This window comes from Cricetulus griseus, chromosome 4 (genome assembly GCF_003668045.3).
Source record: "Cricetulus griseus strain 17A/GY chromosome 4, alternate assembly CriGri-PICRH-1.0, whole genome shotgun sequence".
NCBI lineage: Eukaryota > Metazoa > Chordata > Mammalia > Rodentia > Cricetidae > Cricetulus > Cricetulus griseus.
In genome coordinates this window covers 143,303,775-143,375,863 of record NC_048597.1, presented here as the reverse complement: position 1 = coordinate 143,375,863, position 72,089 = coordinate 143,303,775, and the positions used below count along the sequence as shown (strand labels likewise).

Genomic DNA, 72,089 nt, shown 5'->3' with positions numbered 1-72,089 from the left:
GAAATCCTCCATGCTGAGGAATTTGAGGTCTTCTGATTTTAGTCATATTTAGTGACCTACAGAGAAGTGCTTTAGTTGATGTGAATTCATTGAGAATGCCAAACTACCTTTTGTTTGCCTTAAAGGTGATTGGGAAAGAAGCCAGGCCTGAAGACACAGGAAGAAAATGGGGTTTACAGCCCCAATGAAACAGGGGAGGAAGGGGGAGGTAGGGACAGGTGTGGCTTCTTGTGTAATCAGTACAAACATTTAAATAATATTGAAGCGTCAAATGTTGAAGGTTTTTCTTGGAACGTTGCATTATGTGTGTGTATGGATGCTCACTTACACACAACACACATACCCACGTATCTCTACACACACATACACACACACACACACACACACACACACACACACACACACACACACACAGAGGCACATGTACACCAATGCACACATGGACACATGCACATTTGACTGGTGATAGATGACAAAGCTCAGTCTTCTCTTTCTCCTTTCTTACTTTTCTTCTCTTGCTCCACCCCTGGCTTCTACCCTATTCTTCTCTCCTACTTCTTTTCTCAGTTTTTCCTTCTTTCTACATTTTATTCCTCTTCCAGCTGCTCATCACTTTCAGTCATTCCACAAATCTACCGTGTGCCAGAAACGGTCCTAGACATTGGGACAAAAATGCAAAAGACATTTCTGGTATTCTGTCTATTTCATCAAGACTTCTCATGGTCTGCCTCAAAACAGTCAAGTACCTGTCATATGATATTACAGGTGCAAGAATAAAGATGTATGAAAAGTCTGGCACACAGAATGGGAGTCCAGTGAACATTTGCAGGTGGACTTAATCAATAAGTTATTTGATCCCAGAGATAGCTGTTCTTTGATGGGCAGAGAGCAGGTTGTGAAAGATTCCATCTGTGTTTTTTTTCTTCTTAACATTAATGAGTGAATATGAGTTTACTAGGCACTAGAAGGATAAAATCTCTTAGAAAGGTGTAGATGCATGCATGCATGCAAACATACATGTACTTGCTCTCACACACAAAGACATTAAAGTGACTGGTATGTCTGACAAAGTAAAGGGATTAGTTGAATGTAATGTAGCAAGGCTGTATCTCAGTGCTAAGGAGTCATAGGCAGGAGGGTTCAAGTTTGAGGTTAGGCTGGACTATGTAGGAAGATCCTGATTAAAAACTAAGGGCTAGAAATTGAGCTCTGTTGTAGAGCACTTGCCTGTCATGCTCAAGACTCTGAGTTAATCCCTTAGAACTAGAAAAATAAAGGAGCCTAACAGGTTTGCTGTACAAGGGACTGCTGAGGATCACTGCTGGAGGAGCTGGCGGGGGCCACTGTGTGAAAAGATGTATTTCTTGCTCTGGGTACTGTGAACTCTCTTCCAGATGGCAACATAGACGCACAACGAGCATTTCAGCAGGGAAATGACTCAACTGCATTGCAGTAGTTGGTGTTTAACATGAAGACCTTAGCCAGGCACATGCCCTCAATCCCAGCACTCAGGAGGCAGAGGCAGGCGGATCTCTGTGAGTTCGAGACCAGCCTGGTCTACTGAGCAAGAGCCAGGATAGGCTCCAAAACAATACAGAGAAACCCTGTCTCTAAAAGCCAAAAAACCAAAAAACCAAACCAAAAAAAAAAAACCAACAAAAACAAAACAAAACCCAAAACAACAACAACAACAACAAAAAACCCATGAAGACCTTAACTGACCAAGGCACAGAGAACAGGAGACTGCAGAATTCTCAGCCCTAGAAGAAGCATCTGTGAAGCATATCCTTCTTCCATGGCTCAATGATTGTTGTGGAAGAAGGATGGAAAGATTGCAAGAGCCAGAGGCTATGGGTGACTACAAGAAAGTGTCCTCCACACAGCACAAGTGAACACTTGGCAGTTATAAAACAATGTGCAAGCCCCATGCAAGCTCAAGTGAGAACAAATCCCAGCATGGAGAGAGAGGTCAGCATGGATGTTTGCCTGCATGTATGTCTGTGCAGTTTGTGTGCTTGGTGGTGCCCATGGAGACCAGCAGAGGGCATTTGATCCCTTGGAACTGGAGTTACAGATGGTTGTGAGCTGTTGTGTGGATGCTGGAAATCAAACCTGGGTCCTGTGGAAGAGCAGCCAGTGCTCTTACTGCTGCCCCATCTGTCTAGTCCCAGTTTTCAGCCCCTTGATTCCCAATGTCTTTGAAGATGAGGGAATTGATACCTACAGGGCTTATCCATATTAGGTTATGTGTGCTTAGTAGTGAATTCTATCTCTACTTTGGGCTATGCTTTCACCTTGCCATGCATGAAGCTTGTTCCCATGGTTCACTTGCTTTTTTACTTCCAGAGTGACATGGAGGGGCATGAAGCCTAGAGGAAAGCAATGTGCCTCAATTAGGTTTGTACCAAAAAGAGAATGCATGAGAGATAGCATCCTACCATACAGTTTGAAATGAGCTGCCAGACAATATTAAAAGTCTTGAGGGCCTGCATGTGTGTAACAGCTGAGCAGCTCAGTCTGTTTGCAGGGCTCCTAGCAGTGAGATCAGGACCTGTCCCTGACGCTTAAGTTGGCTTTTGGGAACCTTTCCCCCATGCTGGGTTGCCTAGTCTAGCCTTGATGCAGCAGGAGGAGCTTGGTCCTGCTTCAAGTTGATATGTCATGCTTTGTTGACTCCCATGGGAGGCCTGAAGGGAGACAGAGGAGGAGTAGATGGGTGTGGGGGTAGAGGGGAGGCATGGGGAGGGGGGACTGGAGGAGAGGAGAGAGGGGAAACTTCAACTGGGATGTAAAACAAAGGGAAAAAATTTAATAAACAAAAAATATTTATACCATTAACAACAACAACAACAACAACAACAACAACAACAACTTGGTGGAGATGGCAACTTGCTGGAAGCCTCTCTGTCACAGCCCTGTTGGTGTCAGGAAAATGCTTGAGGGATGGAACACTGGTTAGCAAGTGGGATCAGCTGCTGCTACACGCATTTGCCTCTGCCAGTCTTCATTGATGAGAATCGTGCCCCATAGAGTGTGTACAGCCTGTGAATCTGCTGACAACAGCTCTTCCTGGGAGGGCCTTTCTCCTCCCCTGCTAAGTATCCTGTCCTTATTGGGCACTTTTTGAAGCTCGACCACCAGAACTTGGCTTTGAAAACACAATTCAGTTCCTTTAAGGTGTAAATAAATGCACATGAATGGGAACCATTTTCAAGCTGTTATCATGCTTTTCACATCAGTGTGAATGAAAAGCTGGCAGCACAATTTTGAGAAGGAGTGAAGATGTGTGGGAAGTGTGAGAGCCACAGAAACCTAGTGGTGGAGGGGCCAGTCAGGGAATGTGTGCACAGAGGCTGTGTGTGTGTGTGTGTGTGTGTGTGTGTGTGTGTGTGTGTGTGGATGGTGGTGGTGGTGAGGGGTGGTAGGCATATTCTGAGGAGACAAGAATGGAGGAGCAAGGAAATGTTTGTAGCCTCTGGCTTTGCACAGGCTATATGCCTCAGCCTCTCATTTTTAAATTATTTTTTTCCATTTTAAAATTTGAATTAGAAACAAGATTGTTTTACATGTCAATCCCAGTTCCCTCTCCCTTCCCTCCTCCCCTCCTTCCCCCAAATAAAACCCTACCTATCACATACCCTTTCTGCTCCCCAGGGAGGGTGAGGCCTTCCATAGGGGGGTGTCTTAAGAGTTTGTAATATCCTTTGGGATAGGGCCTAGGCCCACCCCCGTGTGTCTTGGCTCCGGGAGTATCCCTCTATGTAGATTAGGCTCCCAAAGTTCACACCTATGCTAGGGGTAAGTACTGATCCACTACAGGAGGCCCCATGGACTTCGGAGGTCTCCTCACTGATACCCACGTTCCTGGGGTCTGGATCAATCCCATGCTATCAGTCTGGGGACCAAGAGCTCCCCATTGTTCAGGTCAGCTGTTTCTGTGGGTTTCACCAACCTGGTCTGGACCCCTTTGCTCATCACTTGTCCTTCTCTGCAACTGGATTCCAGTTCAGTCCAGTAATTAGCTGTGGGTGTCTGCTTCTACTCCCACCAGCAGCTGGATGAAGTCAGCCTCTAATTTTTACCTAAATGAGGTGAGCAATAATCCACGACTCATCTCAGTTTTACTTGGCAGAACAAATAAATTTCAAACTCCTGAAGTGAGGACTGTATCATACTTCCTAATTATTAGTCCCAAGTGGTGCTACTTACTCTGTGGATATGATGTGTCTGTGTTTGTAATAGTAATAGTATTGTTTCTGAGGGAAAGAACAAGGAATTCAAAACACCAGGAGGCTGGAGCACGGAGCTAGGTGCCTCCACATGAAGTAGCATCAAACAAGTGCCTGGGCCCTGGCTTGCCGAACTGCAGTTGGACCGTGAGTTGACCTGTGCTGTGCTCTTCTCTCTCCATCACTGATGGGTTGGCTCATTGAACTTAGGCCTAACACAAACCCTTCTGATTTTTCAAACATCTTATCAGTTTACCTGCTGGGGGAGAAGAAGACTTTTTTCTTCTTTTTGGGCAAGGACAGGGCTGGATATCCTTTTAGAAATAAAAGACTGGGCTTCTGAGGGACTGCATATTCCCAAAGCTATCGGTAATCTCTCTCTCTCTCTCTCTCTCTCTCTCTCTCTCTCTCTCTCTCTCTCTCTCTCTGTGTGTGTGTGTGTGTGTGCTTGGGAGTTTTTTTCAGGGGGAGGCACCTCACTATGATCTCTGAGGTTCCCAAATCATTAAGAATCTTTGCAATGGTGTCCTGGTGATCCAATGTGATTTCCAGTAAGTTGAGTCCTTTCAGTGGCACTGAGCAAGGAGGGAAGTGAAAAGAAATCCCATGGAAAATACGCTCTAGGGTTTCAACTTCAACAGTGCCATGCTATTCTGAGGATTCATTGTAGATCTTTGTAGAAGTTCCAGAGAAGGTAGACTAAGCCACTTTAGGGCTTTCATGGTAATTGTTGACCCAGGCAACTCAATGGATTCTCTTTTTGTATGTTTGTTTGTTTTTGGGTTTTCGAGACAGGGTTTCTCTGTATTGCTTTGGAAGTTGTCCTGGAACTCACTCTGTAGACCAGGCTGGCCTTGAACTCACAGAGATCCACCTGCCTCTGCCTCCCGAATGCTGGGATTAAAGGCGTGAGCCACCAACACCCCAAAACTCAATGGATTCTTAAGAATTCCATAAGCAAATTTGCATGTGTTTAAGGAATGTGAGAAGGAGTGTGTAAGGGGCGAAGACATGAATATTGTGCATAGTGATCATGGAAATACTGAGGACTGACGAGTCCTTGTGGTAGAACTTAATGTAAAATAAGTGCCTTGGTCTTAATTCTGCCACTCCTCAACAAGAGATTTTTGTCAGTCATTCAAATTCTATGAGTCTTATTTCTTTTCTGCTTAAATTATTTGAAAAATTATTATTCTTGTTTATTATTAGTGAATGAGTGTGTATTCGATGTATGTATCTGATACATGGTGTGTGTGTGTGTGTGTGAGAGAGAGAGAGAGAGAGAGAGAGAGAGAGAGAGAGAGAGAGAGAGAGAGAGAGAGAGAGAGAGAAAGAGAGAGAGAGAGAGAAGAAGAGCACATGTGTTCCATGTGTGCTGTGGTATGCCTGTGGAGGTCAGAAGACAACTTCCAGGAGTGGTTTTCTCCTTCCAATATGGGTTTCAGTATGCATTAGACTTGCTTAGAAATTTCTTGATCCATTGAGCTACTTTGCTAGCCCAAGGCTAAGTTTATTTTACTCAAAGTAGAAATATTAATAAGTCCTATCTGTTCTTCGTCCAAAGTTATTTATAAAGGTAAAGTGAGAAAATATGTAGGAATTCTAAATTATATATAGAATTTTGTATATTCTTGGTGTTTTGTAAGAAAGAAGGATGGGTTGGTGGAAGAAATTAATTTACTTCTGTTGAATGATGAAAATTTTAAAAAGATGATCTTTTTTAAACAATGTCGTATATGTATACAATATATCTTAATTGTATCCCCTTCAACTTCCCACTCCCCAGTATGTCCCCTTCCCACCATCTTGTTCTTTGGAACGGTGGATTTTATCTTCAAGCTTCATCTGATGTCTAGAGGTTGTCCTTCATCACTATCAGGATGGAGCCTGAGACCCTAGGTCAAGTCCAATCTCAAAGGTTCTAATGTGGATGCAGGTTGGGGAAGGGAGCATAATGGATGAGCAGAGAAGGAGGTGTGCTTGGTAGAACAATTGAATTGTTTTTGAAGTCTCTAGGTAGAAGTTGAGAACTTAATATTTCAGTTCGTCTCCACTGAAGGCATTCATCCAGCAGTAAGCAAAGGTGTGGTTATGTAGTGAACAGCCAAGAAGGCCAAAGTAATTGACATTGGGGTGTGTACATATAAAACTCTAAAATAAATGATTGAATTGGGGAACCTGAGCTATGGGGGTGGTGGCTGGTATTTAAGACTATACGAGTAGAATTTAGTTTAGAAGAAGGACACAGTCTGAATTACTTGTTGAGTTTGCTTAAGCCAAATCCCTTTGTTCTGATCTAGTATTCAAAAAAAAAACTAGTACTGGAATTGCAAGAAGAACTTCTATTTAAGCCCTTAAACCCAGAGAAAAGAACAAGAGTGGGTGGCTTGGAGGAAAAACAGAGTTAAAATTTCTTTGAGCAATGAAGGATGGGCCCAGACCCAGAACTATAATTCATAGAGCCTTAGATGAACCTCCAGCTGCCTCAGCTATTCCTACATCTGGAAGGAGAGTAGTGGAGAGCCCAAGTAGTAGTGGAAGCCAGTGAGAGATCTCAACTCTATGGTTTATCATTTCCACAGTCCCTCAAGGCACTCTCCAAACTCTGCCCACTGACATTCTGTTTGCTTTGCTTTTCTTGGTAGTCTAAATCCCATAATGAGCAGATGAGACACCCATGGCTTTTAGGGATCTTTGACAAAGAGTGATAAAGACATAAGGGGACAAGGGATGAATTGATTAGTTCATAAATTTATTTTCAAGTTGTGGTATAAAACATGATTTAAAATCCCAACTTGGTGAGCCAATGATTTATAATCACTAATCAGAGAAATCAAAATGTTTCTAATCACTTTCCTTCCCAGAAAAATCTTGCCTAACCATCACAGTGCTTGTTACCCTTAGTCTCTGCAGGGTTCATGTTGGTATTTTGGGAAGAACTCCCAGGATGCCCCAGGCCAACAGAGTCATCTTTGGTCTTAATGTTAGAAAATCCCCAGCCTTGTCTCAGAAGGAGGTAGAATCTAACCTGATTGTGGCTGCCATTTCTGGCCTCAGTGCTTCCCTTATTTAGCTGATCTTCTACCTGGAATGAACCTGGCCCAGCCACGCAGTCAATACCTGTGCTGGAGACTGTCATGGAGATTGACACAGGAGGAAGGGGAGCCCTGATTTTGATGAGTTTCCAAGGCACGGTGGCTGTAGCCCAGTCTCCGGACGTGGTTCCACATAATTAGAAAAGGGCAAGCAAATGGAACCTTTCTGTGTGAGTGTAAAGAGTGAGGGGCTTCTGTCATCTGTAGACAGGCATAGGAGAGATTAAGACAATATACTGTACGGGACAAATGACTTCCATAGAGCTACTCACGTGGTAAGAGCTACATGATGAAGCTGCCGTGCTAGTTGATTAGGTTAGAGCAGGTGTTCAGTGTTCAGATATTGTGAAGACAGGTGAGTTCACGAGCTGAGTAAGACAGCTGGCTGGCTGGTGTGCCTTATACAACCAATTTACTTATTTGAACGTGAGACGTCTCAATCCAGAAATGAATGTTCTGGGTTAGGTGATGAGGTAGTGGGCTCCGACTTGCGCCTGAGAGGTGGGAGGCATGAAGAATTGCAAGAGCAGCACATTGGGGAGTCTACTTCATGGGGCAGGTTTACTTCACTTTGGAGGTGAAGTTGTTTGTCAAATATTTTATGGACTAGGATAACTAAGCTGAGTGTAGAATAGGTTTAATCGTTCATTCAGTATATATGGGGAGTCCAGTGTGCCCAGCACTATGCCAGGTCCCAAGGGATAGAATAGTGAACAAGACACAAGAGGTCCCACTCTTATTCTATCAGGGTCACAGGGAATCAATAAATAAAGAAGTAAAGATCTAGGGCCAAAGAGATGATTCAGTGGGTAGAGGTGCTTCTGCACAGGCCTGATGACCCGAGTTCCATCCTCAGACCCCACAAGGTGGCAGGAGAGAACAGATTCCTGAGAGGTTTTTGTGACCTCCACATGTATGCTGTGGTACACACACACACACACACACACACACACACACACACACACACACACACACACAAACACAAATAAATGTAATAAGAAAATTTGTTTTTTTTTTAAATAGAGATAAATGCTAGGTTCTGAACAAAGTATACCATCATAATTACATTGCAACATTGGGTGGCTTGGAGACAGCCCCCGGAGAAATGGCATGGCAGCTGAGACTTTAAGGGTGTTGAAGACCAAACAGATGTTTAGAAGTGACAACACACTTAGGCCTCCAATCTTTCTCTGGGGCAGTGGTACCTTTTACTTTCCAAGGATAATTACATCACAGAGGACAGGTAAAAGCGAGAGGGTGGCAGCTGTGGGGTCCTAGAATGGAAATTGGGCAGCTGAAGCCATGAAGGAGGATGATGATTTCTATAAGCTTTCTTCCCTTGTCTGTTGGTAATGTGGAAAACTTCAGAAGGCCATGATGCCAGTCGGAGGGCTTAATAAAGCCTGGTAGTGTTGGTGATGATGATGATGATGATGATAGTAGGCAATATCTCTATTATTAGTAGATACTATTTTAAAATATTTATTTATTTAATGTACTTCGAGGTTTTGCCTGCATGTATGCTTATATGAGAGTGTCAGGTCACCTGAAACTGGAGTTACAGACAGTTGTGAGCTGCTATGTGGGTGCTGGGAATTGAAGCCAGGTCCTTTGGAAGAGCATTCAGTGCTCTTAACCCCTTATCCATTTCTCTAGCCCACTAGTAGACACTATTTTAAGAAACAATTTGTATGTGTTCCAAACACTATTGTGTTCTTTGGAAGTATTAGTTATTTAATCTTCACAACTATTGGAGCTAAGGTATTATCCTTACCCTCTCCCCCATTTTAACAGTGGGGAAATGGAAGCTTAGGAAAATAGTCATGTACCCAAGACTGTGTGGCTGGTATCTGATGAAGGATTTGTGATTCTGGTCTTTGTCTCCACCTCTCTCTCTCTTTGTATGTCGGTCTGTTTCTCTCCTCTCTGTTATACAAGTAGTAAAGGGTTCTGTCACATCAAGTTTTCATCTATTTATATCTACTTATCTATGTGTCATTACACTGGTCCCATGCCCTTACCCTTATGCTACATTGCCTTTTGCAGACCTCACTCAAATAGTCATAAATAGCTGATGTAGAAGTGTCTTTGGAGACCAGAGTTTTCCAATGTGTTGCTCTGACAAAGTACCTCTTACCTAGATTGGTCCCTGCTTACTCGACAGACAAGGAAACTCAGAGTCTGAGAATCAGGTCAGTAATATTAGCAGGGTGGATTCTGAGTTCTCCTAACTTCTACTCACCTGTGCTTTACACCACTGTATCCCTCTACCTTGATGTCCTCATTAGAACCCCCTGGCAAAAGTGACTGAATAGCATTGTCTTCCCAAAAGGACAGAGACAAGTACAAAATAAGATACTGCACATAAATCCTTTGGTGTAGTGCTTGATTCACAGGAAGTGTGCAACATACGCCTTTTTCATAAGTCCACACAGTCAGGTTCCATGCTCAGTGGTGAGCTCTTTGGGCTGTGACTGGGGAGGAGAGATTGGAAGCTCTTGGGGGTGGGTGAGGTTTCCTCTCTCTGGGCTTGCCATGTTGATTGACAGGTAGCAAGACCTTGTTCAAAGCCATTGTAGTGAAAGTAAAACGTGGTTGGACATCTTGTAACCCACCATCAGAACTGTTGGGTGTAGGAAAGGAGCTGCTTGCTCTAAATAAATGGCTTTTCATTGCTGAGTTGCTCTTTAATTATAGGCCTTCTTTGAACACTCAAACACAAGGCCTTTGTAAACTGTAACTCCCTCTTACACACATTCCTCCCATATGCCTACTTTCCCTTTCATTTATAGAGTATAAACACCCATCTCTTACTCATTCACATAATGAATTTCAGATCCTTTGTCTCAGTTAAGGAGGGGCCTCAGTAGAATTATGGGCATCTGTCTGTCTTCCCATTCCAAACCCTGGAGGACTCCTCTAAGGTTCTTTATGGGGAGAAGATAATGGACAAAAAGTGCGCTTTAAAGGGTCAGGTCCTTTAGTGAAGCCTTTTCTTTCCTTTGACCATGGAACCTGTTTACTTGAGCAGCACTTCTGTAACCCCAAAACCCAACCTTTTCTCACCCCCTTCTTTACCCTTAAAATTGCCTCACTCTCCCTCTATGGTCTCTTCCCAATGCAACCCAGAGCATTTCTGCTTATCAAGAGAGACTAAGTAGGAAAGCCTCCTTCCTCTATTTGGTTTCTTCCTTGTTGGAGGAAAAAAAAAAGAGATTCTGCCCACATTTATTTATTTTATCTTATGTGTAATGAGTGTTTTGCCTGCTTGCATGCCTATGCCTGAAGATGTTAGAATGCATCGGATCCCCTTGCACTGGAGTATTGATGACATCGAGTCATTATGTGGGTGCTAGGAGCTAAACCTGGGTCCTCTGCAAGAACAGGTGCTCTTAACCACGGAGCCATGTCTCCCGTCCCAGATTAGGCAAAGACATGAGAATTTTGAAATCTAGTGGCACACACAGGTCCTCAGGTTTATCTCTAAGCCAGATAGGAAGTTTACAGCATGGCTGTGCTTTCCCCAGCTGCCCCATACTCTCCCACTCCAGTGCCCCGCCCTAAACTTGGACAAGGATCTAATGACATATGGAAGATGCATAGCCTACTTTTTCTACTGCCCATCAGTCCCCTGTCACTCCCTGGTAGAAGACAATGGGCATTTGCTTGTCTATCTCCTTCAGGAACTATGATTCTGGTAAATGTTTATTAAGGGCTAGCACTAGCTGCACCTCCACCTTGACCAATTTTGAGGGCCCATTGCTATATCCCTGTATGGGGAGATGGAGACACTAAGTGGCAGGCCTTTTGTTTTCCCACCTTCCCCTGCTCTCTTCTTTGGGAGCTCTGGGCTGTGGGGGAAGGGTTGAAGGTCTCAGTGGCTCAAGATAGAGATAACAATCAGATAATTAGGAAGTGATGGAGTTTTGAGAATTTACCATCTTTGTTTTAAAATATAATTTATTTAATTGTAAGTTTATATAATTTAATTTTAAATAATGGCTGCATTTAATAGTGGCCTGGCAGAATTCCTGAAAAATCTGACAGCCTGTCTGGGCCCATACAGCACAGCACTGATCCCCACAGGGCAGCCCATGGGCCTGGGTTCAAGAATGGCTGGCTCTGTTTCTTGGAGGTTGCTCTCCCAATACTCAGAAGTTTAGAGGGGCCGGCCTCCTTGGTTTAAGGTCTTTTGGGAGACTTCATGGTTCAGAAGCAGCAGTGGGGGCTGTTGCAACTGAAGAAAAGAGGTGGGCCTGGGAAAGGGGGTCAGTACTGTTTGGTTCCTGAGTCTGGACCCCAGTTGCCTTGAGTGGAAGGGTAAGACTTAGGGAGCTCACAGATGCTCATCCAGGCAGTAATGACTGATGGATCTCAGTATTGGGGTACCTAGGACAAAACGCGAATAGACTCCAGCGTTGGTTTCTTCGGTCAGCCCACGCCTCCTGCCTCAGCATAACGCCACTCCCTCCCCGCCAAGTGGCTCTTGTTCTGGAGGCGGGACCGAGTTCTCCGGTGGCCCCTGGAGGCTCTAGGCTGCGAGCTCTGGGAGGCTGGGAGGGGAGTGAGGGGAGGGGCGCTGACTGGGCAGTCCAAAGAGGAGGGGGCATTTAATAGGCTCGCCCAGCGCCTGGTTTGCTGCACCGCGAGTGGCTGCGGTTAGCGAAGCAGCCTGCTACCTCGCGCCACTTCTCCACGACAAAATTTCGTCTGTGCACTTGACAGCGATCGGACTAAAGCTCCCAGAGCGCGTTTTGCTTAGGGAGGAACAGGTAGGAGGTGCAGGCTGCCCTGTGCACGCTTGCTACTCTGGGAGGAGTCTCCACGACTTGGTTGGCTGTCCTTTCTGGTAGCTGCCCGTTGTCCCGGGCGTTGGTTTGTGGGCTATAAGGGGACAGTGCCTGCCGTGGGAGCCGGGCTAAGTCCCATCCCAGAGCGCGGCTGTGCGCGGCCCGGCGCCATGCTTCTGCTGGGAGTCTCAATCCTGGCTCTCGCCTGGCGACCTGCTGGCAGCTCCGAGCCAGAGTGGGAGGTGGTCGTTCCAATCCGACGGGACCCGGACATCAATGGCCGCCACTACTACAGGAGGGGTACGGAGGACTCCGGGGATCAGGGTCTCATTTTTCAGATCACAGCTTTCCAGCAGGACTTTTATCTACACCTGACGCCGGATGCCCAGTTCCTGGCTCCCGCCTTCGCTACTGAGTATCTAGGTGTCCCCCTCCAGAGGCTCACCGGCAGCTCTCTAGACCTGCGACGCTGCTTCTATTCCGGGTACGTGAACGCGGAGCCAGACTCCTTTGCTGCTGTGAGCCTGTGCGGGGGTCTCCGCGGAGTCTTCGGTTACCGAGGCGCAGAGTATGTCATTAGCCCTCTGCCCAACGCCAGCGCGCCGGCGGCGCAGCGTCACAGCCAGGGCGCACACCTTCTCCAGCGCCGGGGTGCTCCTGTAGGGCCTTCTGGAGACCTCACCTCTCGCTGCGGGGTGGCCTCAGGCTGGAACCCCGCCATCCTGAGGGCCCTGGACCCTTACAAGCCACGGCGGACGGGCGTGGGGGAGAGCCCCAGCCGGCGCAGGTCAGGGCGCGCCAAGCGCTTCGTGTCTATCCCACGGTACGTGGAGACACTGGTGGTGGCGGACGAGTCAATGGTCAAGTTTCACGGCGCGGACTTGGAACATTATCTGCTGACGCTGCTGGCAACGGCGGCGCGACTCTACCGCCACCCCAGCATCCTCAACCCCATCAACATCGTTGTGGTGAAGGTGTTACTCCTAGGAGATCGTGATACTGGGCCCAAGGTCACAGGCAACGCAGCCCTGACTCTGCGTAACTTCTGTGCCTGGCAGAAAAAGCTGAACAAAGTGAGCGACAAGCACCCTGAGTACTGGGACACAGCCATCCTCTTCACCAGACAGGTGAGTCCATCTGTCACTTTTTAGGACTCAACCCCATTTTCTTAGGGTCATTGCGTTTAGCTCTCCAAAGTCCCCTTTTGCCCCTTAATGCTTCCTTTAAATTGGTGTCTTCCGAATTCTAGCGTTGGAAGTTCTAATTAGAGCCCTCTCCTAAGCTCAGCAGAGGTCCACCTCACGTGCTTCTGGGAGGTAGGAGGAGCGCCTGCTTCTTCCGAAGGTGTTGTCCTGATGCAGCCAATCAGCACCTTCTGTATTAGGCGCTAAGGGGCTGGAACCCGGGAAGTGCCGCCCCTGAGCTGTAGTTTGTCTTCAAGGCCGATAGGAGGCGCTATAAGGATGGCGTTGTAGATGGTGGGAATGGGAACTGCCTTTCCTAGGTGGGTGGCCAAATTTTCTCTGACATCTTCTAGCAGGCTTACTTTTGCAGGATATAGTACTGGAAGGTGATTCAAGGTCAGTGCTGCTACATTTCTAGTGGGCAACATGTCATCCTTTCTCTGTCTTGGGTCTGGGAATCCTGGATTGAGGTGGAGGGGAACGCTGCAATAGTCTGTGGGTTGCTGTGAAAGACCAGACTTAAGCATATACTCCATGGCTGCTTCTCCCTACATCCTTCTTTGTTGGGCCTCGTCCAGTGGCTTCCATAGTGTGAGCATGCAATCTAGTAAGGGCACCTGTTTGGAACTATTTCACTTGGAGTCTCACTTAGAACGGAGCCCGGGAAACCGTCTTCCAATTTTCTCCGACCCTTGTTGGTAGACGATGACCCGTTTGCCCAGCTGTAGTATAAGCAGCAGAGCAGACAGGACAGCTCATGTTCCAGTCCTAAGACCCTCCCTTGAGGGCAGGGCTCCCTCTCTGCCCTTGCTGTTGCGAGGTGGTGGTGGTGTGAGCGTAGTCAAAAGCATTTGGACATTCCAGCTGCAGGTCTGGAAAGACACTGAATTGGGACTAGAGAGATGAACCCGGATGGGTGAAGACAGGCTTGTCTTCTTTATGTCTTTACTCAACCTTCTATCTCAAGAAGCTATCAACTGGTGAACGTTTAGAGCCCTAAGTGTTGACTCAAAGGTTGGGCACTACCACGATCTGGATTCCTGAAATTCCTTAGACACTGGAGGAAAAGAGTCACCCAAGGGCCCCGCTTTCTGTGCTTTTGGGAACCGTGACTTGAATCCTGACAGTGCTCTTGTTTTTTCATTATCATAACCACAACGCTATGGCCACAGTACATGGTTCTTGGTTACCTCCATGCCGCTAACTCTCCTTGCTTCTAAATGGCCACTTAGAGTTGGTCTGGCGCCCACGAGCTGGAGCCGGAGTCTTCCACAGTAACCCATTTGGCACAGCCAGTCCTTTCCTGCAATGGAACTTCCTTCTTTCCCAGCCTCTTCTCCTCCCACCACCTGGTTTCTCTAGGGAGGTCTTTGGCCTGAGCCTTGTTTCCTTGTGTTTGCTCATTCTTCCAACTGAGGTCTGTTGAGCGCCGGCCGCAGCCCAACACAAGAAGTCCTGCTTGAGTCATGGGGAAACTGCAGAAGAGGCTTCAACTTCTGCACCCAGAGCAGCTCTGCAGTCAGATTTCTGGGAGAAAAAGCAAAGGCCAAGAACAGGATCTCTTAATGGGTAAAGCAGCTGTTGTCCCATCTGCTACCTGAGATGCCCCTGTGGAGGTCGCTCCCTGGCTCTAGAATAACAGACCTCAGTCCAGTTGTTAAGGCTGAGTTTTGGACCCAGTCCCAAGAAGAAGAGCCCCTGCCGGGAGAGTAGGGCATGCCATCAGAAGGAGATGGCCTTTTTGAAGAAGCAATCAAACAGCATGGAGCGTGGCAGCTTCTGTTTCTCAGTGGTGTGCTAGACCCCCAGGGGGCCATGTCATCTGTGCATAATGGGTACAAGCTGCATGACCACTTGGGTCAGAAGTGGTGATGTGCAAGATGTGACTGTTAGAAGCTGTTTTTCTCTTAGGCATTTAGAGGGCAAAGCCAGAGAGCAGGGAGTCTGTGTTGGCAGGCCCATCATCAAGGTATGTGTGTCATGCTTGTATAAACAGCTCCTCCCCCACCTCCTTGCCAGCACAGATTTTGGGGCCTGCTGTACTCTCAGAGTCTTAGAAACTTCTCATTCCTGAGTCACCTCCACCCCCAATCTCCCCGGGGAAGGTACAGTATTGGATGAGAACATGGACAAACAGCTGTTCTTTCTAGAGCAAGACAAATGTGATCTCCAGGAACCTTAGCTGTCCGGAAGAGAGAATACATTGATCATACAACAAGTGTTTTGACAATTGGAAGAGTTTCTGTAAAGATTCAGAATAAGTTCATGGACAAAGAGTGCACATCTGATTTTGCAAAGCAGCCAGCCTCCAGGCTCATAACAGCAGGGTGAGGTCAGCCCAGGAAAGGAGCGAGGATCAGAGCCAGAGTCATTCTCACTTATTTCTATGAGGAGCACAACATCTCTGGCTTCTCATTGCACCAGCTGCAGATGCAGGTATTTACTGCTGTGACTCGGTAAACCCCGATTTCCTGAGTCTTCCTTGGTTTTAGGTCCAGTGCCTCTGTTGTTTCAGTAACCCTTCATGGTAAAATAGCTTTTGTGCATTCACTCATACATTCTCTTGGTACTTCTTGAGCATCTATGACTTCCATGTACTATTCTGGCAGAGCTGTACATATGAATAAGGTGTGGGCCTAACCCCCACCCCCAGGAAAGATCAGTGTGGCAAAGAGCTCTCTCTCTCTCTCTCTCTCTCTCTCTCTCTCTCTCTCTCTCTCTCTCTCTTTCTCTGCACTTCTAAGAGATTGGATGCAGAAAGGGCTCCTGGCCCTAGGAGCACTGGAGTGGGGAGAGAAGACTGTTCCTGTGTTGTAAGTGACCTTCACTCTTTCCACCATCTGTTTCACTATTTGTGACATTTCCTCTCTTGACATGACTTCATTTTCATTTTTACGACTTGTCGTTTATGTTTTCCTCCCGCTTTTGCTCATTTTATTTTTCTTTGCTTAGAGTCATTTCACGGAATTCTCCTTCCAGTCTTTAACCTTTTGTTTCCCCTCTATTGCAATTATCCAGGGGAACTCGACTGTCTTTATTTTTATTTTTTTCATCCTTACTCTGAACTTTCTGCTTTCCCATTCCCAAAGTTTGGCACTGATTTTTGTGGTTTTGGTTTTGAGCAGTACCAAGTTGTGTGTGTATGTTTGTGTGTGTGTACCCGCCTAAATGAGTGTAGGTGTCCATGGAGGTCAGACAGGTAAGATTTCCTCTAGAGCTGTGGATGAAGGTGGTTTTGAGCTGTTTGACCTCAGAGCTGGGAACTGAACTTAGATCTTCCACAAAAGCAGTATGTGCTCTTAACTGTTAAGCCATCTTTCCAGGGTCTGTGTGGGAGCATGGGATGGGTGTTTTCTAGATTGTGCAAAGCAGACTCTTTCAGGGAACAGAGCCTAATGTTTTCTATAAATCAAATACTTGCAGCGGGGTATGCATTTAGTGTTCAGATTAAAAGCTATGAATAGTAAGATGATGATTTGTGGGTTATATCCTCCTCCCAGCATGGTAAGAAGGAATTTTTATTTCATCAGGCTCTGTTTTGAAGTCAGACTTTGGAAGATATTAAGAGAGAGGGGACATTTGAACAGTTGGTATTGTCATTTCTTGGTCACAACATGGCAGTGCACCACCTCTTTTGAAATGAGAAAATGGAGGTGGGGAAAAATAGGAATGGTGGACTATAGCTGCTCTGTGTCTTATGGAGTGACTACTCAACTTTTTTTTCCTGCTCCAAATAAGTAAGCCTAATATTAATGGCAGAAGATGGGGTGATGGTGGGGAGAATCCTTCCTTTTGTGTGGCATCTTCCTATGTATCTGAGGCTAGTTTGAGCTCATGGGCTCATGGGATACTACTGCCTCAGCTTTAGCCTGCCCTTATTCCTTCCTCTGTCTGCCCATCTATCCCTCCCTCCCTCCCTGAGTCCCTCCCTCCCTTCCTATCTCTTTTCTTTCCTTTCCTTATCTACTTTCTTCCCCTCCTCTTTTTGATACATTCTTACTATACAGCTCAGGTTGGCCTTAAAGCTCCTGTTCTTCCTGCCTCAGTCACCAGAGTGATGGCTTCCTTTCACCCACCCCTTTTATTAAAGAAATAAAACCCGATTTATTCATTTTATTTTATGTGTAAAAGAAATTTGCTTGCATGTATGCATGTGCATCATATGTGTGCTTGGTGCCCCTGTAGGTCAGAAAAAGGCTCTGGAGCCCCTAAAACTGGAATTGTGGATGGTTGTGAGCCACCATGTGGGTCCTGGGAACTGAACCTAGGTCATCTGCAAGAGCAATAGGTAAAAGCAATAACCACCGAGCCATTACTCCAGCTCCATTCCTTAGTTTTAATCACTGGGTTAGTTAATAAAGATGATTTCTCCTACCTTAGGGATTGCTGTCTACCTTCCTTTAAACTTCACTGTGGCTGTTTCCTTCCCTCCACACTTCAACACTCTTCCCACTGTGTCTTGATTCCTTGACTTGGACACATGGTACAATGGAAAGAATAATTGGCTTGGCGTCAAGCAGAGCTGTGCTTGAATCTCAGCACTTGAACTTCCTATTAACGGACCGTGAGTCAGCTATTTGAACTCCACTGTCCTCATCTTCGAAGGCAAAGCATCATATTCAACTAACCTAGGCACCCAATGGTGGCAGCTGTCATTTCATTATTTTAGCAGTTGCTTTGGCTATGTTTCTTGTTCTTAAGTAAGTATATACAGGTCCCTTGCCAACATGTAAATTTGGAATAGCCTTGATTTAAAGCATTTTGTACCATTGCCCTTGCAAGCATATCATACTTGCCTGATTAATACTCTTGTGTTTGTGTGAGAATTGTGAGTGCCAGCACTTGCCAACTCCTTTAAGGCAGGCATCACATCCTGTCTTTGTAGCCCCTGCTTGGGCCCATGCATCTGGTGGTTCATCAGATGCATGGAAGAAAGGCTCGGGGGAAAGTGCAGGCTGCCTGAAACTGTTGGGTGTTTGGGTACTTTGCCTCTGCCTGGGGACCATTAATCCAGCTTTCAGGCTGTCAGGCTGCAGTGTTGATTTCTTCTGGCATTTCTTTTTGGCTCTCTGCCGCTAGGCTTTGCCCTCGAGGAAGGTGGGGCCCCATGGAGGAGCATGTTAATCCACCCTGGAGTCAGTAGACAGGGTGCACAATCGGGACAGGGTCAGTGTGTCAGTGCAGGTGTGGGGCAAGGAGCCAGCAGCTTGCTCAACCAGCATGGCTTCAGCAGATGCTGCTGTTAGCACTTAATCTAGCCAGTTCCCTCTCCCTAGGACTCTCCTCACCTATGGTCACCAGCACTGTCTTGACCTGGTGGTTAGGGCATGGGGGTGATTGCTTCCCTCTTGAGTATCTTCTGCACCTTCATTCTTGGAGTAGATGCCCCCCAGAAGCAATAAGGAATCCTGCTAGAACTCATCCAAGGGGCTACACTCCCTATCTTTTAACCTCTATTCTGCCTTACTTGCAACTCTGTGCAACCCTGTAAAAACGAGTGTAGTAATGGCATATCTTCTGAAGGGGGATTCATTGAGTAATCCAAGTAGAGCTCGTGCTGCAGTGTCTGGGACGCTGTGGCCACTCAGTAACTGCTAGCTGTCATCATATAGTTGACAAGTACACTCTCCTGAAGTGCTAGTTTCTAGAGAGGTTCAGCATTCCTACAAGTGTTGGCTTCTGTTCTTCCTCAACGAGGCAATTCCTGTCCTTTGGCCTATTCTGGTCCCTTGTGGCAATAGGATTTTCTACTTCTGGAAGGATTTATATGATAGTGATACTATATTTGTTAACAGGAATAGTCCACCTTCCAGGATTCACTGCCTAAATTTTTTTTCTTAGGTGCAAGAGCTCTGGATTGTTAGATTTCACTTCTGGAAAAACAAAGCCATCATTAAAAATTGTAAACAAATGGATTTTGTGATGGACAAAATATATGGTGATGCATGGCACAGATTCATGTGGGAAACAAGTCAGGAGCCCAGTTAATGCTTTCTGTTGATGATCATGGTAACCTTCCCAGTAGAATACAATTTGGAGCAAGAATACTGTTGGGTTGGCCCGAATGTAAAAGCTATGAATTCAAGATCCTGAGCTTCACTTAATAAATAGTATATGGCCTTGGGTGTGCAACCTCAGTTTGTCTGCAAAGTGAGAGGTTGGTTCTGAAGTTCTCTGATGGTTCTGGACACTGGAATGTGGTTCTTACAATGAACCCTGGCTCAGGACTTGGTTATATAATAACACATAGTTTTTTTCCCCTGCCAAATTAAAAAATTAATGTGGTTGGATTTTGTGGTTCCCCTTCCCCTTTCCCCTGTGCTGCTGGGAAATAGTGTCTCAGTACCTGCGTGTGTAGCAGGGGAGGTGAGGAAGAGGTCCACAGGGATGGGGGATTTGGGCAGTGGTTGTGTGTGGGAAGCAACGTTGGTAAAGAGGTCTCTGGTCACCACTATGTGCCAGCCTTGTTTACATAAAGCTCCAAACCTGACTAGGAAAAGTTAGGAAAGCAAAGCCCAGGAGGATCAAGTTCTTGGCTAAGATGACTCTTGGATCCTCTGGAAAAGCAGCCGTGACTGTAAGAGAAATGGCAAATTGCCAGAAATAGTGAATCAGGTAGGGACTGGGCTCAAAGATGCATGTATCTTCCCAGCAGAAATAAACAGGGCAGTGTCTGTATTTTAGAGACCGGTGCCTGAGCTAGAGAGGGTAAAGCAATTTGAGTGGCTCTGAGTTCATTCACTAAGGGTGGAGACATTCCGTGCCATAAATGAGGTACAGCTGGGCCCTGTGCAAATGCCGGTGGCTGTTCAAAGCTCCAAATCTCATTTGTCATTTGCTTCCTTGATTGGGCGAAGGGGGACAGAAATTTTGACCCTAGCAGCACATCTTCCCACTCTGAAGATGCTGGTGGCTGGGGCCCCTCTATGCCCTGCTATGCCCTTCCACACAGGTACTTTTCTGGCTTTCCTTGCTCCCTTTGTTTAATCCATGAGGCTGAGGTTTCTCCATAGAAAGAACAGGTTGCTCCTGCTCAGGAAGGGCCTACAGTTGCTTGTCTGTAGTAGGGAGGATCTACTCTCTAAAGAGGAAAGGTACCTTGCTACAGAGACCTCCCCACTGTTACAGGGAAGTTAGGATCCCATGTCAGCTCTTCCTCTGTCCCGGTCACTTCTGAGGGGCAGTGTGGGAACAAGCAAGTGCAGAGGAGCCCATGTTTCCCTGTGAGTTGTATGCTCGGCATGCATCAGTAGATTAGAGGCTCCTTACCATTCATTCCCTTCTAAAAGTAGGTCATGCTGTGTGTTCCTGTCATAACCAACAGGGTCAGGCAGGGCTGAGCAATTAGGATGGGAGAAGGAAGGAGAAGAGGTTCAAGTCATTGGATGGTTCAAGTTCTAGTTGAGAACTGGCACTTCCCCAGAGCAGCAAACTGAGCCCTTAAGGAAAGGAGGCAGTTGGCCAAAGACACACAGCCACTTAGCAATGGGACCTAGATCTCTTGGTTCTCATTCCTGTGTCTCTTGCTTGAGGTCAGCCTGAGTGTGTGGGTGGCCTGGAAGCCACAGAATGTGCTTGTCCTAGAGGGTGTAGGCTTCAACCATAGGGCTGAGACCTCAGGATCACCACCTCCAGCAATTAGGATGTGTGCTTTAGTGTCCACAGACAAATGGTGCTTTGGCCAAACCCCTTAAGGGGTTAAGCTATATATTAAGAAATACATAAACTACTATGCACTTCCTCAATTTCCACTTTCCCTGCTGTCCCTAGCTTGTCTGTGATCTTTTGACAGGTGTTATTTCTTAGGGCTCTAGGGAGGAAGTTTCTGGGAGATGAAGTCTTTGGAAAGGGAAAGGTACCAGGAAAGGAAAGGACGAGAATTTGAGGTCTCTTGTGAAGTTCCTGAAGTGGCACACCATTAGGCAGTATAACAAAGGCAGGGCATGCATAACTCCTGTCACTGACTCTGGCACCTTGGGTTCAGGCTGGTCACCCTTACGATTTTCTCTGGCCAGAAAACTGTTAACTCATTAGGTGTGATTATCACCTGACCGTGGGAAGCCAAGTTTGACTGCTCGGGTGGTAAACTTCTGAGTGCTTTGGATTAAGTTTTTGCTGATTCTCTCTGTACTATGACCACTTTCCTCTCATGCCTTCTGGCCCCACTAACCCTGGTGCTTCCCACTGCCCCCCAGATCATCATATGCATGTACATACACACAGAGACACAGACACAGACACACAGACACACAGACACACAGACACACAGACACACAGACACAGACACAGACACACACAGACACACACACACACACACACACACACACACACACACACAACACACACACACACACACACACACACACACACACAGGACAGAAAGAGACATATGAAGGGAACAAAAGTAGAGTAGAGCTGAGTAGAGCTCTGCATGTATGTTTAGCTCGACGTCCTGGTTTCCACAGGAGAACATGGCAGCTTACTCTCAAGTGTTGCTGAGCCATTGGCTGTGACATCCAAATTACCAGTCATACAGAACCTTAGATTGTAACTCTTTTGTGTGAGTTGAGTCTCCCCAAGCATCAGCTTCTTTGTGGGAGGGGATAACTAGTCATTACTTCAGAGGACTGTAGTGAGGATTAGATAGGTTATACATGTGAAATTTGGACATGGTTTTGGCTCTTAGTGAACCATAGTCATGATTAGTTATGATCCCCAGCCTTAGTTTCTGCCTTTTGTAAATAGATGTGATAATATATCTGCCTCCTAAGACTGTTGTGAGGACCAAATCTCCATATGTTTTAAAGACAATGACAGGAAGAAGAGTATGTTGGTGTGACCTTCTGAGAGGAACAAATTGTACATGAGTGTTGTCCCATTTCCAACTTCTGGGTTCTCAACATTTCTAGATGCATCTATGGCCTATAATACTGAGTCAAGCTTTTGAGATTTCTATCCATGGAGTCCCATTTTTCATCTTAGCATCCCAGAAATACTTCCTAATACAGTGTGCTGCTGGGAAGCCTAGCTTCTGTACCATCAGGGTTCTAGATAAAAAAGAGGGACCCTCCCACTTAGGTGATGGTCTCTATCTTTTATCCCTAGCAGCCTTCAGCCCTTGTTCCCCCTGAGCTTTGGTAGTTCATTAAACTGTGTGTAGACAGTGGCTCAGGGCCACCCTTCTCTGCTTCCTGTCAGCTCAAGAAAGCCAAGTGTCTGGCTGGGGTAGATCCTTGGCTGGCCAGCCTATGGCTGAGAATCTGAACTTAATACAGAGTGGTCCAAGAGGCAGTCACTCAACAAAGACAGGGACTGCTCAGAGCTGCCTGTGGATGGGGAACATGGTTGCTTTCTACCCGCACATGCCTCAGAGAGCTGTGATCAGAACCCCACCCTGCTGTGGGAGTCATTATTTTTCTGACCTTCTCTATATAAAGCTGTGGCCCTTGTAGTCTAATTTTGTACCTCCTAATTTCCTCCCACAGGACTTCCCTGTGTTGGCTACAGTCTTCTCAGTGAGCCACACAGCTTTCTTCTGGGGGCCATTTCCTTCAGCCTGGGCTGATTCCATGGACAGCCCAACGAGCCTTTAGCAAGAAAAACCTGGCTGAAAGATGCTGGGTTGGATGACAGCTGCAAGGCCCATAGGATACCCTTTATTTTCTTCAGGCACCTTCTGTTGCCATCTCTAACTTTTGTCTGGATTTGCTTCTCCTCCACCTGGCAGGACCTATGCGGGGCTACCACCTGTGACACCTTGGGCATGGCTGATGTGGGCACCATGTGTGATCCCAAGAGAAGTTGCTCTGTCATCGAGGATGATGGGCTTCCATCAGCCTTTACCACTGCCCATGAGCTAGGTAAGGGTGGAGGGGAGGGAAGGTGACCTCTGGGGTTGACCTGGATTTGTGCTGGGTGCTTTTATGGGAGGGGAAGCATTTATAATTGAATTATCATATTTTGGAGCTGAAGGAATCCTTTCCTGGGACCAGGAAAGGTGCCTTGGCATTGGCTTTAATCTTTCTGATTGCTGTAGCCCAGTTGACACTTGGGTACTTTGGGGGATAATACCGTAAAGGAAAGGTGACACCCCGCTGTTCTTACATGGCTCACAGCCTGGTGGAGAAGATGGGAGACACAAACTTGTATCTTACAAGACACAAGTTAGTCCCTAGGACATCTACAAAGAAGACAATGGATAGTGCCAGTAACCAGCTTGAAAACCATCACGGGGTTTTCTTGCTTCTCCCATTTCCTCTTGCAGCCCCTCTTGCCTGTGCTCAGTCCTTTGCTCCTGTCTCCTGAATCCTCCTGTTTCATCCCACAGGCCATGTATTCAACATGCCTCACGACAATGTGAAGGTGTGTGAGGAGGTGTTTGGGAAGCTCAGAGCCAACCACATGATGTCTCCAACACTCATCCAGATTGATCGTGCCAACCCCTGGTCAGCCTGCAGTGCTGCTATCATCACCGACTTCCTGGACAGCGGGCATGGTAAGCCAGAAGACAGAGAGGAGCAGGGCTGAGTGGGAAGGCCTTCATCACTCTCCTTGGTGACAGTGTTTACCACCTCTTTAGATGTCCCCTGTACCCGAAAAATGACAAAGAATTCTGACATGGGTCTATTCTAGCTGCTCCTTACTTTACTTTTTCTCTACCATTTAGATTCTAAGCCAGCCAGGCCTCATTTCCCCGGTTTGTCCTAACAAATGTCCTTGAATCTGTGCAGGTGACTGTCTCCTGGACCAGCCCAGCAAGCCCATCTCCCTGCCTGAGGACCTGCCTGGCACAAGCTACAGTTTGAGTCAGCAGTGCGAATTGGCCTTTGGGGTGGGCTCTAAGCCCTGTCCCTATATGCAGTACTGTACAAAGCTGTGGTGCACTGGCAAGGCCAAGGGGCAGATGGTGTGCCAGACCCGCCACTTCCCCTGGGCAGATGGCACCAGCTGTGGTGAGGGCAAGTTCTGCCTCAAGGGGGCCTGCGTGGAGAGACACAACCCAAACAAGTACCGGGTGAGCTCTTATGTCAGAGAATGCTGGGAGAGGGATGGGCCTGGGCCTCCACTGCCTTGGTCTTCTATGGAAGCTGCTGGTCTCACTATGATTGTGCCACATTGCATTATAGTGCCTCCATTCCTGTCTGTGGTCTCCTCTCTCTCTCTCTCTCCTCTCGTGTGTGTGTGTGTGTGTGTGTGTGTGTGTGTGTGTGTGTGTGTGTGTGATGCATGTATGCATGTATACTCTTTTTAAGTGTATTTGCCAGAGATTTATGTCAGGTTGTTTTCTTCAATTGATTTTCCACTTTATTTATTGAGAAAGGGTCTTTCATCTAATCTAGAACTTTCTAGTGAGCCCATGGGTTATACCTAACCTGCTCTGTAACACTGAGGTCACAGGCACACATTACACCCAACTTTTATGTGGGTGCTGGAGGTCTGAACTTATGCCTTATACTTGCTTAGCAAGCACTTTCTCCACTGAGCCACCTCCCCAGTTCTCTCTCTCTCTCTCTCTCTCTCTCTCTCTCTCTGACACTAAGACTAGAGAAACACTACAGTAAGCCAGGCTTTACGTACATGAGATAAAGCTTGTGGCAGGACTGGGGACTCTCAGCTCCAAGCCCTGAGCTTTCTTGTGTAGGTAGGCTCTGGGATAGAACTGAAGGTCTTACCATGAGTCTTTGCTCTCTCACTCTGTCTTTCTTCCCTCATCAATCACTTCCATATCCAGGGAGGTGGGTTCACATGGATGAACCAGGTGTAGGGATGAAATGAAGCAAAACCCTGGGCATCTTGGGTTCAGCCACAGTTGTGCCTTTTTTTTTTAATTAGCTGAAATATAATTGAACAAAAGTTTTCCCCCAGATAAACAAGATTATCAATTAAGGTGGACCAAGCCCACCAAAATATTCTCTGAATGTAATTCAGAATTTATATTCTTTAGGTCTCATGTTAGGAAACAAAGAAACCTGTACTTTCCCAGGCAGGAAGGAGTCCATCCTTGACCCTGGAGATGACTGCCCTTTTCTTACCCTTTTCCATAGTTGGGAGAGGACACAGTACAGAGTTTCAAAGAAACAACCTTACAAATAATCATTTACCAAGAATCCAAACCATCCATTGTCTGGAAATGAATGTGGTACAGAATTATTTTCTTAAAACCTTTTTTTTGTGACCTGGGAATATGTATTTAACTAAACCTTCAATTACTTACTAGGCCAAATCCATAGAGTTCAGGGGTTAAGGAAACCTCTGTGATGAGAAAACAAAATGTAACAGGCTGCCAGAGACCACAGTCTAGTGTGAGTTGTCATCAGGGTATAAGACAGAGGCCTGTGTTCCGTATTAGGAAAGATGGGCAGAGTATATCATGGAAGAACTGAGGGTGAGAGATTAAGAACAATCGGAGGCCACTGAGGAGCCTTTGAGGAGGAGGAAAGCTTTGAGGGGCAGCAGGATATCAATAGGTAGAGGGAAAAATGCCAGAAGTGGGCCTTGTGAAAGATGGTGGCAGCAGGCTGCTTGCTATGCCTTTAGGCAAGAAGCTTGGGAGCAAGGTTGTATTTGGCTTGATGGTCAAGCCGATGAGCTCAGACTAGTAGGTTCTGAGGACAGGTGTGTCATGATCAGCTTCTTCTCTCCAGAAGAGGAGTCCAGAGGATGTTGGACATAGGCAGCATTGCCAGGATACACAATCTCTCCACTATAATCTCAACCTCTTTTCTGACCAGCCACTTCACCACCCTGTGAGCTGAAACCTGTCCCTTCGTGGGGGACATTACCCTGATCAGCCAAAGCCCAATGGCTTAGCCTATAAATGATTGCAGCGTTGAGGAAGCCCTTCAGCTTTCCTGCTCATAGCATCTGTCCAACCACAGTGTCCCATCTTCACACTTATTTCCATCTAGGTTTTGGATTCCAGAAACTCTTCAGTCTGGACCTGTAGTTGCTCATACAACTGTCGGTCTTTGTTTCCTTCTGCAATGAGACTGCAACCCATTGTTAAAATTCCCCCTCCCCATCTCTCCGTGTCATAATCTCTTAGGTTAGTCACCAACTTGGCTCAGTCCAGTTCACTATGTGAGCCTGCCTAGGTGAATGTGGCTGGAGTAAAATGTACAACTGTGCTCATGGGTCTCAGTTTAAATAAAAAACCTGGAAACTCAAATGGGCCGATAATGCACACAGGGGACAGGGATCAACCTTGGGTGTCATTCCTCGTGCACACTACATAAGCTGTGTGCCACTGAGCCACATTTCCAGCTCTGAACTACCTCTATGTTTAAGTGAATCTTGGCAAGTCCATTTGGACACCTGATAAACATTTTAAACATGGCAGTCATAAAACCTGGCTCCTCACCACATCCCCCAAACCTGCTTTGGCAACCGCACCTTCCCCTTGTTTATGCCAAAACCCATTTGCTCATACACTTAACATCTGATATCTCAGCAGTTCCCATTGACCCTGTATTCAAAATCGACCCAGAACCTCATTTCTCACTGCTTCCTTGCTGTCAAACTGTTCCAGGCCACATTCCCTCTTCTCTGGAATTTGGCAGTTTCTCCACATCTGCTCTCTATATTTCTGATCTTACAGACTGTCATGAACAGAGCAGCCAGTGGGATCCTTTTAAAATAGGAGTTAGGCTATAGCACTTTGCTGCTTGTACCCTACAGGGCCTTCCTACTCAGCTTGGAAGGAGACAGTTTAGTCTCTGCTTCCACTGCATACTTCTGATTTCCTACCCACTCTGCTGTGATGACACGGGGCCCTCCATGCATTCTTTCCTGGCCACATCTCTTGTTTCCCTGCTTCGAGTGCTCTTCCCATAGTATCTACCTAGCTCATACCCATAGTTATTTGAGGCAGGTGCATGTCTGAGAACCCAGAAGCCTCGTACACAGAGCAGTCTACCTCATAAAGGCTCCTGTTAGCACTACTGCCTCCTACCCTTTTTTTTTTTTGTTTTTTTGAGATGGGGTTTCTCTGGGTAGCTTTGGAGCCTATCCTGACACTCACAGAGATCCGCCTGCCTCTGACTCCCGGGTGCTGCTGCCTCCTTCTTTTAACCTCATCAGATACACACAATGTCCAGCTCATTTTTTATTGGCTGTCTTTCCTCTCACTGGGCTGTAGTGGCTTCCAGGGCAGGGACTTACTGCGTCTAGTGCCAGGTATATAGTAGGAAGTCAGTTTAGTGAATGAATGGATGATTGGCAGGTGCACAATGAAAGTTTTTGTACAAATTGGTGGAAAAATTCTATCAAATAGATTTTTGTCTACAGTTCTGGATACTGCAGAGAAGGTGTGATATGAAGGCCTAGGCACAGCCACTCCTTTAGATGGTCACTGCTGACTTTAGAGAGAGCCACGTGCAGACAAGCTCAGGCCAGGGAAGAGCAGCCACAGAGATGACTCTTAGAACATGAAGGAAGGAACATTAACACTTTATGCACATAGTTCCTGCATAGGACCATGTAGTCTGGCCACTTTATGGATGCTCTGTGAGCGACAGCTGTATTCCCAGCTCAACCATGTCTCTAAGGCCAGCTGACACATGTTCAGGGAGAGAGGAACCATTCTACTATCATCCTACACATAAAACAATGAAGATTAAAAATCCTCTGCCCTCTTAAACAAATGAACAAATAACAAACTCACTGTGTAAATCCCAAAGCTGGACAGCAGCTTAGGGTTGCTTCATTCTCTCTAACACACCTTCTCCCAGCACAAATGTTAGCACTGCTGGTACATGTGTTGCCTTGAATTTTCTCAAAGGCAGTCCTGAAGGAGGTCAAAATCATTCTGGTTTGGTAGAGAGTCAAAATGATAGAACATTTACACATAAAAATGTTACAGCACCCATGGCAACATTGTGTATCGACTCTGCTGTTGGTTGCACTTGCCCAAGGTTTGGAGACAACTGTAGATACACTAACTTCATGAAGGGAAGTCATTGAAATCCTTCATGGAGGCAGGCCAGGGGTTTTCATACATGCCACCCAATTTGAATCTTCCAATCAACCCCAGATCTGAGTGCTTCTGGCCTCATTTTGTGTTGGCGAAACCTCAGGAGGTTTGTCTACAAGCTAAGCCCACTCCTGCGGAGCAGGCAGAGGCAGTTGTGACACTCTGTTGGTCGACTGGCTTTATAGCCTAAGATGCCTCTTCCCAGAACTCTCATTTCTAACTGGGAACAGTTGGTGTTTGCTGATGAATCAGTTTAAGTGTTGGGTGGGTCTTGAACATACAGATTGTTTGCTTATCATTTTTTTTCAAACCTCATGATACAAAGTGGACTTCATTCTAGCGAGGTGGGCTGGGAACTCATAGGTTTTAATGGGAGCTTTTGTAGGTGAGGGGCTGGGTGTGGCACCTGGGCTTGCTGTAGTATAACTTGCTTTTCCACACAGGTGGACGGTTCTTGGGCCAAGTGGGAGCCTTATGGCCCCTGTTCTCGCACCTGCGGTGGGGGCGTGCAGCTAGCCCGGAGGCAATGCAGCAACCCCACCCCTGCCAATGGTGGAAAGTACTGTGAGGGAGTGAGAGTGAAATACCGATCTTGCAACCTGGAGCCCTGCCCCAGCTCAGGTGAGACACAGGACAGCAGAAGCCTGGGCCTCTGGGCTATGTGCCTGAAGGTCACTCTTGGCCACACATCTTGCAATCTAGATCTCAGTTCCCAGGATAGAGCGTGGGATGAGCAAAGTGCAGACTCCCCTTGGCATCATTCCTTCAGCTATTCAGCTTTGGTGAGGGTGCTTTCTTCTTGCTGCTCACATGGGAGGCTGACTGGCGCAAGGGATGGGCCTCTAGAAGTTTTCATAGTTTATTACAAGCCTATCTTTTAAGCAGGAATCTAGGGGCCATGACCTTTGTGGGAAACATTTACATTTTAATTTCCAATGATGCTTCTAGCTAAACTTAGTCTTTCTTCAAATTAGAAATTTAGCACATCTTAAAAAATTATTTATTTATTTATTTATTTATTTATTTATTTTTATTTGAGACAGGGTTTATTGTATATCCCTGGCTGATATGAAACTCACAAAGATCTGCCTAAAGAGATCTGAGGTTAAAGGCATGCACCATCATGCCCAGCTCAGCACTTTTAAATTCACCTTTCCATCTAAAATTCAATATTTCTTTCACTTGGGCAATGAAGGATAACAGCGGTATAAATATCTGTGACTTTGTCATCAGTTAAAACTATGAATGTGTTTAAATGGTACTTCAGTTGTTGAAGAATTCTCAAAATGCCATTACGTTCAACCTAACCTCAAAATCATAGTAGTTGTATGAGTCATCATTGAGTATTGTTTTTTTTTAATGCATTACAAAAATTACATACATCAGAAGTATGTTTCAAAGTATATTGATAGTTGCTCATCAATAGAATTGGCATTCTTGTAAATGATTTGTGTAATGCATTTAACAATGTAATGAGAAGGGTTTCATCATCCAAAAAATGTTTGGACACCCATTAAAGGGGGAATTTGAGTCTAGCTACTGGAGAAGGTGGCATATTGTTTATGGGGTGTCTTATTCTGTACTGTATGTTCTGGTTCCAGGCTGCTTTACTATTTTAAGATAGAAATGACTGTCACATGGCAGAGGGGCTTTTGAAGCTGGGGACCTCTGGTAGAGATGCTGTCTTTTGTATCATCCTTGGCTCCTCTTTTAGCATCCTTTATGTGTTTTCTTCCTGTCCAGCCTCTGGCAAGAGCTTCCGGGAGGAGCAATGCGAAGCTTTCAATGGTTACAATCATAGCACCAACCGGCTCACCTTAGCTGTATCATGGGTACCCAAGTACTCAGGTGTGTCACCACGTGACAAATGCAAGCTCATCTGCCGAGCCAATGGCACTGGCTACTTCTATGTGCTAGCACCCAAGGTGAGTGTGCAGGGACAAGAGGGGCAGTAGGGTCTAGTCTTCACAGGAGCACCTCACTGAACTTCCCCTCTCTTCTTTCTCTGGGGATACCGCAGGTGGTGGATGGTACCCTGTGTACTCCTGATTCCACCTCTGTCTGTGTCCAAGGCAAGTGCATCAAGGCTGGTTGTGATGGGAACCTGGGCTCCAAGAAGAAGTTTGACAAATGCGGTGTGTGTGGTGGAGATAATAAGAGCTGCAAGAGGGTCACAGGTCTTTTCACCAAGCCCATGTAAGTTCTGGACCCTGGAGGGTACAGGCAAGGGGAATAGAAGTGGTATTGGTGGAGGTGGAATTACTCCTAGGCATTGAAAGCTTGGGTTAGGGTGGAGTGAATGTTACAATGGGCATATCATTACTATTGAGGATACTCATACTCTTTTTGGGCTGATAATCCGTCTATGTATTTACCTATCCATCCATTCAGCCAGCAAACAAAGGTGAATGCATGAAGAAGACACACTCCAATGGGAGATGAGATTCAGGGAGTTGGAAATATTGTTAGGATCCATCTAGCATTCTAGAGCTAGACTGTGCTGGCTAGTTTTATGTCAACTTAACTCAACTTACCTCAATTTAGAGTTATCAGAGAGGAGGGAGCCTCAGTTGAGAAATTGCCTTCATAAGATCAGGCTGTAGGCAAGCCTCTAGGATATTTTCTTAATTAATGATTGATAGGGGAGAGCCTGGCCCATGGTGGATGATGCCACACCTGGGGTGATGGTCCTGCTTCTAAGAAAGCAAGCTGAACGAGCCAGGAAGTAGCACTTCTCCATGGCCTCTGCATCGGTTTCTGCCTCTAGGTTCCTGCCCCATTTGAGTTCCTGTCCTGATTTCCTTCAGTGATGAACAGTGATGTGGAAGCCTAAGCCAAACTCCTGGCCTCCCTGAGCTGCTTTTGCTCAGGGTGTTTCATCACAGCAATAGTAACCCTAACTAAGAAAAGGACAGAGGTGTTTTCCCATCTCAGTTCTCTGATTTTTGCATGACCTTGGGCAAATATTTATTCTTCAGACTTCTAGACACCCATTTGTAGATGAATTTCATATTCAGTCTCATGAGGAGTAAGGAACTTAATTTTAAAAAGGCAGTACAGTGCCTGGTGTGTAAGAAATGTTTAACACATTCACGAGGGAAAAGAGGTAACATGTTATAGCCACCATGCTCTTGTGGGACTTGTGTTCCTGGCCGTGGGGATTGAGAAGAGAATGAGTGGAGTCTCCACTTCCAGGGAAATGTACCCCCAAATTAGCATCTTTTAGTTCAAACTCCAGAGTCTACAGCTCAGCAGCTGGAACTTTATGAGGTTGACCACACTGTTCTTTGGAAGTCCCCACCTATGTTCTGGAAGAAGCAGGATGAGCAGAGTACTGGAGATTTCAGTTGGGAGCCAGGTTGATTAGCCTAAAAATTCATGGGTCCAAGTGCTGAAGATAGAAAGACCAGATGGGCTTCCTGGAGTTGACTATCCCCTCTGGACATTACATCCTCTATTGAGCCCCTAGGGGTGATGTACCAGGAAGTCCCCAGCTCCTTTTCTTGAACTTAGTTGCTGCTGATGCAGAGTTTTAAAGAAGCCTTTTTGAAGGACATACAGCAGGGTGGTTCCAAGAAGGGTCAGAGGAACTAGATGGAGCCTGAGAAAGCATCTACCTTAACCCACCCTGTGTGGATGAGGATGTTGGGACCCAGAACAACCAGTTGACTTAGTTAAAGGGGACTGGTCTCTGAGTCAAGGCCGAATCCCTCACCTTGACTCCAAGGTCATTACTCTGATTTCACCTAATAACCATCCTTGGACTTGAGCTCTGTATACTTACATCCTCTCTGTGCTCCTCCGAATTGCTGATGCCCATTGAGTCCTGTGTGTCAGGTGCTTTGTCCCGTGATTTAGGTTCTGTGGGCTTCTTTACCCTGGGATAGTTCCGTGGTATATGTACTTATGAGCTCTATTTTTCTTTTCTTTCTTTTTTTATTTTTTAAATTTCATTTTACATTTCAACCATAGTTGGGCCTCCCACCCCTCCTCCTGCCCTCCCTTACCTCCCTCCCAGCCCACCCCCCATTCATTCCTCCCATAGGGTAAGGCCTCCCATGGGGAGTCAACAAAACCTGGAACATTAAGTTAAGGCAGGACCAAGTTCTTCCCCGCTGCATTAAGACTAAGCGTGGCATCCCACCATAGGGAATGGGTTATGAGCTTTACTTTTCATGGGCAAGGAAACAGACTTAGAGATGATGAGACATATCAAAGATCAACAGCAACACAAGGGGGAGTGGTTCTTTTTAAGCCACAAACTTGTGTGTTTATTATACTTTGGATTCATCCAAAAGACAAATTTACTGAAGGACAAAAAGATCACCAGGTCCTACAGCCTAGGCTTTCAGCTTTCTGACTCCTTCAGCCCTGGATGGTGGTGGTTCAGCAGCCTTACCCTCCACCTCCATTTTTTGTGATGTATCCCAAACCCACAACTAGTTACTACTTTGAAGGGGATATAGGGTATTAGCTCAAGCATCTGTATAATATACAATCTCTTTACTCTAGGCACGGCTACAATTTTGTAGTGGCCATCCCTGCAGGCGCCTCCAGCATTGATATCCGCCAGCGTGGTTACAAGGGGCTCATTGGGGATGACAACTACCTGGCGCTGAAGAATAGCCAAGGCAAATATCTGCTCAATGGACACTTCGTGGTATCTGCTGTAGAACGGGACCTGGTGGTAAAGGGCAGCCTGCTGCGTTACAGCGGCACTGGCACTGCGGTAGAGAGCCTTCAGGCTTCTCGACCCATCCTGGAGCCCCTGACTGTGGAGGTCCTGTCAGTGGGTAAGATGACGCCACCCCGGGTGCGCTACTCTTTCTATCTGCCCAAAGAGCCCCGGGAGGACAAGTCTTCTCGCCCCAAGGACCCTCGAGGTTCCCCAGTGCTGCGCAACAGTGTTCTCAGCCTTTCCAACCAAGTGGAGCAGCCAGACAACAGGCCTCCTGCACGCTGGGTGGCAGGTAGCTGGGGACCTTGCTCGGTGAGCTGTGGTAGTGGGCTACAGAAGCGAGCAGTGGACTGCCGGGGCTCCCCTGGGCAGCGAGGAGCCTCTGCTTGTGATGCAGCCCATCGACCAGTGGAGAAACGAGCCTGTGGGGAACCCTGCCCAACCTGGGAGTTCGGCAACTGGTCACCCTGTTCTAAGAGCTGTGGCCGAGGATTTAAGAGGCGTCCGCTCAAGTGTGTGGGCCATGGAGGCAGGCTGCTGGCTCGGGACCAGTGTGACCTACGCCGCAAGCCCCAGGAATTGGACTTCTGTGTCTTGAGACCCTGCTGAGGGGACTGTCTCTTTCACTCCTTTATTCTCCACCGGCTGTTGGCTGGTACTGCGGTCAGCTGGAATAGAGGACAGCGGCCAGTGGCCTGTATCACAGTGTCACTCACATCCAGAACAAGGACCATGGGTCTGGGCGAGAGGTTCCTTCCTCCTTGGACTGGGCAGGGGGAAGCTAACTAATGCAGTCTACCTCATGCCCTGCTCCTCGGGGCCCAGTTGTGGGGAGAGGCTTCAACGGATGGGTGCTGGGCAGAAGGTGCTGAATCCCAGCTTCCGAGGAACCTGGAAGTTGGGTGCCTTCCAGGCAGAACTTCAGGGACCTTGGCCCCCCTAATGGAGGCCACAGGCTGCTGGAAGAGCCATGGCCTGCTGCTTGGCACCCTCAGGTGATCCCAGAGCTCTGAGCTATCCCTGAACAAGGCAGGGTTCTCACGGTGCTTTCAGCCTTCTTTCTTTTTGACTGATGTGGACCTAACTAAAATTGTTCAGGGGTTCCTAGAAGCCAAAGGGACAATGAGATCGGGTTCATTTGGGTGCACCTTCCCTGTTTGGATTTGTTCAGGGAATTCCATGTTTGTTCTTCTTCCATCTTGGCACTCCTTGAAAGACCAGCACCTTGTAACCTGGATGGTGGGGCATTAGATCAGCAGGAGGTAGCACTTAAGTGGCTTCCGATGCTTTGTGGGCAGCCAGAGAAACTACAGGGACCTCTTCTTGGTCAAGAGAGCAACTATTGCAAACAGATGCTGCCACTTAAAAGGGAGATGGGTTGGTGGCTGAAGCAGGGAGCACGAGAGATCTAGAAGGTTCTTCTCTCACTGGGGTGAGGATGGGTAGGTGTTGAGCTGTGGGATCTGACTTTAGGGACATCACTCTGGGATGGAGAAAAGGAGTTCAGATGCTTTTTTCATCTTGAGAGGAGTGTGCAAGTGAGCCTGATGAAGACACTGCATAGCCCCAGGGAACTTGAACAGTGACCATAGCCCGTACCCACTACCAGGGGAGTGGGAATGCCTGGGAAGGTGAGATACTCAACACCCATCTTCTAGCAAGTCAGCCTTCTTTCCTGGCGGCTCCTGCCATCTCCCGTGGGCATGCTACATTACATCTCTAAGCCTTCACCTTTCTTGTAGGTAAATGGGGTTCATTGTTTGCTACCTCAGATCATGCTCTCTAGGACAGAAGTAACCTGGTGCTTCCACCACACTCAGTCATTATCATCACAGCTGGATCTGCCCAGCCATAGAGAGGAGTATGTGCATGCTTTCCTGTTTCCCACAGCCTGGCTCTCTGCTGGGACTCTAAATATGAAGACAGAGTTGGGTGGAGCATCTTTTTCTTCAGGTTCCTTGGGATCAGGTTTTAGGAAACACTAAGAATCGATGTCCTGACCTAGGGACACTTGGAAGCCACCAGCAGAACTACTGGAGACCCATCTGTCATTCTTGTAGACTTGTCAGGGAAATAGAAATCCAGGTGTTTCTTATAGCAGGGTATTTCTTGAAGACCCAGAAACTCCAGTGTATATATTATAGGGCATCTTCAAAGAATAGGCAACGTGTCCAAGACCTCAGTGGAGGACCTGATGGAGAAAAGAACAAAACCCTTGTCTTCACTGTGGGGGAGGAAGGCCTGTGACAGTTCTTTTACCTGCTCCCTAGTAGTAGTCAAAATTTACATACCATGGCCAGTGGCCAGTTTAGCCTCTAGGGCAGTGGGTCTCAACTTGTTGGTTGCAACCCCTTTGGGGGTAGAGTGACCTTTTCTGTCACATGTCAGATATCCTGCATGTCAGATATTTACATTACAATTCAAAACAGTAGTAAAATAACAGTTATGAAGTAGCAATGAAAATAACTTTATGGTTTGGGGGTCACAACATGAGGAAGGTTGAGAACCACTACTTTAGGGTGTTATTCTAACCTTGGTCATCTCTGGTATGGAGACCTTGGACAGAACTTCTACAGTGGGTAAAGGGTAGGCAACCCTTTGAGACTGGGCTACAGTCACCATCGAAAGTCAGCGTGAGGGGGAAGCAACCAGTACTTCAGAGCTGTAGTGACAAAAGGACCCCAGGGCCTGAGGCTGAAGGGGAGCCTTGCTAGCTGTGCTTGCTGCATTCTGTCCCTACGAGGAGAGCTGGTGCTGGGTTGGGGGTAGAGGCGGTGGGAAGTGAGGTGCCCTCATTGAGGTGACTGGTTTCTAACAGAGCAGCATTGCTGTCAGCTATTTTACACATTATTTCAAGGAGGGATGGCCACTCTTGTTCCTGACACATGCCAGGTGTCCACACTCTTTTCTGTCACAATAGTTTTTTGTTGTTGTTGTTTTAAAATTTCTTCTTTTTAAAAGAAGTATGACGAAGACAACTTGGGAAGTTTGTCTTGGCTTTGAACATTTTCTGTTAAACTGTGCTGAGCAGAGATGAGGTCAAGGCACAGGTTTCTTGTAATGGAATAAAAAGGCAAAGTGATATCCAAAGCCCACGGAGAAGAACATTCTGGGGGGTGGGGCCTCCAGGAACTTCTTCACTGGGAAGTGGGCTAGAAGAACTTTGGGTTCGAGATCCCTACCCTCTTTTGCCTATTGTGTGCACTGATTGGAAGATTTAGACCCAAATACCCTCTTATGGATCTCGTCGTGTTGGGGGAGGGGCTGGAAGGAGCTCACCTTGGAAGTCAGCTCCTGGAGACTCTAGACACTGTTGTTTGGTAAAGCCCCTTCCCCTTTGGGCTTGCTTCTTTTGCACTTTGTGTGCTGCAGAAGGATGAGAGGGTCTGGGGACTGGCTGAGTGTGTATACTGTGTATACATGGGAGCTGGCTGCTGAGGTGACAGCAACCTACTCCTAATAAATTTGGATGTATTTAAAAACTTGCATTGTGTTCTGTCACTGTATCTCATTCATGGATACACTCTTCATGCTATGGCGGGGTGATGGGGACAACAATGGCAATGGCAGCCCCACCAAACCCTGTGAGGTCTCAGATGATCAGGAGGTAGAGCCCAGGCCAAAAAGCAAAGGGACTGTATCATGAGAGGTGGCAGTAAGTGTGAAGAAGAAACCTAACCATTAAAAAACAAAACAAAACAAAACAAAACATTCAGAAACCTAGTTGACCTGGAATCTGAGGTCAATTCTTAGAATCTCATTTCCTATGTATAGAGTGAGAAGGGGAGATTGAACCATCTTTTATGATGCCTTGTGCTTTAGCCTTTTGGCTTCTAGGCACAGCTATGGTTGAGATGCTGGTGGCAATCTAATTTTAGTTTGGGTTCAGAAATTGATGGCTTTGTCTTTTTGACTTTCTGGCTGAGCAAGAGCATGGGGAATAATTTCTCCATAAGCTTGGTGGCCCTTTCAAGTTTGCTGGTGAGGAGGACAGAGAGGAAGGAGGTTTGCACAGAGCTTCAGCACTTAGGGGTTTTGGGAAAGGAAAAACCATCCAGAAGAACCTACATGACTCTATGGAGTATCAGAGGCCTGGAAAGGACATTGAAGGGCTTGGGTCAATGCCTAAGCTCAATGGATCACTGTAATAACTTGCAAATTGCCCATAACCTGGATATCTTCTTGGTTGATGGTGGTAGTCCTTCTGTGTATATGTTTGTCTTATTGGTTGATAAATAAAGCACTATTGGCCAATAGGGAAGCAAGATAGGTGGGGCTAGGAGTCAAGAAGGATTCTGGGAAATGTAGTAAAAAAGAGAGGTCGCCATGTGATCCCAGGAAGAGAGGACGGACACATAAGGCAGGCGCCCTTGGTAAGATAAGTCCTTATAAAAATGTATAGATTAGTAGTTATGGTTTATAATTAAGACTGAGATAGCAAATAAGAAATCTTAGTCATTGGCCAGCAGCATTGTAACTAATATAAGACTCTGTGTGTTATTTGGGGGCCCTAAAGTGGTGCAGAACCCAGGCAGCTGGCAGAAAGAGTTGTCATTACACTTGCTGGTAATTTTTGTTTGCCCTCTGGTTTCCATTGCAGCAATTTCTAGTAGGACTTATCTAAGGTAAAGGTCCTGTGCGTTGGTTTGGGCTGGGGGGTGTCAGTAAATGGAGGAAACAGAAGGGGCTGGGTTCCACTGGGCAGCCAGGCCTGGAGCCTCAGAAGAACAGCCAGGATAACACAGAGGCCAGTGCCCATGAAAGCTGCTTCCCAGAGCAGACAAACCTGCTTGTATATGTTTCTAAGCTTTCTAGAGAAAGAAAGAGCACTTTCCTAACTTTTCTGGCTTTTGATGAAGGGCAAGGACAATTTGCTTTGTGATGCATTTGTAAGAAGAAAATGCATCCTTGTCCCAGTAGAGAACAAAACAGCCTGGATAACTTTGCAAACTAGTCCTGACTCCTTGAGCTAAGCTCTGCTTGCCTAGTAAATCCTGGCAGGCCCCCAGCAGGCTGAGCTGGCAGAGCCAAGGGCATTGTGGATGACCCTAGAGTCTTTCCATTGATCCTTGGCTTGTACCCAGCCCTCCCTGGGTGAGTCAGCCCTCAAGTGGCAACCCTGGCAACAAATCCCAGAAGAACGAGTCTCCCTGTGGGCCTTTCAGACGCCACTGTGTCACCTCCCAGCCCACACATCTCTGAGAGAGCTGCAATGAAATTCTCACTGCTCTCAAGCTGGAGAGACTGCTAAACAGAGCAAACCCATTTCTCACTCTTCTCTGCCCACCCTAGGTCCTGGAGAATTCACCCCACCCAATCTGCTCTTAGAGTTCTATTGGGAAGCTCTTCCATTGTCTTGTGTGGGCTATGGTCAGTAATGCAAATCAAGTTTCAAGAACTGACATAACGTGGTTAAGAAGATAGGGGGCATTCCAAAGGAAGAAACAGTGGTTTGCCTCCTAAAGAGAGCAGTTTGGAAGGAAAGGACAAAACAGAGGGAGATGGCGAGAGAAGGAAATCTGGGAAAAAAACACCCTGTATTTTGGGAAAAATGGAGAGAACACAGTCCTGGTAAATGATTGGAGGCCGGTGAAGGCAGAGCTGCCCCTTAGATCCTGGTTTTGCTTCCTTGTCCCATCCCCCACCCTGCTACAGTCCCAGACAAAATACAGTGCCTTGGATACTCTGTCCTTGAGTCTGACCAACTGGTCTGATAGAAGGCAAACCTCTCTCAAAGCTAGAGAGTGAGAAAACATGTCAGGGTTTGCTGTTGAGAGGACTGTGAGAGCACAGCCTTTGGGTGTCCCAGGGAAAGGTGGCCAGGAAGCTGACCTCTTGGAGTGCCCGCTTAGAGTGAGGCGTGCTCAGCCTCCTTCCAGATGTCCCTGTGCAGATGTCCCCATGCACTTTAGGAGGTAGGGAGCCAGCTGCATGACCCTTTGTTTTGCCCTGAAGGCTTTCATGTATGCAGCATGTTCCTGCTCCAAGCCTCTGTGGACCCCGAAGGGCCCATCAACATATCCTGAACTTGCCCAAGATGTCTGCAATGTCTCCTACGAGGAAACCTACTCTCTTAATTGCTTTCTTGGCGTGACTCCCAGTGGAGATTCTGACATCTCAGGGTTGGGAATTGACAAGTGGAAACCATTTTGCCACCAAATGAACCTTAACTTCAGAGAAAGCTGGGACAGTCTGAGCTACGCTGAGTGACAAAGGATGAGAAAAGTGCAAGAAGTGAACAAACTCTAGGCACAGGCCCCTTATTTTCCCTGAAACATTCAGCACCATTGTCCATTCTTAAAACAATTATGAAATATTGGACATATACAGAAGGTACAAAGAATAAGAAAGAAAATAAAACCTAGGTACCAATCACATAATGCATAATATAAAAACACTACTGGGTATGTGGTATGCACCTAGAACCCTAGCACTTAGGAGGCTGAGGTAGGGGGATTGTGATTGGACACTAGCCAGTGTTGCATAGTAAGATCCCATCTCAAACTAAACAAAACAAAAACAAACAAACATCAATCAATCACTCCATCAATTAGTCAGTTACAGTGAAGAGTTAAGACCGCCATAGATGCCTCTTGAGTTCTGCCCTTCTCCTGTTACGGGTAAATATTATCTCCAATTTGGTGTTTCTCCCTCCCCATCATTCCTATAGTCTTCTGCTATATGTATGTATTCCCAAGCAATGCATAGCCTGCTCTGCATGCTTCTCACCTGTGGATAGACAAGGTAGGAGGTTACATGCTCTTTCTTCCAAATTACCTTCTGCTCCCTCCTCTTCTTCTTTTAATAAAAGAAAGCATTTAATTGGGCCTTATGGTTTTAGAGGGTTAGAGTCTATGATGGCAGAGCAAAGGCATGGCAGTAGGAACAGCTGAGAGCTTACATTCTGATCCACAAGTTGGAGGCAGAGAGAGAGAGACAGACTGAGAATGGTCCCAGTATTTTGGAACCTCAAAGGCCACCCAGAATGACACACCTCCTCCCACAAAGCCACACCTTCTAATCTTTCCCAAACAATTCCACCAACTGGGACCAAGCATTCAAATGCATGAGCCTATGGCGGCCATTCTCATTCAAGCCACTACATCTACCATCTTTTATAATTACCTTTACTAGTATCTTTTAGCTATTTTTCAACATAATATTTTTACTGATTGTTGATTATTTGGGAATTTCAGACCATGCATTTTGACCACACTCACTTTCCAGTCCTCCCAAGTCTGCCCCCACCCTTGTGACTTCCCTGCTTCCCCCAAAAGAAGGAAAAAAGAAGCTCATTATGTTCGATTTGTGTTGCTCATATACTCACTGGCCAGCTCCTTAAATAGAACTGAGTCCTTTCCCACCCCAACCCCACCAGAAGCCATCAATTATGGAGAGCTACACTTCAGCATCCTTATCACAATTTTTAAGAATTCTCTTTTTTGGCTTTCTGTCTAGGTTGTTACTTTTTGGGGATGGGGTAGGGGGTAGGGATTGTCGCAGAAGCCTTCTATGTCCCTCTTTCTCAACTGTGAGTCTGTGCATCAGTACCACTGCAAATGTAGCTTCCTTGATGTTTACAGTCATTGGGAACACTGATCAGCACAGACTATGGATATCCACATGATCTACAGCCTCAGCACACGCCACAGACCTCAGCATGGTCTCTGGTGGCAGTACAGACCATGGACCATGGACATCAACACAGCTCTTTGCTTCATCATGAGCCTCAGACACTGTCATAGACCTCAGAGACAGAATGGGGCACCAGGGACCACAGACACCAATATGGTTCCTGGTGCAGGTGAACCCATGGACATCAACATGGCTTCAGGTGGCAGCATAGACCATGGACATCTGCATGGCCTTTGGTGGTAACAGGAATCACAGATATCAACCTGGTATCCAGCTGCAGCTGGACCATGGACACCACCATGGCCTTTTGGGGCAGCATGGATCACAAACATCAACATGGCCTTAGGTAGAAGTATAGGCCCTTCACATTAACATGGCCCCCAGAGGCAACATGGACCAGAGTCACTAATATGGCCTCCAGAAGTAATATAGTCTCGGACTCTGTCTACTGTCAGCCAGGCTTCCAGGACATATACAGCACACTCATTTAAGAGTAGGGTGAGGAGAAAGTTGAACAAAGAACAATTTATGGGGCCTGGGAAGATAGCATAGTCAGTAAAGTGCTGACTGTACAAACATGAAAAACTGAATCTAATCTTCAAAACGCGCGCGCGCGTGTGTGTGTGTGTGTGTGTGTGTGTGTGTTCTAAAGCTGGGATTGATAACACATGCTTGTAATTTCAGAAGCTGAGGATGCAGAGATAGGCAGGTCCCTGGGGCTTGCTTGTTAGCCAGCCTCGTGAGTTTCTGGATATTGATGGACTATCTCTCAAAAAACAGGGTAATGTCTCCTGAGGAATGACAGCTGAGGTTGATCTCTGGCTTCTACACACACATGCACATATATTTACACCAAAGCAAACATACACTGACATACATATAGACACATACATACATACAAACATACATACATACATACATAGGGAGAGAGGGAGGGTGATGGGAGATGTCCTTCTGTGTATAGGTTTGTCATATTTGTTGATAAATAAAGCACTGTTGGCCAATAGGAAACAAAGTTAGGCAGGACTAGGAGTTGAGGAGGATTCTGGGAAATGTAGTAAAAAGAAGTCTGGTGATCCAGGCAGGAAGTGACATAGCAGGCAGACACAGACTATAAGCAGGGACAAGCAGGAAGTCGCTCTCTTCCTCTTCCCAACTCTTCTCTGGAGTCGTCATGTGAGCCTGGGAAGACAGAACACTTGCTGCCAGCATCCTCAATAAGATAAGTTTGTAAAATATATAGTTTAATAGTTATGGTTGACAATTAAGACTGAGCTAGCAGATAAGAAATCCTAGTCATTTGCCAGCAGCATTGTACCTAATATTAATCTCTGTGTGTTATTTTGGGCAACTACTTGGCAATGGGGCTTGGGCATCTGGTGGAAAGACTTATTGTTATGGGAGGGAGGGAGGAAAAGAGAGAGAGAGACACAGAGAGAGGGAGACAGAGAGAACAATTTGCAGAAATGCAGGCAGAGGATAAGAACATTCCATGGGTTAGAGTAGCACCTAGGCTGGTAACTGAGTGGCCCAGGATGGTGAAGTGATAGGTGGTTATGAGGACAGAGTTAGAGAGGTTACTGTAGATAGCACTCCAAGATAGGAGCTGTATTAGGCCTTTCTACACTACTGTAACAAAATACTGGATGGTGCACCACTTAAGAAAAAAAGGCTTATTTTACTTGTGGTTTTGGAGACTAAGCATTGAAACAGCCTGTACTAGCTCTGGTGATGGTGTCCTTGGCTACACTGTTTTATGACAAATGACATCACGGTGGTGAACACGTGAGAAGATTCACATAGCAAGAGAAGACAGGAAGCAAGATAGTGGTGAGGGGCCACTGAAAATGAACCAGGGTCTCTGGAGAACTATGCTGACATTTTTTGAGGGTGATGCCCTCAAGGACATCCCACCAAGGCTCACCTCTTAAAAAGCCTCACCATTTTCACATAACCACATTAGAGCCCATGCTTCCTACACATGGACCATGGAGAACATGCTCAAGCCATAATAGAAAGTGAGGCTTTGGGTTAGGAGCCATAGTTTCAGGAAACCTCAAACAGCTATTGTATGAAGCCAATAGGATTAAAGATTCAGTGTGGGCTTGGCATAAAGTGAGTGTTCAATTTGCCCCTACTAGACGCTACTCCAAACAGAGAGTTCTCAGGGACAGAATTCCCACAGTTGTTCCTTCCAATCTGTGAATTGTGTTAAATCAGTGGATAAAGCCAGGTGTAGTGGCACACACTTTTAGTCCCAGTACTTGGTAGGCAGAGACAGGTGGAAGTAGCCTCAAACTACAGATTGAATTCCAGGACAGCCAGGACTACACGGAGAAACCCTGTCTGAAAAAAAAAAAATCAACCAACCAGCCAAACAACTAACCAGACTCATCACTACAGGTTATTCTCATAGTTGTTTCCCCAATCAGTCTGGTCTCTGCCTGCTCTGGTTTCTGGCTCTTACGAGTTAGCAGAAAGCCTGCCTCCTGGATATTGCTGATCTGACTTACGGAGGTGACTCTCCAAGGTTCTGGAGACTAAATTTCTCACTCTTTCCTCAAGTGTTTAATTATGAAAAATATCAGATTTCCTAAATTGCACGACCATTCTCTAAAGAATAATGTTGACAGGATAATGGACAGTCACATGCTTTTCCCTCACAGCTTGTAATTATTATTTTTATCACATCTGATTCATCCCTTTCATAGAGAGACTTTATGTAGACAAGCTGGAAGGTTGCAGACTAACACTATACCCAATCTGTATTTCCTGAGCACAAGGTGTTAGAGATGTAGAAGATCAAGGCCTGTCTCTCCTTGATGTCAGAGAGTCAAAGACAAGAAAGGTAAAATAATGGGTGTATCCTGCTCCTGTGAAAGGCCTTTCAGATACCTTTGGATTTAAGTAGACATTTAAATCCAGTTATTTTTCAGACTGCATCTTTATTTATTTTGGATGAGTGTGTATATGGGTGATGTCACGTTGTGTGTAGAGGTCAGAGGTTACAGGAGTGGTTTTTCTCCTACTACCATGTGGGTCCTGGGGCTCAAACTCAGGCTGTTAGGCTTCAGGGTGAGCACTTTTACCTCTCAGTGGTAGAGCATATTCTTAGCATCCATGAAGCCCTGAGTTTAGTCTCTAGCATCAAAAGAAGAAAAAAGTTACTCCTTATGCATCCTATAAATATCACCTATGCATCTCCCAGGTGTCACGCACAAAGAATATGAAGAATGTTCCTCTTGCTTCCTTGATGCTTCTGAACAGGGGTTATATTTTTTTCGTTCCTTTACATGTATTTAATAAAGGAAATGACAAAACAGCTGTAGTAATATAAGAAAAATATATGCATTAACACTCAGAAGAAACTACAGTAATCTGGCTTTCATATAGTTGAAAAGGCACACAAAATCATAATAAAATAAATGTAATTGTGAACTATAAAGGAATAGACATTTTTGCTTTTCAGATATGCATTTGATGACTTTTTTTTTAGTAGTTCAAATTAGGAACAAGCTTGCTTCACATGTCAATCCCTTCTCCCTCTCCCTCTCCTTGCCCCAACCCTCCCCCCAACCTGTCACCTGACTCCTACCCCATCCACCCTCCACTCCCCAGGCTGGGTAGGGCTCTCCATGGGGGCTCCCCAGAGTCCACCACATCATCCTGGGCTGGGCCTAGGCCCTCCAGGGGTTATATTTTCGGTCAACTTTCTTAGCTCAGTATTCTCCATGGGCTCTTCTTTCTCTATTGGCCTTTACTTGCCAGTGTCCTGGGCACCATGTACACTTCAGTGGCAGAGACAGGAAGATCCTGATATGTACCTTGGGCTACAAATCAAAACACTGTTTCGAAAAATGGGGGAAGGGTGAAAAAGAATTACAAAGCATAGTAAAAGACAAAGAGAAATGTTAAGACAGACTGGCATCAGAATCAAACTTAGCCTGCATCATACACTTTCCTAGAGGGCTCCCATGCTCACTCTTGCTTTCGGTAAAAGAAGTGTCTCAAGGGCTCCTGAAAATCTACATACTTAACTCTCTTCAGACCCCCACGGACAACACCCAGGCTGTTAGCTGTGTGTGTGTGTGTGTGTGTGTGTGTGTGTGTGGGGCAGGGGAGGGGAGCTGGAGGGTGAAGGGATTCATGGTATGAGAACAGAGTGAGAGACACTTATAATTTTGGGGACTGAACATTGAAACAGCCTGTACAGGCTCTGGTGATGGTCCCCTGGCTACATTACATCATGGCATCATCTGACCTCACAACATGATCTTATCTACAGAGTGCCTTTAAACTTGGTGCGTTCCTTTCCTCTCCATTGCTGTTGCAATGCAGGGCATTGCCATAATAATGGATATGCCATATTTGCCTCTCTCTTAGGGTTTCTATTGCTGTGAAGAGACACCATGATTATGACAACTCTTTTTTTTAAAAAAATTAATTTATTTTTTACATTCCAATTCCAGTTCCCCCTCCCTCCTCTCCTCCTGCACCCCTTACTTCCTACTCTACCCCTTCTCCTTTCTGCTCCTTGGGGAGGGTAAGGCCTCCCTTAGGAAGTCTACTAAGTCTGTCCCATCAACTTCTTGAGGCAACAGCAAGGCACCTCTCCACCTCCTACACCCTTGTGTCTACGCTGGGCAAGGTATCGCCTCCATATAGAATGGATGCCAATAAATCAGTTTGTGCATTAGAGTTAGAGCTTGGACCCCCTGCCAGTGGCCTCATATATTGTCCCAGCCACACCATTGTCACCTATGTTAAGGAAGTCTAGTTCAGTCTTATGCAAGTTCCCCATTTGTCAGACCAGAGTCGGTGATTTCTCACTAGCTCTGGTCAGCTGATTCTGTGGGTTTCCCCATCATGGTCTTGATTTCTTTGTTCGTATTTTTGTTCCTCCCTCACTTCAATTGAACTCTAGGAGCTTGGTCCAATGGTTTGTTGTGGATTTCTATATCTGCTTCTATCTGTTCCTGGAAGAGGATTCTAGATTCTCTTAGGTTGTAGGTTGGGTATCTTTTGCTTTGTGTCTAGTATTCACTTATGAATGAGCACATGCTATATTTGTCTTTCTGGTTCTGGGTTACCTCACTCAGGATGTTTTTTTTTTTTTTTTTCTAGTTCTGTTCATTTGCCTGTGAGGTTTAGGATGTCACTGTTTCTTACCAGTGTAGTACTCCATTGTGTAAATGTACCACATTTTCTTTATCCTTTCTTCAGTTGAGGGGCATCCAGGCTGTTTCCAAGATATGGCAACTACAAATAATATTGCTATGAACATAGTGTTCTTCCTTTGGGTACATGCCCAATAGTGGTATTGCAGGGTCTTGAAGTAGGTTGATCCCTAATTTTCTGAGAAATTGACATACTGATTTCCACAGCAGCTGTACAAGTTTGCACTTCAACCAGCAATGGAGGAGTGCTCCCCTTTCTTCACATCCTCTCCAGCATAAGCTGTCATTGGTGTTTTTGATCTTAGCCATTCTGATCGGTATAAGATGGAATCTCAAAGTGGTTTTGATTTGCATTTCCCTGATGACTAAGGATGTTGAGCATTTCCTTAAGTGTCTTTCCATCATTTGAGATTGTTCTGTTGAGAATTCTCTGTTTAGATCTGTATCCCATTTTTTAATGGGATGATTTGGTAGTTTGATGTCTAGTTTCTTGAGTTCTTTGTATATTTTGGAGATCATTCCTCTGTCAGATGTGAGGCTGGTGAAGATCTTTTCCCATTCTGTAGGGAGCCATTTTGTCTTGATGACCATGTCCTTTGCCTTACAGAAGCTTCTCAGTTTCAGGAGGTCCCATTTATTAATTGTTGCTCTCAGTATCTGTGCTACTGCTGTTCTATTTAGGAAGTGGTCTCCTGTGCCTATGTGTTCAAGGGTATTTCCCACTTTCCCTTCTATGTGGTTCAGTGTGGATGGATTTATGTTGAGGTCTTTGATCCATTTAGACTTGACTTTTGTGCATGGTGATAGATATGGATCTATTTACATTCTTCTTCATGCTGATAGCCAGTTAATGCCAGCACCATTTGTTGAATGTGCTTTCTTTTTTCCATTTTATATTTTTAGCTTCTTTGTCAAAAATTAGGTGTTCGAAGGTGTGTGGGTTCATGTGGGTCTTCTATTCAATCACATTGGTCCACCTGTCTGTTTTTAGGTATGGGAATTCTTATAAAGGAAAACATTTAATTGAAGTGGCAGTTTACAGTTCAGAAGTTTAGTCTGTTATCATCATTGTGGAGAGCATGGCAGCAGGGATTATGGCAGCATGCAGGCAGATATGGTGCTGGAGAATTCTACATTTTGATCTAAAGGCATCAGGAAGTAAACTGAGACACTGGATGGTATCTTGAGCATATGTGAGACCTCAAAGTCTGACTTCACAGTGACACACTTCTGACAAGAGCACACCTACTCTAACAAAGCCATACTTCCTAATAGTGCTTCTCCCTTTGGGGGGGGCGTTTTCTTTCAAACCACAGCCTCCTTTGTTTCTAGTTCCATCTCCCTTCAACCCTTCCCTAGGATGGACTTACAGCCTCAGCAGTAGGAGTCCCATCCTAAGCACTCCTGGTTCCCTCTGCATCCTCTGTCCCTGATATTGCATGCATTGCTTGTCTTAGCATATATTCTAAGGCGCTGAGACTTAATTGCCCTTGCACTAAGTAAGTGTTTGGCACACAGTAGTAACATAGTAATTGTGTTCTCTAAAGGAACAGAGCTGATGGAATGAATCTATATATACAGGAAGGAAATTAATTAGAGTAGAGTAGCTTATGGGCGATGGTCTTGTTAGTCCCACAGTTACTGTCTCCAACAGAAAGCACAAGAATCCAGTAGTTGTTTAGTCCATAAGACTTTGTGTCTCAGTTAGTGTTCAGTATAAATCTGAATCCTAAAGAAGTATGCTATAATGCCAGTGACAGAATGGACTTGCCAGGGAGAGTGAGAGCAAATACATAACGAACAAGGGATTCCTTCTTCCATGTCTTTTATATAGGCTGCCATCAGAAGGTGAGGCCCAAAGGTAGAGCAAAGGTGGATCTTCCTATCTCAAAAGATCTAGGTTAAAAGTGAGTCTTCTCACTTCAAATGATTTAATTAAGAAAAATATTCCTCAACAGGGGTGGTGGTGGTACCTTTTTAACAGTGGATGCCTTTAATCCCAGAACTTGGGAAGCAGAGTCAGAGGCAGGTGGCTCTTCAGGTTTGAGGCCAGCCTGGTCCACATAGTGAGTTCCAGGACAGAGAAATCCTACCCTGAAAAACCAAGTTAAAAAAAAGTTTCCCAACAGGTGTACTCAGTCATTTGGGTTTTAGTTAATTCTAGATGTAGTCAAGATGACAACCAAGAATAGACATCACAATAACGATAAAGGTCAATCCCTAATGTCAACAATATATTAATGGTGATCCTAGTTAGGGTTTCTATTGCTGTGATAAGACACCATGAGCAAAAGCAACTTGGAGAGAAAAGGGTTTGCTTAGCTTATAGTTTCAACAAAGGAAGTCAGAATAGAACTTGAGGCAGGAACCGAGAGAGAGGAACTGAAGCAGAGACCAAGGAGAAAAGCTGCTTACAGGCTTGCTTTACACGGCTTGCTCGGCCTGCTTTCTTATACACCCCAGGACCAGCTGCTCAGAGGTGGCCACACCCATAGTGGGCTGGGCCCTCCCATATCAGCCATTGATTAAGAAACTGTTCTACAGGCTTGCCCATAGATTAATATTTGGAGGCATTTCCTCAATTGTGGTTTCTCTTCTCAAATGATTTGACCTTGTGTAAAGCTGACAGAAAATTAACCAAGACAAATACCTTTGGTCTATAGCAGTGTTTTGAATTATATTCTGTCATTACCCCATTTATATATGAAGGAGCTTAAAACCAAAGCTGTTAGGGACTTGTTTCTGAAGCTTGTAAGTGGCAGAGTTAGGAATATGTGCTGATAGTTATGGAATGAGTTGTAGAATGAGTTCCATTGTTCTGTTCCTCAAGAGACATCTGGAGGAGAAGGCAGGTACAAGAGAGGTCTAGGAGGCAGTGTGATGGGTTCTAGAGTAGACGTTTGTGTATTGAGTGTGTGACATCTGAACAAGCCACTGCATGATTCTTGAGGTGATCTAGAAAGACCTCATAGAGGAAATCGTGCTTAAGCTGAGCCTTGAAGAGTAAATAGAAGTTGTTGTGAGGAGTGGGAGGCTGCTCAGATTGTTGAATGTCATGGGAAGGTTAGTTTTCAAAGAACTTGTTATGAATGGACAAATACAACACACAAGAGACAGGTGGATGGGCTTGAGAGCTGGGCTAGAGTCTGATCAGGAAGAGCTCATGTGCCATGCTGGGAGCTCTTGCTTTGTTTGGTATGCAACAGAGACCTATGACAGGATTTTATATTTCTTCTTCAAATTGGATCAGATTTTAATCAGCCCACAACTGGTGAGGTGGTGTGAGACTGATTAACGATAAAAAAAGATGGAGTGGGAAGACCAAGTTAGAGACCCAAGCTTGAGTTAACACTTGTGTGTGACAAAACTCCCTGGTATGACACAACACACACACACACACACACACACACACACACACACACACACACACACACACACACGCACACACCCCTACTCACCCTAGACAGGGATCCCATGACAGCAAAGTAGAGATACCACTAAAGTCCAACTTGGTGAACCAATGAGTTTTATTGGGGTTCTTATATGAGTATGGGGAGGGGTTACTTACAAGAACAGAAATGACTCAAAGACAGCTCCATCACAAAGACCCACCCCCAGGATGGGTGACAGCTCACAAAAGCTGGGAACCTGGAACATACTGCATAGCTTACAGGCAGCTCAACAGGTTGGAAAGTGTCCTTTCCAAGTTACTCAGTTGGTCTAAACCTTTTCCAAGCAGCTCAGCTGGTTTCTGCTTCTTCCAGAAAGCATGGCTGGTCTCTGGAATCTTCTTTGCAACTTGGTTCATCTGAGAGTCTTCTTTGCAGGTTGGCTTCTTTACCATGGCAAGGAGGTAGCTAATGAACTTGGTCAGTTTCAGGGACTTGGGGGGGGGCGGATTTTGAGTTGTTTACCTTGCTGCTTTAAGGAGCTTCGCTACAGGATAGAAAGTTCCAGTCTCTGAAGAAACTGTTACAAAATAGCATTGCAGATTAGTTTTTCCATCTCAATAACTTCTCTGCCTTATGAAAGTGGTACACAATCCTGGTGATTCTTTACATGTGAACATGACTGTGTAATGAGGGGAGAATAGCAGACATGCTTAATAACCTCCTGGGATTAAATTTCTAAAACCTAATACTTCCAGAATTCAGAGGGAGGAGATGACTGACTTTCTGCTGTTCCTGACTCCAACCATACCTCTTTACACATTGTCTTAATTTCCTCTATTACACCTCCCCCAGCTGTAGTCTTAGTATTCTGTGACTAGCTTGGCTCTGGGAAAACGTACAAGCAGTCATGGGAAACTGAAAGAAAAGAGGATAGAGAGATCAGAGAATCTGTCAGAGAGCATCTACATAAATCACTGTAAAGGCAACTGGATGATATTTCAAATGCATTTCTGCACAGGTCATATAAACATTTATTTTTTAATATACCCCCTGTATCTTTCAATTAACTATATGTTGTACATAATGTATTTCAGTGCTGGTATCTCAGGATGGGAATAGCAGAAGCATATGTTAGCTGAGTTCTATTAACTCTAGAGACAATATCACGGAGTTACAAGATATTATGGCTACATGTTTCAGTAACATATGTTACCCATAAGGAACCTTGGGATTTAATGTGGAATATAGTCTGGGCTGGACTGGTAAGTGGATTGGAGTCAGGCTGAAAAAATGAACATCTTCAGAATGAGAAGTGCTACATACTATATTTGGGTCAGAAAACCTTCCTTATGCAACCTGGCTGAATCTCCCTGCTGCCCAGCCTTTATCTAAAATGGAGATTTTCATTGGTTTAGGACACTACTCTTTTGTTTCACCATCTTGAGAAAACTTGACCCACATACATAGCCTTAAAAATTGTTAGATAAATACCTTATTGCTGAATGGAAATTTCTCCTAGTTCCCATGAGTCTGAGGTACTATGTTTGTTTTATTCTTATTTCTTCATAACCCACTTATTTGGAGATGGATTCAGTGGCCTGAACAACTACTCTGATGGCTAATCTTGATTATTGATTAGATTGGATGCAGGGATGCCCAAGAGATTAGCAGAGCAGTCTCCTGGGTGCATCTGTGAAGGTATTTCAGAGGCAGTTAAGTAATTGTGCCTGTGTGGCAAAGACCCACCTTGAAGGGCCCTGAGGAATTCAAAGAAGCAGGAAGCCCCACTTTTTGTGTTCCCTCTGCCCCTCTGTTGTCTCTGTGTTTTTGTGTCTTTCCCTCTCCCTCCTTTTTTCTTGGCTGCCATGAGGCAAATAATCTCATCTCACATGCCCACCACCATGTTTTGTTTTATCAAGACCCAGAAACAAATTACCAGCTGACCATGAATGTAAACTGTAACAATAAGTCTTTCTGCCAAGCTGCTCCAGCCCTGCTGCCATGTGGGTACTTTCTGCCAGGCTGCCCAAGTTCCACCCACCACCATGTTATGGTCCCAAGTAACACACAGAGACTTATATTAGGTACAAATGCTGCTTGGCCAATGACTAGGATTTCTCATCTGGTAGATAAGTCTTATTTATCATAAATCTATATATTTTATAAGACTTACCGGATGCCAGTGGTAAGGGTCCTGTCTTCCTGGGGTCACATGGTGACTCTACTCTTTCTCCTACCTTTCCCAGAATCCACCTTGACTCCTAGTCCCATCTATCTTGTTTTCCTTTTGGCCAACAGTACTTTATTTATCAACCAATAAGACAATCATATACACAGAAGGACCTCCCCCATCAGTAAACCTTTGAAACTATGTGCCCCAGCAGATGCCTGGTCCTTTAAATGTACTCTCTTGGGCATGTTTTCCCAGGGGTAAAAACCACGGCTCTGGCAGCCTGGGACCTTGTGGCAAGGACTTGTTCTTTGAGGGCTTCACTTCCTCAGTTACTAGATGAGGCTCAGGTTTGATCGTCTTCACAGTCTCCATTCCAAGTTCAAGATCGTTGATTCCACACATTCAAAATATCACCTCCAAGGGGATTTTCAAGAGCATTTGTCCGATACTTCTCAAACAAAAGGAGATGTGTCATTTTGATTTTGTACTTTGGAAACTTTCATGTTTCTCCACTCCTATTTGGAAGTTCCTTGCCCAAGGCATGTCTACCTGTTTTTCCATCTGTAGGCTGTCTTCTGTGGGAGAACAATTCATTGGGAAATCTCAGCAGAAAGGTTTACAACTGTCTCTGGGGTTTTCTTAGTTAACTCAATGCTAAAAGATGTTTTTGGTGGGAGGGATCAGGAAAATGATACTTGAATAGTTCTTTCTTTTTTCTTGTGCTGATTTATTTACCATGCTCTCCCCTCCATGCTTAGCAAAGGGGCCCACTTTGAACTCTGTGCTGTGGACTAGTGGGTAGCTCTCTCTGTTTTAGGTTTTGGGGAGGGACATCTAGACTCCATTAGGAAGTTGTTATCATTATACAGCCATTGTCTCAGCTAACAGAGTTTTCTATGTGCACATGTTAACTGTGTTTATAGATTGCAAGTGGGATGTCTTTCTGTACACTGCAAATACATGTTGCTATTATTGGTTGATGAATAAATCTGCTTTGGCCCATGGCAGGGCAGAATATCAGTAGGTGGGAAATCCAAGCAGAGATACAGGGAGAAAGAAGGCAGAGACAGGGAGATGCCATCCAGTCATCCAAGGAACAACATGTCAACAGACTGGTAGTGCCACAGCCATGTGGCAATACATAGATTAATAGAAATGGGTTAATTTAAATGTAAGAGCTAGTTAGTAAGAAGCCTGGACCATAGGCCAAATAATTATAATTAATATTAAGCCTCAGAGTGGTTAATTGGGAACTGGAGGGCAAGAGAGAAACATCCAGCTACACAAGCTTGTGTAAACTACACATGGTTTGCCGTCATAGCAACTTGAGAAAGTACATTATATTATTAACCCCATTTTGTATGTAAAAAAACTGACTTTTTATGAGTTGGTAAGTGGCCAAAACTTGGTAGGGCTTAGGGCTTGTGACAGAGGGCTGGTTGCTCCTGTGCTTTAGATTCTCAGCAGCCAAGTTTCTGACCCAGCTGCTTGTTTGGACTCAGTGGTAGACACTATTTTCAGTTCAGTTTATAACTGCCTGTGGCTCAGAGGCAAAGCACGGTCCTCATCCTTAAAAGGTATGTGGTCCAGATCAGGGGATTGTGCTTATGTTTGCTAGAAAGTAAATAAACAGTACAGGGTTGTCCAGAAGTTTCATGGAGGAAGATGGAGAGACAATTATAGGTTGAGTTTGTAGACTTCAGAAGAGAAAGGAGATAGCCAGTGGCTGGGGGGATTTATAAAGATGATTTTGAGGCAGGGGCTATGTCTTTTCCTGTTCCTTTTCGCCTCCTCCTGTCCAATGTTTGTTATTTCTTCACTGTATCCCAGGAGTATGGAATTGAGACAATGCAATGGTGAGACCATAGGCAGAAGTGCCAGACAGGTGTTTTCTGAAGCTCCTTTGTGGGTGATGAGGAAGGTGTCTATTAGAGGGCCATGTGCATGATAGGCTTTTGGGTGGGAAGGTGTAAGGATAACTCTTTCTGCCAACCACCCGAGTTCTGCCCACCACTACTTTAGGGCCCCAAGTAACACAGAGAGCTTATATTAGTTACAATGCTGCTGGCCAATGATTAGGATTTCTTATATGCTTGCTCTGTCTTAAGTATCAACCATAGCCATTAAATCTATATATTTATAAAGACTTATCTTATGGAGGATGCTGGTGGCATGTGTCTTCTTCCCAGGATCACATGGCGGGTCCACAGAGAAGAGAGGAGGAGGAAGAGAGCAATTTCCTGCTTGTCCCTGCTTATATTCTGAGTCTGCCTGCTATGTCACCTCCTGCCTGGATAACAAGACTTCTCTATTAAAGGAAAATATGTAATCTGTGAGGTTAAGATATCTTTTATTAGATAAACGCCAGCCAAACGCAAGCCAGAGCATGACAGAGGCAGCAAGGCAAGGGAGGCCAGAGAGAGGGCCCCCCTTGTCTGTCCCTTTAAACCCTATCCTGCGTCACCCTGACATCACCCTGATGGGCATGGTCAGGCACACCTGTAGCCAGCTTCTAGTAGGCGTGGCTTACAGTGGCCCCCTACACTTCTCTTTACTACATTTCCCAGAATCCTCCTTGACTCCTAGTCCTGCCTAACTTGCTTCCCCATTGGCCAACAGTACTTTATTTATCGACCAATAAGAAAAACATATACACAGAAGGACTTCACCCCTCAGGAGGGGAGCAGAACTAGATTGTGGTATTTCCCAAATTGAGTCATGATGCTAAACCATAGCCATGGAGAGTTTGGTTTCTAAACAAGGGAATAGCATTCTGAAACCATGTGGCAGTGACTTTTTTAGGTAAGAGAAATTAGGAGAGGAAAGATGAGTATGCTTTGTGCCAGAAACAAGTCTGTGTTAAATGTGTTGAACTCTTTGAAACCAACTTTGGAGAACTCTCCTGCATTGTCACGGCACTGCCTTTCTCCACCTAGAACTATTCCTGGAGGCATTCAACAGTGACATATTTAGCACTTGCAGCCATATTGACTGCTAGGGTTGCATTACTTCCTAGGACCTTTAAAGGGGTCTCCACAAGATTAAGGAATTTCTCAGGGACCTGATGAGATGATGGCTCCCCACCCTGAATCTAGAGGCAGACTCTGCTCTCTAGAACACACTCCTTGGTGGTCATGGAGCTGGAAGTTCTGTCATTTCCTGGGGTTAAGTATGTGAATGGCTTTTTCCATATCCCTGTTTGAAAACTGCCTCTCTCTAGTAAGGTAAAATTCAGTCTAAGAAATAAAATAGGCAACCTAAAAAAGGAAAGTAGGAAGATACTTATTTACTGGGAAAGAACTGTAATGGATTATATTTAACAGACTATGCAAGCAAAAGCCAAAGATTCCAGGAAACATTATATAAACTAGTTTTCTTATTCAAGATGAGAACTCTTTGCTGCTGAACCTGATATACAGAAATATTCAGAAAAACAATCACTATATTTTAGTAATTTTTATAATTGAAAAGGAAGAGAGAGGGTCTTGGACTCCATGCTCTCTGCTTGAGGTGAGTCTGAGTTCCACCCAGGCCCAACTACCCCCATCTGCTTCCTGGAACTTCCTGGGTCTGGTCAGTGTGTTGTAAACCTACTCCTGTAGCCCAGACTCTCTGGAGTCTGCCTGTGTTGCAGTCTTGCCCCCACCCCCACGCCTTCTGCTTAAGGTGAGTCTGGGTTCCACCCAGGCCCAACTCCCCCTATCCCCTCCTTGGAACTTCCTGGGCCTTCTCTGTGTGTAGTGGACCTGCCACAGGAGCCCAGACTATCCAGAGTCTGCCCACATTGTAGTCTTGGCCCCCCTATGCCCTTTGTATGGAGAACACCAGGAGAGGCTGGACCATCAAGAGTTTCTGACATTGAAGTCATGGCCCACCTACACTCACCAGGAGACAAGAAGAGGGAGACAGACAAACCTGTATCCAAGCTAACCAAAAGGCAGAGAGAAAACATGTAAATTAACAAATGAAAAGGGGATGTAACAACGGACACCAAGGAAATCCAGAGAATCTTCTTTGTAAACCTGTACCTCACAAAATTCATAGGAAATGGACAATTTTCTGGATAGATATCACTTACCAAAATTAAATCAAGAACAGATAAGCAATTCAAATAGATCTATAACCCATAATGAAATAGAGGCAGTCATCAAAAGTCTCCCCCCCCAAAAAAAGCCCAGGGCCAGATGGCCTCAGTGCAGAATTCTAACAGAAATTCAAAGAACAGCTAATACCAATACTCCTCAAATTGTTCCACACAATAGAAGCAGAAGGTTCATTGCCAAACTCTTTACAAGGCTACAATTACCTTGGTACACACACTACACAAAGACAAAAGTAAGCAAGAGAACTACAAACCAATATCCACCATGAACATTAATGCAAAAATACTCATGCAGGGATGTTTCAACATATGAAAATCCATCAATGTAATCCACCATATAAATAAACTGCAAAAGAAAAAGCACACGATCATCTCACTAGATGCTGAAAAAGCCTTTGACAAAATCCAACACCCCTTCATGATAAAGGTCTTGGAGAGAGCAGGGATAACAGGAACATACCTAAACATAATAAAGGCAATATGCAGCAAACCAACAGCCAACATCAAACTTAATGGAGAGAAACTGAACACTAAAATTCCTCTAAAATCAGCATCAGGACAAGGCTGTCCACTCTCTCCATATAACTTCAATATTGCACTTGAAGTTCTAGCTAAAACAAAAGACAACAAAAGGAGATCAAGGTGATACAAATTGAAAAGGAAGAAGTCAAACTGTCATTATTTGCAGATGATATGATAGTTTATAGAAGTAACCAAAAAAATTCTACCAGGGAACTCCTACAGCTGATAAACACCTTCAGCAAAATGGCAGGATACAAGATTAACTCAAAAAAAATCAATAGCCCTACTATATACAGATAATAAATGGGGCTGAGAAAGAAATCAGAGCAACATCACCCTTTACAATCACCACAAACAACATAAAATACCTTGGAGTAACGCTAACCAAACAAGTGAAAGACCTGTATAACAAAAACTTTGAAACTTTAAAGAAAGTCATTAAAGAAGATGACAGAAAATGGAAGGATCTCCCATGTTCTTGGATAGGCAGGATCAACATAGTAAAAATGGCAATCTTGTCAAAAGCAATCTACAGATTCAATGTAATCCCCATCAAAATCCCAGCTCAATTTTTCACAGACCTTGAAAGAATAACAACTTTATATGGAAAACATAAACAAGCAAACAAACAAAAAACCCAGGATAGCTAAAGCAATCCTGTACAAAGGAAGTTCTGGAGGCATCACCATCCTTGACTTCAAGCTCTACTATAGAGATATAGTAATGAAAGCAGCTTGGTATTGGCACAAAAATAGACAGGTAGACCAACGGAACTGAGTTGAAGACCCTGATATTAACCCACACACCTATGAACATCTGATTTTTGACAAAGAGGCTAAAACTATAAAATGGAAAAAAGAAAGCATCTTCAACAAATGGTGCTGGCATAACTGGATGTGAACATGTAGAAGAATGCAGATAGATCCATATCTATTGCAATGCACAAAACTTAAGTCCAAATGGATCAGAGACCTCAACATAAGTCCAGCCACACTGACCCTCTTAGAAGAGAAAGTGGGAGGTACAGGATATCACTTCATGAACATAACTCGACTAGCACAGACACTGAGATTGACAATTAATAAATGGGACCTCCTGAAACTGAGAAGCTTCTGTAAGGCAAAGGACATAGCCAACAAGACAAAATGGCAGCCCACAGAATGGGAGAAGATCTTCACCAATCTCACATCTGACAGAGGGTTGATTTTCAAAATACACAAAGAACTTAAGAAGCTAGCCACTAAAACACCAAACAATTCAATTAAAAAGTGGGGTTCAGAACTAAATATAGAATTCTTAATAGAGGAATCTAAAATGGCTGAAAGACTCTTAAGAAAGGGTTCAACATCCTTAGTCATCAGGGAAATGCAAATCAAAACAACTCTGAGATACCATCTTACACCAGCCAGAATGGCTAAAATAAAAAACACCAAAGATAATCTGTGCTGGAGGGGATGTGGAGAAAGGGGAACATCCCTCCATTGCTGGTGAGAGTACAAACTTGTACAGCCACTTTGGAAATCAGTATGGTGGTTTCTCAGGAAAATGGGGTTCAGTCTACCTCATGATCCAGTATTCCACTCTTGAGCATATACCCAAAGGATGCACATTCATGCAACAAGGACATATGTTCAACCATGTTCATAGCAGCATTATTTGTTTTTTATTTGAATTACAAACAATTGAATTACATGACAATCTCAGTTCCCTTCTCCCACAGCATTATTTGTAATAGACAGAACCTGGAAGCAATCTAGATGCCCCTCAACTGAAGAATGGATGGAGAAAATGTGATACATTTACACAATGGAATACTCAGCAGAAAAAAAAAACAATGGAATCTTGAAATTCACAGGCAAATGGATGGAACTGTAAGAAATCATCATGAGTGAGGTAACCCAGTCAAAGAAAGACAATAATGGTATGTACTCACTCATATATAGATATTAGACATAGAGCAAAGGACTTTCAGCTTACAATCCACACCACCAGAGAAACTAGGAAACAAGGAGGACCCTAAGAGAACAATACATGGTCCCCCGAAGAAGGGGAAAGGTACAAGAACTCCTGAGCAATTGGGAGCATGAGGGTATGGGGTAGGGAGGTAGGAAAAAGAGAAGGGGAGAAGAAGGGGGAGAACAAGAGGGATCAGGAAGACTGAGACAGGGGAGGAATAGAGGAGAGCAAGAAAGTGATATACCTTAATAGAGGGAGCCAGTATATGTTTAAAGAAAAATCTGGCACTAGGGAAATGTTCAGAGATTCACAAAAATGACCCCAACTAAGAATCTAGACAGTAGTGGGGAGGTTGCCATTGATGCCCTTCCCATATAATGAGATTGATGACTACTTTAATTGCCACCCTAGAGCTTTCACTCAGTAGCTGGTGGAAGCAGAAACAGGCACCCACAACTAAGCACTGAACCATACTCCTGGAATCCAGTTGTATAGAGAGAGGAGGGATAAGCAAGGGAGTCAAGACCATGCTGGAGAAACCTACAGAACCAGCTGACCTGACCTAGTGAGAGCACACAGACCCCAGTCGAAAAGCTGGGGAACCAGCATTGGACTGAACCAAACCCTCTGAATGTGGGTGCCAGTTAGGAGGCCTGGGTAGTCTATAGGACCTCTAATAGTGGAAACAGTATTTATCTCTAGTGTACAAATGAACTTTGGGAGCCCATTCCCTATGGAGGGATACTATTTCAGGCCAGATACACGGAGGAGGGCCTAGGCCCTCCTCCAAATGATGTACAGACTTTGATGATCTCCTATGGAAGGCCTCACCATCCTTGGGGAGTGGGTGGGGGGTGGGTTCATAGGGGGCATAGGAGGATGGGAGGGAGAGGGAACAGGAACAGGGGGATTGATATGTAAAATGATTTTTTCTAAATAAAAAATAGACAAAAAAGAAAAGGAAGAGAATGTAGATAGTTAACAAAAATGAGAATTATTTAATCAATTATGGTCCATTCACAAAATAGAATTGTATGCAACAGATGAAAAGAAACATGGTACAGCTGTGTATAGTTTATTGGAGCAGTCAGGAATATTAACAGCAGGAATTGGGTGGGATTCTTACAATTCTGGAAGCTACAAGTCCAAGAGGAAGGTGTTAGCAGGGTTGGCTTCCTCTGAGCTGCACTTGACATGGTCTTCACTTTGTGTGTGTTTCTATCTTATTTATTTTCTTCTTCTTCCATTGCACCACTTTTCCTGGATGGATATATGCTGCTTTGATTTGATTATGGTTTGTTTTCTCCGAAACTTAAGCTGAATATGATATTGCCTTTGGGAGGCAATTTGGTTAGATAAACTTATCAGAGTAGAACATATTATTGAATTTCAATTCCTATATAAGAAGAGTGAGACCAGAGGGGTGGGGACACATACACACACACACACACACACACACACACACACACACACACACACACACACACATGCCCCACTCCCCTTGGCAATGGCATCTCTAAACATTTGAGTCACATTTGCAATTGGGAAAGTAATAAAACTTTTTGTGACAGTCAATGAGACAATGAAAGCAATACATTAAGCACAATGCTTGGTACCTCTACTCGCTAATTTTCTATCAACTTGACACAAGCTACAGTCATCAGAAGAAGGAGACTCAATTGAGAAAATGCCTCCATAAGATCAGGCTGTAGTGGTGTAAGAAGGGACTTTGAGAGCCCATCCCACGTGAAGGAATACACTCTGGCCCTGGACACATGGGGAAGGGCCCAGGCCCAGCCCAGGAAGATTTGGTGGACTTTGCAGAGCCCTGGTTGAGGGCCCTACCCTGCCTGGGGAGTGGAGGGTGGATGGGGTGGGGGGTAGGTTGGGGTGGGGGAGGAGGGATGGGGGTGAGGGGAGGGTGAGGGAGAAGGGATTTATATGTGAAACAAGCTTGTTCCCAACTTGAACTAATAAAAAAATTAAAAATAAAAAAGATCAGGCTGTAGGCAATCCTTTAAGGCATTTTCTTAATTAGTGATTGAGGGGGGAGGGCCCAGCCTATTATGGGTGCTGCCGTCCCTGGCTGGTGTTCCTGGGCTCCATAAGAAAGCAGCTGAGCAGTCCATGGGGAACAAGCTAGTTAGCTGCACCTCCATGGCTTCTGCATCAGTCCTACCTCCAGGTTCCTGCCCTGCTTGACTTCCTTTGATGATGAACTGTAATGTGGAAGTGAAAGCCAAATAAACCCTTTCATCCCTAAGTTGCTTTGGTCATGGTGTTTCATCATAGCAGTATTAACCCTAAGACAGCACCAAGTAGGACTTACAACTGGTAATTGTTTTTATTACTATGATAGTAAAGGAGAAAAATTCTCACTTGCAAGGATGGGATAATAGGCATGGTTTTCTTAATCCCAGGGTGTTATCAATGAAACACTATGCAATTTAATTGATCAAACAATGGAGAATCTATCATACATGTAATGCACCCTGCTAAAATCTGCAGAGGAACAAAGGTATCAGGCCAAAGCCTGTTTATCCATAGCTTGAAAATAGCCAGCTATGAGTTAATCTATATAATCACAACTAATAATCACAGCAGTATTGTGACTGTTTATTGAGAAAATAAATCACTTAGAGTTTAATACATGGCAATAATAATTGATTTTTGTTTATTTGTCTTTAGGAAAGCATACTTGGGAAGTAAATTTAGAAGGAAGCTCAAATACTGTTTTAACTTCAGCACAGGGGCTATGCCTTAATCTATTGCCAGCAATTGCAACTCTTCAGTTACCAACCTGCTTCTCTAGCACTGGCCTGACCACTCAGGTGGGAATTCTGCTCCTGTAGGCACTGGCTTTGTTGCTGCCCCTAAAGGTAACTTTGACTAAATCTTTATCATTTCTATTTATGAATGAGACTAGAGATTCAAAGGCTAGGGTGAAAACTTGCTAGCTCAAAGAGGCTTGTTTGCAATTAGCTAACCTTCTCTCCTTGCTGTCTTCAAAAGACCTGTGCTTCTGCTTCAGCAAACCAGAAAAAGTAGCACCACTCCAGACCTCATCCTACTAATTCCTGTGTCTTTCTATCTCTCCTGGATGTCCTCCAATGCTCTACGATTACTTTTTGCCAACTAGTTGCTAATGCAGCCTCCTGACCCAAAGTTAATTTTATTTAATTAATGCACATGCAAAATCTGGGGTTCACGGTATAATCAAATATCCCCAACACTAAAAAAATGTAGATTTAGGAATATTATAGAAAGAATTACCAAGGTATTCTGGGTCTGGCTATTCCAGGCATCTCTAGAAGCAGATAGGAATGGTGACCAAAGTCCACAAATGCTCTAGTCCATTGTATGAAATGGTGTGGCATTTTTCTGTAACATACATATTCCTTCCTCTGTACTTTCAACAGTTATTTTATTACTTCTTGAGTTTTATATGTGAATACTGTATTTATACCAATTCTACCCCTCTTGCTCCCCCTTCAACTTGTTTCCCTCTCAAAAATGATGACCTCTTCTTTAACTGAGTCCATTTAATGTTGCTTATATATGTATGTGTTTAGGGCTGACTACTCAGGATTGGGTAACCTGTGAGGGTGCTGGACTCTGGAGAAGACTGATTCTACCTCTCTCAGTAGCCATTAATTGCCTGTGGTTCTTCATCTAGGAATGGGAGTTTGTGAGACTTCCTCTGTCTTTGTTAGTGTTTTATTGTTTTGAAGAGACACCATGGCCAAGGCAACTTATAACAGGAAGCATTTAATTGGGGGCTTAAGAGTTTTAGAGGGATAGACTGTGACTCTCATGGCAGGGAGTGGGAAAGCAGGCATGGAGGCAAGACCCTAAAGCAGTAGCTGAGAGCTCACATCTTGATCCATAGGCAAGAGGCAGAAAGAGAATAAGACTGGGTGTGGAGTGGAGTTTTGAAAACTCAACCTCCCTCCCCCAGTGATATACCTCCTCAAACAAGGCCACACCTCCTAATCCTTCCTAAACAGTCCGCCAGCTGGGAAACAAACATTCAAGTATATGAGCTTATGGGAGGTCAATCTCATTTAAACCACCACATCCTTCATCCACATTGTCATGTCTACTCCTGTCATTATGAAGGTCTTGTTTAGGTGATCATATTGTTGAGATTTCATGGGTGCAACTCTCTGTCACTTCCTCTGTACTTTAAATCATATATAGATGCATTCATGTACACATATCACAGAAATGCACACAAATATACATGCTTAAAAATAAGAAAAATAAAAATCATTTCTAGGTTACTTATTATTCCTAATATAATGTAAAGGATATGCAAATAGTGGTTTATGCTGTATTGTTTAGAGAATAAGGAAAAACAGACTATACATGTTGAATACAGATACAACTTTGTCTGCTTTTTAAAAATATATGGTTGGTTGAATCCATAGATGCAGAGCCATAGATTGGAGGGGCATTGCAACTGTGATGTGATGGTCAGGATGCTGTCTTTCAACACTGGGGTGGGGAGCTGACAGAGAAATTCTTCACTGATCTTTTCTGATGACCAAGTGCATCTTCAAGTGTGATTTTAGCAGAGACAAGATGCAGCTCTAAGGTCTTTTCTTGCCCTGCTGTTGGCTTCTTTTTCCCCCTCACTTCCCTACACAGTGGAGTAATTCCAAATTGAGCAGATTCCCATCTCTGTGTCTTGAAATGTGGATCCCAGTCAACTAGTCCTTGGTCATCTCTCTAACATGGCCATCCTTGGGGGTGATGTTAGTGGGGTTCTGCTCCTGAGCCTTTAGGCTCATGAATTGGCCTATGATTTTTTTTTTCTTTTTCCAAGACAGGGTTTCTCTGTATTGCTTTGGAGCCTGTCCTGGAGCTGGCTCTGTAGACCAGGCTGGCTTTGAACTCACAGAGATCCGCCTGCCTCTGCCTCCCAAGTGCTGGGATTAAAGGCGTGTGCCACCACTGCCTGGCTTGGCCTAGGTTCTTAACTGCATACCAGGAGCACATGGCTGAATACATCTATTCACTGCATGCATCGTAGTCTGTTTGCTGCTGCTGAAGTCAGAGTTCTCTGCTTAATCCTAAGAGACGGGTATAGCAAGCCCAGCTGGACAAAACTAAAGAGCGCCTGTGTGAGACATAGGGGAATACTTGCTTTGTGTTTTCATTTTTCCTTTGGGGAAGTTGTGTGGGATTGGCTTTCTAAGTGAGCGAGTGTGGAAGGAGGACTGACTCCATGTCTGAGTGCATCACTGATGGTGGCTCTTCTGTGAAGGATGCTAAGTGTGTTTGTAGTTGTGTAAACATCATAGCATGCACTTACACAAGCCTACATGTTTAGCCTCCTACACACCTAGGCTGTGTGCGGTGTATCCACAATGCAGCCTGTCACCTCTAAAGCCATGGTGAGCCAAGCAGTGTGAGTACAGCCTGGGAGAAGAAGATGATGGGTAGACAGGATAGGCTTCTTCAGGAGCACTGTGTACTCTTTTATAGTAAACTTTTTTTCCCATTTTTTATTTAAATCAGAAACAAGATTGCTTTACATATCAATCCCAGTTCCCTCTCCCTTCCCCCTCTCTCCCCTGCTCCCCACTAACACCCTACCTATCCCATACCCTGTCTTCCATGGGGAGTCTTCAGAGTCCGTCATATCCTTTGGGATAGGGCCTAGGCCCTCCCCTGTATGTCTAGGTTGAGGGATTATCCCTCTATGTCCCTCCCAAAGTCCATTCCTATGAGGATAAGTACTGATCTACTACAAGAGGCCCCATAGATTTTCGAGGCCTCCTCACTGACACCCACGTTCATGGGGTCTGGATTTTTTAAAAAATAAATGGAGGAAATACTCTAATGATAAAACTCTAGAACTGTGAATAGTGACTGCCTAAGCCCTTTATTGTCGATACTGAGTCTTAAGTAGCCTACAGAATTGTAGGTGCTATATTTGTTCCTCTGGGGTTGCAATATCACAAAGGTGTGACTGATGTGTGGTGCTGTGGTGTTAGGACAGCTATGACCTCACTGGGTGATTAAGAGTTTTCAGCACCATTCTAATCTTACCGGACCTCTGCTGCAGCTACTGACTGAATTGTCCCCTATATGGAAAATGACTGTACTTACAGGTATTGGGGTTGGGCAGAACTCAGATGAGAGCCTGGGGGCAGGAACACACCTGGATGGGTGTGTGGTGGGTCCGTGGGAAGGTAAGGCAGCTGCAAGAGAGAGGGTGGAGGCTTAGGGACTCAGTTCTGTCTCCCTTGCTATGAACTTCAGGTGACTTTGGGTGATCCTTGCCCCTCCCTGTGTTTGGTTTCCTTATCTGTAAACAGAGTTAAAGGTTGTACTCACCTCTTAGGCTTGTGGAGGGGATTAAATGTGATAACCTAGGAAAGGTACTCAGGACACCGAGTTCCTGGCTGTACTGCTTTCGCCTTAGGAACTCAGCACAGCTCAGCAGTGGTAAGCAGGGCACCAGAGGGGAAGCAACAGGGAGGGACCTCCTATGGCTCCCAAGCCTCTCCCTCCCTGCCTTCCAGGTCTCATGCTAGGTGGGAAGAATCTTTAAGGAAAAAGGTCCATTTCCCACTTTCTCAAGGCTTTAGCTTGGGAGATAGCACCTCCCTGACTGTCAGCTACATGGTCCCTTTTGTACAGGGAGCTAACTCTTTCCCTGGCAATTTGTTTTCAGCCCTGGGCAAGCAGGCGCAGAGGGCAGAGGACTGTGACACAGCTGCAGCTGTCCCTGGGCAGGCTGCTTCCTGGAACAGGGCCTGTAGCCCCTCGAGCTTTCAGGGGTGAACAAAGCCTGGCCCTTCTTGGACATTCATGTTGGAAATATGAAGTGTGACTTCCCTTGCTCAGCGAAGCCTGAGCCAGCCTGGGCTGGCCTTATCTCGCTATTGAGCCCAGTGTTTGTTTTAAGAAAATCAAAGCATGCTCTTTTTCTGCTCTCTTCAAAGGAAAAGGGAATGACGCTGGCCACTGCAAGAGGAGAGGGGGTTGCGAGTTATGGGTGGAGTGGTTACATCACAGTGTCCTTCTCAGCCGCTCTACTTCTAGTCAAGCTTATCTCTTCCCCAGGCTTTCTTCATGGAATCATTAGGCTGCACTAGGGCCCCAAACGCAAGGCTCTGCATGGTGGAGCCTCAGAATTTGGCTCTGAAAGGTCCTCTTGCCTGGAGTTCACCTACTTCTGTGGCTCCCCTCACGCCTAGGTCACCATCCTTCACCTCTGACACCCCTAAACTGTAGGGGGCCGAGGAAGCCCCATGTTGAGTAAAGTCCTGAATGAATGTATTGTGTTACCTTGGGCATGGTGACAATGTTGAGGACTCCAAGGCAGCATTATTTGTAATAGCCAGAAACTGGAAGGAAGCAGCCTAGATGCCCCTCAGCCAAAGAATGGATAGAGAAAATGTGGTACATTTACACAATGGAGTACTACTCAGCAGAAAAAAAAAAAAAAAAAAACAATGGAATCTTGAAATTTGCAGGAAAATGGATGGAACTAGAAGAAACCATTCTGAGCGAGGTAACCCAATCACAAAAAGACAAACATGGTATGTACTCACTCATATGTGGATTTTAGACATAGAGTAAAGGATTACCAGCCTACAATCCACACTGCCAGAGAAGCTACTAAACAAGGAGGACCCTAAGAGAGACATACATGGTTCACTGGAGAAGGGGAAAGGGACAAGATCTCCTGGGCAAATTGGGAGCATGGGAAGAGATGGGAGGGAGCTAGGAGAATGAGAAGGGGAGAAGAGGAGGGCTGAGGAGGACATGGGGGAGTAGAAAGGTTGTAGAATAGAAGATAACAAGAATGGAGATACCATAATAGAGGGAGACATTTTAGGTTTACAGAGAAATCAGGCACTAGGGAAATGTCTGGAGATCTACAAAGATGACACCAGCTAACAATCTAAGCAACAAAGGAGAAACTACCTTAAATGCCCTCCCCTGATAATGAGATTGATGACTGACTTCTATGCCACCCGATAGCCCTCATCCAGCAGCTGGTGGAAGTAGAAGCAGACACCCACAACTACTCACTGAACAGAACTGGAATCCAGGTGCAGAGAAGGACGAGTGATGAGCAAAGGGGTCCAGACCAGGCTGGTGAAACCCACAGAAACAGCTGACCTGAACACTGGGGAGCTCTTGGTCCCCAGACTGATAGCTGGGATACTAGCATGGGACTGATCCAGACCCCAGGAATATGGGTTTCAGTGAGGAAACCTTGGAAATCTATGGGACCTTCTGTAGTTGTTCAGTCCTTATCCCTAGCATAGGTGTGGACTTTGGGAACCCATTCCACATAGAGGAATACTCCCTGAGCCAAGACACACAGGGATGGGCCTAGGCCCTATCCTAAAGGACACGATAGATTCTGATGACACCCTATGGAAGGCCTCACCTTTCCTGGAGAGCAGAAAGGATATATGATAGGTAGGGTTTTTGTTGGGAGGGGGTTGTAGGGGAGAAGGGAAGGGAGAGGGAACTGGGATTGACATGTAAAACAATCTTGTTCCTAATTCAAATAAAAAAATCTGCAAAAAAAGAAGTCCAAGCCACTGACCAACAATTTTATAACTAATACAGTGTTGGTGTGTTTATTTGGTGCTCAAGGGCCTCGGGACCAGCTGGGACAGAGAACCTCTGCAATAGCCCATTTATACCTTTTCTCTTTTCTGTCCCTTTTCCCATCCCTGCATCCAATAGCATATTCTTCCATCCCCTCTCTAGGGAGGGACCTAATCCTAAACTCTGTCTTCTGTTTCTACTGAGGGTCAGGTTTTGTTTGTTTGTTTTAGAGCCATTTGCCATAGCTGAGTCCAGCCACCGGAATGGGAACAGTCTATTCATTGAGATGCTTCTAGGAGCACTTAGACACTACTAGGTTCCTGGGTGGCCTCAGCCATGAACTGAGTAGGGCAAGGGTTGTGTGTGGACTCTAGAAAGCGATGCTGAGTGTTGTGACCCATTCAATCAGGGCATCACATCAATGAACATGTGTTAATGCTTTATGGGGCTCACATTTCTTTTCATATCTAGAATATTGCTTATGAAATACTTAAGTATTTTAATTTCATGTGTTATTTGTATCCATTAATTTGGCCCAGTGTGATATTTCTATATATGCATAGGGCTTGCATCTATCAAATCCAACAACCTTTCTTCCCCCACCTTCACTTTTTCTAATCTCTCATAATTTTGATTCCCTATTCGATGTCCTTCTTGACTTCTCCCACCCCTTCCCTTCTCTTTCTTTCCTTTCCCTCCCTTCCCCACCCTCCCCTCCCTTCCCCTCTCCTGTTGTCCCTTGTTTTCCTCTCCCCCACACATAGAGAGAGAACATGATACTTCTGACTATTTCATTTAATGTAATATCCTCCAGTCCCTTTTTCTTCAATATCCTCATCCTTCAATATCCTCATCCATTTTTCTTCAAATGGCAGGATTTTATTCTTTACTGACAGATAATGTTCCTTTGTGTATATTTGCCATGCTTTCATTATCCATTCATCAGTTGACTGCCACCTAGACTGGTTCTGTGTTTATCTGGTGGGAGTAGTGTTGCAGGAAAGTTGGGGATACAGGTGTCTCCTTGGATGCTGAATTCATTATCAGAGAAGGATATCTGAATCACATATATGGTAGATCTGTTTTTAGCTTTTCTGAGAAGCTAAAAACTTACTGTTCTCCATAATGGCTATCCTGATTTACATTCCAAACCATGGAGTTTAAGAATCTTCCTCACACTACTCCATCCTGCAAGATTTGGTTAGTTTTGTTTTTCTGATAATTGCCATTTTAACTGGAGTTAGATAGTATCTCATTGTAGGTTTGACTTGCATAAAATATTTTTATTGTTGAATATGGTGAATACCCTGGGTGGTGGAGTTAGTACAATCATGAATTTGAGGTCAGTCTGGGCTGCATATGTGGCCCTGTCTTTTGGTGATATATATTTTTATGATTTATTAAAGCTTGCCTGAGGATTCAGAAAGCCAAGTCAGCCACAAGCTATACAAGCCAGGCACATACCTTTAATCCCAGCAACCAGAAGCAAGGAGGTGGTGGTACACACCTTTAATCCTTGGACTAAGGATTAAAAGATAGACAGCTCTTTGTGAGTCCAAGGCCACCCAGATCTACACAAGAGTGAATCAGTCTAAAAGAGAATTATAGCTCACACCTTTAATCCCAACATTAGGGAAGTAGATAAGACAGAAGCAAGGTCTCAGAGAGGCATTCATTCTCCAGCCATGTTGAGAAGAGCTTACAGTCTGAGGCTTGGTAAGAGCTCATGGAGACAGCACCAGCCTATTCAGCCTGCAGTAGAGGTTAAGAGGCTAGTCGTGAGTGGCCAGCTTCTCTGCTTTTCTGATATTCAATTTGAAACTTGAACCCCAATATCAGTCTTTGGGTCATATATTTATTCGTGTTACACTGTCTCAAAATATTTTTTCTATTGTGGGTATTTAAAAACATACAAAAACAGAGATGCTGTGACAAGAGTTTAAGTACTTACTGCCAGGATTCAGAGTCTCAGGCTCCCTCCCTCTTACCCATCCCTTCTCAGCTCTGGGCAATAGTGTCTTCTTAACTTGCAAACAGTCACGACTTTTTGGATGAATTTGGCACATCCCCCCCCCCTTTTTTTTGCCACAGTAAACAGGAAGCCAATGCTATTATTATGGTTCATTATGTTGGCTCAGTTTTCACACCCAGGAGTCACATTGTCTGTTTTACTAAGATTCTGAATCCAATGGCTAGTCATTGTCCAGAAGAACAGCCCCACCTAATGCCAAGTTGAGAAGGGCTGTTCCAGCCAGAGTTTTTCCTACATCCAATCAGACACCATCAAAGGATGATGAGACTGGCCAGTTTAGGCAGTTGCATGGTGTTGGATATCAGCTGAGGACTGGTTCATTACTGCCAGCTCTCTCCAACCCTCCACCAAAGCAGAGTCCCTGTAGATTAGGAGCCTTCCCCAGCCTTGCTAATTTGCCTGTGGGTTTATCCAAGGATGCTGTCCACATGTTACTCACTGGCCCTTTTAAAGGAATGGCATTGCAATTCCTCCTAGAAGGTAGCGCCAGGAAAGGCTTGTCTTCCTTGATAACTGGCTTTTTTTTTTTTTTTTTTTTTTAACATCGTTGTGTTTTGCCTCTTGCCTTGGCTACCAGGAAGCTTTCTTCGGAATTTAGGGCTCAATTAGAGTGACTATTTCACCTATGACTGCAGTGAACTTATCTCTGCACATTTCCTCTATATGATTTCCGATTTCCCTCTTATCTTTATAAGCCTAGGGCACAGAGGTTTTATTGTATCTGGGCTTCATTTTCATTTCTTTAAAATTAGGAGTGGTAGAAAGGAAAAATAAAAGCAAACAGAATTGGACTGCACCTTCCCTGTGAATGCTATCCATAGAACCTTGTTTGCTGAGAACTCAAAGGGTCTAAAGTACTAGTCCAAGATTAATAGTGGGGAAATTCGGGATTATCAGGGTTCTCAAACGTGCAGAGTGTTCGTGCTTTATCATGTATGATTTAAGCCGTTAGAAGAGCTTCTTTGCGCCCTGGTTCAATTCTTGATTTATTATTTCAACATACATTTACTTCCACTTTATATACTAGGTGCTATAGGTGGACCAATAAAGATAAACAAACATTTATCTGTAGAGAATTTATAGTTTACTGTTGAATACCAGACATATTCATCTGATTATAACACAAGATAAGAAGTGTGGGAGTGTTTTAGATAAAATGTATTGAGAAGGGGAAGAACTTACAGTATTTGGAAGTGAGGAGTGAGAATGGGCTTTGTATAGATGGCTGGCATGTAAGCTGCTTTATTTTTATGTATTTATCTATTGTTTTTATTGAAAACGGATTCTTCTCTGATACAATACATCCCGACCACAGCTTCACCTCTCTCTATGCCTTGCAGCTCCCTCCAATCTCCCCTGTCCCAGATCTACTGCCACTTCATTTCCTCTACAGAAAAGAACAGATCTCCAAGAGATGACAACCATTCTTTTTTAAAATTATTTTTTCCCTTTTAAAAAATTTAAATTAGAAACAACCTTCTTTTACATGTCAGTCTCAGTTCCCTCTCCCTCCTCTCCTCCCCTGTCCTCCACCCACCCCCTATCCCAACCCTGTTCTGCGCCCCAGGGAGGGTGAGACCTTCCATGGGGATCTTCAAAGTCGATGACAACCATTCTTAAAGGAGAGAGAAGATATAGATTTATGGACCACTTTGTCTACTATTTTCTTCATTCTACAGAGGATTGTTGCCGTGGTTTTTCTTTGTCCCACCACCGCTTCAGGCCTAAATGAACACACAGAGACTTATATTAATTATTAAACCGTTGGCCAAAAGCTAGGGCTTCTTATTGGCTAGCTCTGTCTTAATTATTAACCAATTTCTATTAATCTATGTATTTCCCCATAGACTTGGATTACTGGAGAATATCCAGACCTTCTACTCCTTTGTGGTCTTACATGGTGACCATACTGACAGGCTCCCTCCACCTACCTTTTTCAGGTTTCTCATCTCCTAGTCCCCCGCCTGTCTTCCTGACTCATTGGCCAAAGAGTGTTTTATTCATCAACCAATAAGAGAAACATATATACAGAAGGACATCCCCCATCAGAGGATAAAATCAGTTCAGAGAAAGAAAGCTTTCCACACACTCCAGTTAGAACTATTCTAACTATATATTATGGCCATGCCTGTGTTGAAGGTTGATTCCACAACATTTGAAAGCTGGGCTCATTTATTCTTAAGTGACAAGTGCAGTTGGTCACTCAAATTTGTAGGTTCTTTCCCTATGGATTTAATGAATGACGAACTTAGACTATCTGAACCATTCTTGTGTATCTCAGGTAACTCTCTCTCTGTGGTGGTATATAATCTTTTTTAAAGTACAATGTTGGATTGGATTTTGTTGACAATTTTTGCATGTATGTTTATAAGTAGTGACCTATAATTTTCTCTTTCAGTATTTGTCTCGTATCATAAGTAAATTGGGAAATATTTCTCTGCTTGTGTCTCCTGAAAAAGCCATTACAGATTTGGCATAATTGTTATGATATGGCGCTAGAGGGACCTTGGCAGGTGGGAGTCCAGAGGCCTCACGGTGGATGAGAGACAGACATACCATGCAGACAGTTTTATTGGGGAAGGGAAGTGAGAGAGGGGAGAGAGAAAGGGAATGCAGTGTGACCTCATGGGAAGAGGGAGAAAGAAGGACAGAGGTGCAGAGAGGTACACACACACACACACACACACACAGAGAGAGAGAGAGAGAGAGAGAGAGAGAGAGAGAGAGAGAGAGAGAGAGACAGAGACAGAGACAGAGACAGAGGTGGGTGGGAAGAAGAGGAAAAGGAAGAAGAAGAGGAAGAGGAAGAGGAAGAGGAAGAGGAGGTTCTGAGGGGAGTATTGCAAGTGCACAGAGACCACACCCGGGTACTGCCTGCTTACTGAGCATGTGCACAGGGGTGCCGCAATATGCCAGGTCTCCAGGGGCAGGCCAGGTGTAGCTGGATGCTAACAATTTCTTGGTTAAATGTTTGATAAAATTTATCAGTGAACTCTGGGGGACTTCATGCTATTCACTATTAATTTCATTTATTTAAATATAGATATATTAAAATTATTTTCTTCTTCCTGTATAAATTTTGGCAGATTGCATGCCTTTAAAGAAGTTGGTTCACTTCCTCTAGGGGACCCATGGGCATAGAGTTGAGTGTAATTTTAAAAAGTTATTCTTTTGAGGAGGCTGAAGAGATATTTCAGTTATTAAGAGAACTTGTTATTCTTCCAGAGGACCCAAATTTGATTCCCAGTGCTGCTCCCCGCCCTCAGGGAGGGCTCACCATTATCTGCAACTCTAATTCTAGGGGAATCCAATACCCTTTTCTGATCTCTATGGGCACCAGGCACACAAGCAGTACACATACATACATGCAGGCAAAACTCACACACTTAAAATACAAATAAATACATCTTTAAAACATTTTAAACATTTTTCCTTTGAGGCCAAAGTTTTGTTATGTGCTTCGTGCTGATCTTGAACTCCAGATGCTTCTGCCTCAGCACCTGTATGCTACATGATGGCCTGGCTCAGGGTTATTATCCTTTGAGTGTTCATGGGATCTGTAGTGATGTC

At 44.9% G+C, this 72,089-nt stretch overlaps 1 protein-coding gene across 1 annotated transcript; it reads left to right on the top strand.

Annotated features, from left to right (window-relative positions):
• Positions 1–12,284: 12,284 nt before the first annotated feature.
• Positions 12,285–35,703, top strand: Adamts15 (ADAM metallopeptidase with thrombospondin type 1 motif 15). The gene is made up of 8 exons (XM_027411733.2): positions 12,285–13,241; positions 23,026–23,158; positions 23,626–23,793; positions 24,029–24,312; positions 28,713–28,890; positions 30,013–30,194; positions 30,290–30,465; positions 32,782–35,703. The coding sequence occupies exons 1-8, from the start codon at positions 12,285–12,287 to the stop codon at positions 33,554–33,556; spliced, it is 2,853 nt and encodes a 950-aa protein (XP_027267534.1). The 3' UTR covers positions 33,557–35,703.
• Positions 35,704–72,089: the final 36,386 nt, after the last annotated feature.

Excerpts from the sequence above, each read along its gene's own strand:
- Adamts15 (XM_027411733.2), top strand. The coding sequence starts at position 12,285 with ATGCTTCTGCTGGGAGTCTCAATCCTGGCTCTCGCCTGGCGACCTGCT. Across the intron at positions 24,313-28,712 it reads ACAACCCAAACAAGTACCGG|GTGGACGGTTCTTGGGCCAA; the intron begins GTGAGCTCTTAT and ends TTTTCCACACAG. Across the intron at positions 28,891-30,012 it reads GGAGCCCTGCCCCAGCTCAG|CCTCTGGCAAGAGCTTCCGG; the intron begins GTGAGACACAGG and ends CTTCCTGTCCAG.